Source organism: Struthio camelus, chromosome 5 (genome assembly GCF_040807025.1).
Source record: "Struthio camelus isolate bStrCam1 chromosome 5, bStrCam1.hap1, whole genome shotgun sequence".
NCBI classification, from domain to species: Eukaryota; Metazoa; Chordata; class Aves; order Struthioniformes; family Struthionidae; genus Struthio; species Struthio camelus.
The window spans coordinates 72096265-72153875 of NC_090946.1; the positions used below are offsets into that span (position 1 = coordinate 72096265).

A 57611-nucleotide genomic window follows, 5' to 3' on the forward strand; every position below is an offset into this window, starting at 1 on the left:
AGGGAGGTGCTGTGGTAGACAAGAAACTGAATCCACTTTTAATTCACAGACATTCATCACCCAACAAAACTTTCTAAGAGACAGGATAGACTCATTACCTGTACAGTCAAGGTGAGGTATTTTTCTAGTGAGGACCTGAAGACCCAGTATAAATGCTAAGCTTGAGGCAGGAAATCCTGGGAGGAATCTTCTGCCTCATATCATTCATTGAGTCAGACTAGCTGATCACAACAGTCCTCAGCTCTGGGACTCTCTGTATCTGCTGTAGAGTAGGAGAAGAGATGTAACATCTGCATTTCACATTACGCATGCAGAGCTCTTCTGTGGGTGAACGTCACCTGCCCACAGCTCCAGGGAGAAACTTGGTTTGATGGACAGTTAAAAAGCTGTCTGTAGAGTTGACAATCTCCAGCTCAGCCAGCACCTTCTTGCAGAAACAAGGGTTTGACTGAGCCCTGGGCATGTTCCTCTTGCTGCCAGTGGATCATGAGGGAGAGAGCCCAGGATGAAGACAGCCCCTTGCAAAGGGCATCCAGGATACTCCCAACCTAATCTATATGGGAATGGCACCACCAAAGAGGGGTCTTGGCCAGGCTGTCTAGACCAAGCTTCAGAAGCTCCAGCTCCAGGCCGCCTCCATGGAAGTACATGGAGGCTCAGCAACACTTGGAGCTCTCTCTCCCCACCTGGGGACCAGGAGGCAGGCAGGGAGGCCAACCTTGTGTTGCCTTCACTGGTAGGGATCACCCTACCCCCTTGTGTGGGAGCTACGTCCCCCAGCCTGGCAGAGGGAAGTACATCAGAGCTGAGAGATTTATATTTAGCATCAAGAGCATCAACTAACTGGGGAAGACAAGAAATGCCAATTTTGGCATCCTCAATCTGAGACATTTAAGGATGCATTTTCAAAGACATCTAGGATTTGAGCTACGCAGCCCAGTCAGCAGGAGTGTTGGTGCATCAGAAACTTCCCTCTGCCCTGTATGCATCTCGGATCCAAACATCCTCACGCAAGGCATCTTCATCATGGAAATTGTTTTCTCAGTTGCGTTAAAGGTATACTAGGTTGTCAAACCTTACAGTTTTATTGTAGATCTCTCCCCAGGGCTGTTGGTTTTTTTCAGGCTTCAGCTCCCTGGCCCTGGCATTAGATAAGGAGTTCAGCTTTCCTTTCCTAATAAAATCATGTGCAACCCTGAGGTTGCAGAGGAAAGCTGGGAACGATGACTTGCAGTTTGTGCTCAGGCTCAAGAAACAGCAGGCAAATGAAACCTATCAGCAGTTGATTTTGATCACAGCCTCTCCTGGGAACTGGTCTGAGCTCTGGATGCTGAACTCTGGCATCCTGCTGGTAAGTGCAAGGAGCAGCCTGCCTCGAAGCTTGGGGACAAGCCTGTGCAGGAGCACTGCCAGACCGCAGCAGCGTGAGGCTTGGGGAGGAGATGTGAGACACTTCCACGACACCAGAGTCTATGAATACCCTGAGGTTTGCTCAGGAGCAAGCCAGCACCTGACTGCAGGAACAGTCCTAGGCTTGCCTTTTTTCTCAGGGGATTTTCTGACCTCTGTGAGGTCTCTGCTCTCCCCCCTCCTTGCTCTTGAGCAAACCACGCTCACCTCCTCTGGTCAAGACGACTGCTTGGTCCATGTTCTGCCACTGATGCCCACCTGAGCAGAGCTGGAGCCTTGAGGCAGTGGGAATCACGTTGCTCACGGAGGCACGGCACTCAGCCTGGGCTGCGAGGCCAGCTCCTGGGGGACATCTGAGCAAGAGGGCTGCGCTCTCCCAAATGATCTGCCGCCACATTCTGTGAAACATCCAGTTTTCATTAGGACCATATTCCACATTCAAATAAAGTAAAAGTAAGGCTTCCTAGGGCTTTTATTGTGAAATATGTCGCTCTTGTAGGAAAGTGCCAAAGAGCTGAGTTATTCTGTTAACATCCTCTGTTTATTGTTTCTGTGTGTTTTCCACCATTAATCCTATTCCTACTGGAGTACACAGTTTTATTCCCCCATCCAGGAGACTCAGCTCATGCTTATTTTGGACAAGCCCAGGCTACTGAATAGGAAGGGCTGTAAATGCAGGTACATCCTCCAGTGAATAAGGTTTTCTCGAAAGTATCAAAGTAAAAGGAAGAGCAAAATTCTGGCCAGGTTTAGCTTTGCAGAGGTGAACATTGCATTTCAGGGGGAGATCTGGCACAGTTCACAGCACTGTGTGGGTGGCAACAGGTATTTTTGTTCCAGAGGTCTTTGCTGTTTCACAATATGGTTTGTTTCTGATCTGGGATGAAAAGCAGTGCTTGCAGTACTCCCTGTCCAAGGAAACAGAGCCTGCAGCCAGGGTGGCTCACAGGCTGTGGCGTCCATCTAAGATAGACCTTTGGGTGCCTTCATTTAAGCAATTTAGCTCAGTGATGCCATCTCCTCCTGGAGACCAAATGTGGCTCTGTTGCTCACCACCAGTGGTTGGAAAAGCACCAGATCAGCCGTACACAGCCTTGCCAGCCCCTCTGTGGCCAGACCCCCCTGCAGAGGTGCAGGCTGCCATGGACAGCCTCAGCCTCAGCTCCTCTCCTGGGCAGCGCCAGTGCCTGCGCACAGGACCCTCGGCCATCACTCCCTGTTTCAGTCCATGCCCTGCCACCAGCAGAGACACCCTGACCAGTGTGCAGACACGGATTTAGGCAGATTTTAGGTTTCAGACACCCAGCTTGACCCTTACACTCAACTACTAAATATTCTGCAAGGAAAGGAAATAACTACTGCTTTAAGATGAGAAAAACAGACTTATTCCAAGCAAGAAAGGAATAAAAACCAAGACAACGCAGTGAAAACTCGAGAGGCTGTCCCTGAACCAAAGATCCTAATCAATCAGTAGCAATATTCCAGACAAGGCCTTTTAGCGCAGCAGCGGCTATGATGCTTACCTCCCTGCAGTGTGGTTATCTTTCAGCAAAGAACTCTAAATTGGTTTAAAATATTGAGGATGTTCTTTGAGAAATGGACTGCAATATTACATCCACTTTGGAAGCAGGGAAATGTGTCTAACACCACCCAGCAAACACAGCTGGGAAGAAAACAGGTGTGAGGACACTATTTTCACAGAGGTGGATGAAAAGTATAGATGTATTAGTTTTAGGCTTAAATACTTAAGTAATTATATACCACAGCGCTCCAAAGCACTGGTGCCAACATTTAACTTCTATATTTTGCGAATTTCTCCTGGGAACCTTGTCAGGTGTAGATTTGCTGCCCCAAAGGCAGTCACTTTGGCTCCCAGTGCATCAGTCTAACTAAAGGACATGCACGAGGTAAACACAGTGCTGCACTGCTCAGTCTTACTGTGCATGTCTATCCCTTATTGACTTTTTTATGTAATACTATGGATGATGACAATAAACCTCACAAGGATTGGCCCACCTCTCTCATAAAAGCTTTGCAAGAGATCAGTCAGATTACCATAGCATTTATTATATTTAAACTATTTACCTTAGCAATTATAAGAAAGTATTGGAAAAACAGAAAAGACTGAGGTAATCTTATCTGTGGCAAAAGTGGTTTAAGATTAATTTTTAGAGAAGAACTATCAGAAGAACTTCCTCTAGTCCCAGTGCCGTATAAGTGTAACTACTTCTCTGAGGAAACTGAGCAAGTACAAACTTTGACTTTCTGTATTAATCTCTGTCAAGCAGAGCATTCTAAATATCCTCTGATATTCTTCCACTGTAGCACTGGAAATCTGTATAAATTCATACAAAGTCATCTCAGCATAATGCATCCCTTGCATTATCCCAAAAAAGGAGTAACGTGTAAAGCAGAGAAACCTCCCGGGAAAAGCTGTTGTACTGTTTTTGCCATCCTGATACTACCTACACGTTAATTCTCAAAATAGCTGTGAAAGATTTTTCTTAGACACACAGGTTGACACGGAGGTTACCTTGCTTGCCAAATGGTGCAATTAAAGTTAATGACAGACCCAAGATGAGCACCTCAGTCCCTAGATGTCTGACTGGGCTCAGTTTGTGTCTAGAATAAACATGCCACATTTCAGAATGAAATTGTGTCTGGCAGCATAGCTGGGTCTTTAGTCTGACTTTTGTAATGAGCTTGGGGTAGGCAAGCTGCCATGAACTTCATTATAAGGATGAAGAATTATTCCTCAGTTCCCAGGACTGGGGGGAGACTTGACATTCGATGAGAGAAAACCGCCTTTGTGTGAACAGTGTTGCACAATTACAAGAGCAAATCAAGCTAGAATGTGCAAAGGGGAGTTTTTAATATTTATAAAGCATGCCAAGCAATCCTTCTGCTGTGTTCAGCCACTGGAAAGGCCTCAGCTGCTGTGCTGCTGTTAGAAGAAACATGCAGATAATCCAAAGAAAGCCCAGAAACCAAGAATGACCTAGCAAACAATCTACAAAGAACGATAGGATTGTTGAACACTGGTCCGTGCAGGGCAGCGGTCTTCAACGTTTTTCAGTCTACAGACTAAAAAAGTATTTCCAGGAGAAGTACAGAGAACAGATGCAGTGATCTTCAAATCCATTAAAAAGTTACTGCAAAAGGAAAGAATAAACTACCCTACATTTTCTGTGGAGGAAGCACAAGAAAAAATTAGCTTCTGCTACAGCAGGAGACATTCAGATTAGACATAGCAAAAACGCTCCTAGTGATGAAGAGGCTGAAGCACTGAGGACAGTGTGGTATCTCTAGAGTTAGTGGGTTTTAGCAATAGGCCAGACAAATACCTGCCAGTGCTCTGTTGGCATCGCTGGTCCTGCTTGGCAGTAGAGGACAGCCTAGAGGACCTGCTGGATCCCTCCAGGAGCTCTGCATAAAGGCAGCGAGTTGCAGCGAGTTTGTGACATAAGCCACTGGGCTGCTGACGCTGACCAGAGGTGATGCTAACGCTGTGGTTTGCTAGTGCCATACTGATGCTAAGGACCATGGAGTCACGACCAGCCAGCCCCCTGGCACTGCTTTACTTTCAAATGCCAACAGATAACGAGGAGCTGTGCCCATGGTGATGCAGAGTGCCAGTGGCAAACCCAAGACTGGAGAGTTTCTCTGCCTTTCTCACACATTTCAAATGGGGCAGTACAGGTAACCCCAGAACTGAAATTAAAGGAAATCAAAGTAACCATAGAAGTCTGGCATCTTAAGCAAGGGACAAAATGCTGGATGAGGGAGCTCACAACTTTCCAGAACTTTTTGTGGAACTTAGGGAAAATATTTTCTGGAGAAATTGCAGTAAGAACAGAATCTCATTGCGTAGGTAATAGGCAATAATGGAATTAATCATCGGGAATTCGTTAGGAGGGGCAAAACCAAAAAGTTCAACTGCTTTTGCCTCATAAAGCATGTCACTTGCACGCATGGACCATCGTCTTCTTCTAGCGTCCCTGATTAGAATGCTAGAATGCATCACACATGCTTTTGTCTCGAGAGCCATTTAAACGAGCAGGCCTTGAGCCCTTAACAGCACTAGTGAATGCCCATAATGAGTTTTTCCCTTGGAGATCTCAAGGTTGAATCCACCTGTTGTGAGTTTTTGCTAAGCAGCTGGTTAGTCATCCTCTGAAACAAAGATCATCCACTGGAATGACATGTGTACTATATTAAATGAAACATGTGGAAAGAAATAACAGCCCCTCAAGGGCCAGGCTAGATTTTTCCATGATAAAAAGTTATCCCAGCAAGCTCCAGTAAGGACTATTATTCAGGAACACAATTGCTTGCAGCTGCCATAGGATGCGCAAGACACCACGCTGGCTCACGGAGCTTTGTTTGGATGTGATGAACTGGGTCCCTGTGCGGCACGAAGGGCGAAGGGGAGACAGCAGGGACCAGGGGTGGCAGACATGGAGAAATACTCTTTGTGCTGCTTGTCCCATACACCTTCTTCCCACAGATAACTCAGTCCTCCACTTGCCTTTATTTCCACCAGGAGATAACGACCCAGAGGAAGGTGACAGGGGAAGCAAGCGCCCACACAGCTCTGGTCCAGCATCCCTTCCCACGCCAGTGATTAAGACCTGACGTGCTTAAGACCTGATGTGCAGCTTCGTCGCATCACATGTGCAACTTCTATTCTGCAGCTCCTTTTCATTTAAAAGGTCTCTCTCTTCCTTTTCTTTTTTTTTTTTTCAAATGAAGTTTCTTCATCTATTCACTATCAAACAGCACAAAGCCAAATTCAGATACAAGAAAAAATAAATCTGTGGGACATTTTATCAGGTTGTGGCCTAGCATTTATCCCAATTACTCTATGCAAAGGAAAAAACCACCCTGGAGAAGATCCAGCATTTGCAGTGCTGGCCAATATCTCTGAGGCCCCCCCTCCATGGTGGGACATGTCCTCTGACATGGTGACACTCAGGGCTGAGGCTAAGAATTTACCACAGCAAGAAAGTGCTTACTAGACAGCCACAGATATGTGATCCCACACTCGATGTCTCCGAGCTGCCATGCAGAGAGCTGCCCAGCAGCACATGGGGGTTGCTGCTTGCCTCCTCCCATGGGACCTGGATACCACATCTCCCCTGCTTTTGGCCCTGACCCCTGAGTCTGGCATTTCTCATTTCCACTGAAATGCCCTTTACAAGTGACTAAATGCTGAAACAGCTCAAGCTTGTGCGTCTTGAGTGAGTTAATAAAAAGGATTTGTTTTGCTTGCAGCAGTGCGGGAATACTTGAATGGGTGTCTGTTTGCTACTAAACGTCTAAAGCAGGAGATAATCTTGATTTAACAAAACTGCCATCAGACAAGTAGCAAAACTCACAATAATATTGTTCAGTTTCCCAGAATTATTCACAATCCATTGCAAATGATGACTGTGATTTCACTTTCTCCACAATCAGTTAATCATGGCCTTTAGTACATAGATTTAGATTCCATTGTTTTATTCATAACACAAAAAAAGAATTAATTGCTGCTTTTACAGCTCTATTTCTGAGAAGATGTTTGCCTGTGGTGTACTAAATAGGATCCTCAAAAGAATATTCTTTTCCATAATTAAAAAAAGTGTATTTAATATTACATGCAACAGCGCTTTCAGCCTCTTAGAAATGAAGCTGCTCTTTTGTAGCACAGGCAGGAGGAGTTAGAATTGCATGCATAAGGGTTACCTTTAAACACTGCATCCAAAATATTGCCTTTAAATAGACATGAGAATATTGTTCTTGATATCTATTGCTGATCTTCCTTTATCTCAGTGTATATCCTCTGTTCTACGTAGGGAATGTTAGAAATACTATGACAATTTCATGCCGGGCAAAAGCAGTCTGTGAATGATCTGCGTCTGGCCTTTGTGCTAATGGGACAACTCCCACAGGAACAAATATGTATAAACTACGTTACCCATGACGGTAGGGCAGCCACTTCCGGCACAGATGGGGGAAAAAAAAAAAGTTATAATCCTGAAGACCTAAAAGAATTCTTTAGATGTTTGCTGAGGGAATAGGACAATTTTTCTGAAAGATCAGTGGGAATTACAGTCCTCAGGAGATCTCTAAATCTCAACCAGGAATATGCTTTTATTTATTAAAAGATAAAGAACCTTTCTGCGCTGCCAGTAAATTCAACAGCAAAAACTCTGTTGATTTCAACAGTGCAGGATGAAGGATGAATTCATTCCTGACTCAGAGGATTAGAAACGTAAGCTATTGAATCCTCACAGCTACTTGGATTTCCCCTGGAAACTTCCCTATATATTGCTAGCCAAGCCAGAGTTTGCTTGGACACATGAGAAAATCCCAGCAGGAGAGAGCCTGGGAACAGCAATGGGCAAACCTTTTGGAGACAAAAGAAAATTCAAAACTTAAGAGCCACTTCTTATATTGCTTTTAAGACCTCGAAAGGAAGTACTGCTTTTGTTATTGCCCATGTACTTTCCCCCAGTATTTTCCACTTCAAAACTTCTGAGCACGGTGATAAAGTCTGCCGGGGAGTTTGTTGCCAGTCTTTGCTTCTGCATAAAAACAGACACCCTTGTGCAACATGTTCATGTGGCGGAGGAGGTAACTTGGCTGGGAGAAAGCAACAGTAATGAAAAGACGTCCTGACTAATCCTGCCAAATCTAAACATGACACTGTCACCATCATGGAGGCCAGACAGGGTTTGGAACAGATCAGTGACCTCTTGAATCAGCATTTCATTCTCCGATCTAAAATTAGGACCCTTATGCACTGTACACAAGCTGCTCCCCAGCCTGGACACAGCTATCAGCGCTGGGAAGACCAGGGAACTGAGAACTAGGGAGGGCAGATATATTCCAGCCTTGGTTTTTAAACATTAATGGAAACGCACACATCTCTTCCCCACATCAGTGGGCAGCAGATATTAAAGCAGCTCCGCTGACGTGGCTAAACCAGCTCTAGCTGCTGCAGAGCAGTTTTTCCAGCAGCTTGTGGGCAGGCTGGAAAGACTTGTTTTGAGACAGCTTTTAAAAATCAATTGACTTACAGGCAACCCGACACAGCTGTCAGTCTCGTACTGGGTTTTCTTCAGCATCTGATGTTGCACCGCGGGAGCACCCAGCCTGGGAGAAGGGCACCCAGCCCTGCACAGGGCAGCGCAGCAGGGCTCTGCTGCACCGCCACCGAGGGCAGGAGGGACACACTTTGCCCCAGCCGGCTCAGTGACATTTGGGAGCCCCGAGATGCATTGAGAGAGTGCTGACATCTGATGTGGCCCAGGATGTGGCTTCTTGTACTGTTTTCTTGCAGCTTAACTGGTGTCACAGTTCCCATTCTCCTTCCTGCAGCCCCTGGATGCACCGACCTCTGAGGGGATCGATGTTAAAAGTGACCCCTTCTTAGTGACTCCTTTTATTGCAGCAGTGCTGTAAGCTGGCGTTGTGGGTAAGATAAAAAATATGTAGCTTGCGAGCGCACACACATATGCACACATGCGTCTCTAGCTTTACAGCGACCTGATCATTGCATGTGTGTGCTGCCCCTCCTCCCCAACATGGACATTAAGAAGATGTAAGCAGAGAAGTAATGTTATATAAAGAAGGAAGAGTAGGCTGGAAAAAATGAAAAAAAGAGCAACAGGATAGAAAGTGCTGGAATACTTTGAAAGTGGGGTGATAAAAAACATGATGCTTTTCTCTCAGAGGATCTCTGAGGCTTCTCCAAAGTAGTGACGCTTGCAAAACCATCTGCGATACAAGCAGCTATGGCCCTCCAGTTTTCCACAGGACAGTGCTCTTGCAGAACTGCTCTAAGCACTTTGTTCACACAAGCCTCCCCCAAACCCACACCTGGTGCTGGAACCACGAAGCATGCCCTCCTCTTCCTGGCAAGCAAGCTGGAAGGTGGGAAGTGCTGGCTCCCATTTATTTTGAAGTGAGTTGTGCTGAGAGGACTGGACTTCCGGACTGGAAGAAACACTTCCAGTTCCTTCAATCAGACCACATCGCCGAAGAGGAAAAAAACTACACCCTTTCCTTAACATTCATCACTCCGCCCCAAGTCATCACGCTGCACATTTTAACAATGCCAGTCTGCAAACAGGTTATTATGAAAGAAAAATATCACTACCTCCACTACACAAGGATAGGAGGTCACAGAAGGGCTGAGCAATTTGTCCCAGGCTAAAAAGCCTCTCCACAGAAGAGCCAGGAATAGCAAACCAGGATCGTCCAGTTGTCAGGGCTGTCATGGCAAGTGGACCCCACTTCCAACAGATAATGCCTCTCTCCTGCATGTTGCAAAAGCATCAGAGACAGCTGGGCCCAGACAGGAACCTCAAATATGGACCCCTCCTCCAATTCCCATCTCAAGGGAGGGTGTCAGAGCAACCTCAAAATGCACACCTCCCTCATAGATAGCAGGGCTAGGGTGCCAGAACAGCCTTAGATATGAAAGCCTCCTCTGCCATAAATATCATGGTGACAGTGTCATCAGCCTCAGCTATGGACCACTCCTCAAGAAGAAATATCAGGGTGAAGATGTCAGACCACGCCTGCGTATAAGCCCCTCCTTTGACAGAAATTTAGGAAATTCCTGCCAGATTTGAACTCCTGGTTCAATAGCTAGACATGCAGGAGTTTTGGTAATGGTAGAAGCCAAAATCTGAAAAGCTCTGCACAGAAAGTTCAACTCAGATGCAGGTGGAGATGACAGAACTATCACCAAGCTCGATCATGTGACGTTTATAGCATCGGTAACAAAGTTCTCAAAAGCAGTTCAAACTTTTGAAGTTATCAAATCACAGCTCCACTTCAGGTCAAACCTCAAAAACTAACCTCCCTTGAATAAATGTGGGTAAAAATATTGCATATTCACCAGAGCCAGAGCTAGACCAGAAGGATGAAGATATAATGCCACAGTGGCTGTTGCGGCTAAACATACTTGGTGAAGGCGTCTTGCCTGACTTTCATATCTAGATTCAGCAAAGCCTGAACCGATCAATCTACTCAGCACAAGGGCAAGCTTTTGTCTGGGGGAACAGGACCCATGCTGGAAAAGACAAAGGATTTTGCAGAGAGGGGCAGGAGCAAGGGAATTTTTTTGGATCTGAGAACACAGGTTTGGGTGAGTTCTTCAATCCTGGAATAGTTTAATTTCTGTTTCATGTTATTTGATGTTTAGGTGTTGCTTTTGATGAGTAGGATGTTACATAGCCTGGAATTACCAGCTTGATGATCTCTTTCAGCTCAAACTGAACTATTGCAGATGAGAGGGAAGAGTCTGCTCTTCACCTACCGCAAAAAATACCTACACAAGAATTTTTTTTAGAGAAGGCCAGGAGTAGGTTTCAGAAATAGCAGAAGTTTGGCCTTTGGTGTATTTCTATGATCATTTTGAAAGAAAAGGGATGTTGTACTTAAAACACTATGTCTTGACGTGAGTCTGATAAAAAATTCAATGCAGATGCATGACTCTCAAGGGTGGCAGGGCACAAATTAAAACAAAGTTGGTTTAGGGAAGTAGTTCATGAAATAAGAGGAAAAATTAGAGGATGGGACATCTAGCAGCCTCCTGCCATCTCATACCTGAGCCCAGGCCAAAAACTAGATGTTTCTCTAAATATTGAAGTGGACTTGCTACTTACTTGGTCTAGCAGAACTCTCTGAGCTCAGGTAGTACACACCAGTGTCTGCTTGCTGTGTCTCGCTTTCCCACAGCTCCCTGGTTAGGGCACGTCCCCAGTGGCTAGAAATAAGAGTCTCACTAGCCTGAGAGGTTTCTCACATCCCAGCAGGACTCCCCTCACCACTCCCCACTTCCTCTTTGAAGCAGGGCCGTTTGATAGCTAGAAGCCAAGTTAGCTGCAAACTAGGAGATTCTCAGTTCACTGATAGACAAACTTCAAGAGGAAGCAAAACTTCATCCCAGCAATTTAGGGCATTCATCGGGGAGAAGTCTTGATTCTTTCATCCGTGCTCAATACTACTTAGGTCTTTCACGTGACGCAGTCACCAGTTGCTGCAGAAACTTTTCCCACAGTGGTTTGTACTGCATGACACATTCTGCGCTGTGAATTCAAGTTCCCTCACCTCTCAGTTCCTGTGCTCTGGCCTCGGCCTCTCACAACCTCCCTACTCCTATGCTCTGTGTTCCGTATTTGAGTATGTTATCACAGTTCTTCTGAGTTTGGTTGTTGACGAAGGAAAAGAGCTCTTCCTTCTATTACCGCAGAATGAATACTGGAGGGAAAGACACCCCAATCAATCGAAAGTAACATATTTTCGCAAACACATCATCCAAGCAAGCCTTTTATGACCCGACAGTCTGGGTTAAAATGTACAACCAACTGGAGAGCTGGTTCTTCTCCTCCAGACCGCCTGCAGGTAACCAGCTGCTTTGTTTCAGCTGCTGAACAGATGCTGCTTTTTGAGCCAGCAAGCTTCTTTGCAGCTACTGACCCCATCGTCCCCCCACTCCGGGAGAGGAGCTCAGCCCAGCCCCATGGCCTGGCTGCCATTGCTCAGGCCTCCAGATTTGAATCAATCTTCAGAATTCAGACTTTCAGCCCTTTCACTGACCCCAGAATCTATAAACTTCTGGACAAAGCCAGATAAATATGGCAAGCATAATCACTTGGTCTGTTTACCCCACAGGTTCATGAGGACCCCAAATCCTCCTCTGTTACCTCCGTCTGCATGTGCCCTGCTTCTGCCAAAGTACCCCACCCTGCATTAAGCAGACCTAAAGGAGGGATCTCCATTCACAGGAGTAGTGAAGGAGCGAGCTCCAAGCAACTCAGGGCACAGTAGATGTTGTTGGCATCCTCCGTGTCGTGGCAGCCCCTGCAAGTCCTATGGGCTGTCTTTGCGGAGAGACAAGAAAGTGAGAAGAAAGCAGGTAGCAACTGCTCCTACCAAAGCCCAATTCATGCATGGTCAGGATAGAGGCCCAGAGTTTGGGAGTGGGGGTGTTTTCTGGCTCTTTTTTCAAACCGTTCCATTGCCTAGTGCTGTGCCCGATATCAACACCTCGGGTTTTCTCCGCTCCATGTGCCAGGCTCCTTACAGTTATACCCTTCCTGTGGTCCCCAGGAACCCCCTCCTGTGCTCCCCCAAGGTAGACAGCAAGAAGCAGCTTTCCTCCCTCCTCTCTCATCTCTTCAGCCCTGGACCAGAGGTCCCCATCTCCATCCTAGAGACACGGAAGCTGCCAGCTACTTTCCATATGCCTGATGGAGAGGAAATGGAAGCATCCCTCCAGCACAGACTTAGCGTTCCTGACACATTCAACGAGGAATGGCTGAGTCTTTGCTGGCTCACACTGGAGGCAGCAGCAGAGGACAAATGCTTTCAATTAAAAAAAAAATTGTTTCTGGGCAGCTCTGCTGCCACTGAGTCTCTCCCCAGGTGCTCAGTGCCTGGGAGCTTGGGAGCTTCCTCCTTTGCTTGAGGCACACCTAGATCTCCTGATCACAGGAGGAGCCAGACTCAACACTCAGAAATGCCTACATCCTGAGCAGACTACCAAAATACTATAAAGAGATGGGCATCTGTTAACTTCTCTGCTCCTCCGTGATCTAAGCCCATCTCTCCCAGCAGCACAGGGCAGCTGCAGGGAGGCTGGCTGGCACATCCTGACCTTGGCATCCGCCACTGTCCCACTGTGGGCTGCTGCATGCATTGTCGCCCAGCCCATGGGGAAAGCTAGACATCACCTCACCCTGGTTTTCCAGCTGGGTCCCATACTAGAAGCATTTTCCAACTCTCCCAAGTCATACTTCAGGTTGACCTCCCCTGTCTCCCCCACCAGCTGCTGGCACTCGTTTCTGAATCCCAGCAGATTGCCGTGAGGTGCGTGTTCACCCTGGGATGCAGCATCCCCACTGCCAGCAGGCTGCGTGCAGATATGTTGGCTTCCTACTATTGAGGCATGGGCAGCAGGATTTACATAGGGTTTAAATTAGCTCAGCCTATGGAAAATCCCAATAGAAAAATAATGCTTCTCCTGTCTGGTGATTAAGGTAATTAAAACAAGTGTCAACAAAAATCTCACATGCCCACCAATGAATAAGCATATTGTATGAATAGATTCCAGGAAGAAAAGCTTTACCCTTGTGGTGATCTGCTTTTTGACACACCTTTAATTAGCAAAGAAAGATGGTAGTTCTCCAGCATGCTGAAAGAGGAAATTCAAAAGTTACTTCAAGATAATGTGTTTGCCAACTCTTCTTGTTTATATTTTTTCTTTACTATAGATCAGTTAAATAACTTATTCCCTAGTGCAAGGGATTCACAAGATTTTTTAGCAGAGAAACATCCCACTTGTAGGCTCTTGCCCATCCAAATTTGGATATTAGCACTGCTACTGATAAAATCTTTGATGCTGGATATAGAAGAGGTGCATGATCTCAAATTTAAGGAAGCATCTGCAAATTTAAGCTGGAATTCTTTGAAGTAACTCCTGCTTTTAAGTGTAGATTGTGGCTGAAAAAAGATCCTATATTTTGGAAGCAAGTTCGAAAACCAGGATTTCTCAGAATTCCAGACTTAAGGCAGCTTCCTAGATAGATAAACTATAAACACAGAATATTAATGTAGCCCTATACAGTATATTCTGAGTAGTTACGGAAAATAGAAAAATTCACATATAGTACTAGAATATGTGCAGTACGGTCCAAATTGGCCGGTCGGTATGCAAAACTGTGTAGGTAAATATATGACAGCTGTCTTGGAAATCAGACTTTAAAGACAAGCCTTTGCCATGGTCTGGTGGTTCAGCAGGAGGATGGTCCTGCTGGTGATCCTGGAGGTGATAGGTTGGTTTCCAGGAAATATGGGACCCTAAATCATGATGCTTAAGCTCTTAATGTGAGGTCTGAAGACAAGATGTCGTGTGCATGCTGGGAAGCGAGGTGATCGATAACGAGGCTTCCTGTTCCAATCTGCCAGCAGAATTGCCCTGACCCTGCTGAAGTTAGTTTACAGTAGCTCAAGAAGAGGCCCAGCAACAGATCCCACTATGTGAATGTATTTTGTATCCCACCTAAATCATCCTATTCAGCCATTTATCCAGGAAAACAATCAAGGACACCTGCAGATTTGCAGCTACATTTGTTACCAAGCTGAGCAGCAGACTCCCAGGGGCTCCCCTGCAGCGCTCGTGGCAGGAGAGTCTTGGGGTCAGGGGCTCCTACGTTAAACCAGGGATGGGAAACCAGTTTCATGAAATAATAGCTCTGCTGGGGTGCTAATTACAAGAAGTTGCTGAATATTTAAGGAGACATTTAGGTGGGCCTGGGACATGTGTCACCAGTGCTGCCCCTCATGCACAAAGGGTTGGACGGATGGAGCACCAAGCCACCTCCAGCTACACCTCCACTTGAGCCCTGCTGCCCCAAATCTGCCTCGTGCTATGTGATTGCGAGCCTTCTCTCTCACTCCATATTGCTGTCGGAGGAGGTGGCTAAGCACAAAGTCACTGCACGTGAGGGCCAATCCTCTCACCATTTTGTGTTTCCAGTAACTTTCAGAATGACGGGGCAGCCAGCACTTTTGTCGCGTGACCACAGCAGTTTCCAGGCACCTGCTGTCAAGCAGCCAGGGACTCAGCCCACGGCGATCCCAGAGAGGACTCTCTGCACCGCTCAGCATGCAGCCTGGCCTGAGACGAATCAGTGTTTTCCAGCGACCGGAGATCATGTTTTCCAATCTGGGCCGACCCTCTGCTTCTACTTCCTGCTTTTTCAGTAATTGTTTGGGAGGGTGTGGGGTTTTTTTTCTGCTCCTGTGGTCCTTTTGGGGAGAATGTCGGAGAGGAAAGCAGCAGCCCCAGGGTGGTAGGATGCCTGCTGAAATGACGCAGACAAGCAGAAGAAACATCTCCTGTCCAGCACCCTGTCTGCTCGGCCAAGCACTTCCTTCCAGCACAAACTTGGGCCCCAGACCACATCTGCTGCTGGGAGACGCCCCCATGGCTAAGCCTGCATGGTCCTCCATGAATGCTGGGCCTCTGCGCAGCACTGAGTGCAAGCACCAGGAGCACCACACCAGCTCCAGATGCACACTAAGCTCTGAGTCTCTGGGCCATTTAGGTATTTTGCATTAAACTGTAACTATGAGAGATAAACCATAAATTGTCCTGTGTGCAGTGACCAGCGGCTGGGGCCCACTTGCTGCCTTGGTCACTGCCCTCGTGGCTCTGCGTCACAGGGAAGGGGGGAAATGTCACCAGTAGTCCAGCAGCAAGGCCAGCCTCTTCAGGACCATTAGATGTCAATTTTTCCCCAGGGAGGTCAGCTGTTTGGGCCCAGAGCTCACCTGCTTGGATTCAGAAGCCTCTCCACACAGAGGACTTCTAGGTGGGCATCAGCACAGCTCCTGGCAGCCTGTGAGGATCCTCTGCAGAGGGGACAAGGGACCTGCAGTGCTCTCCCAGCCACTGCCATCTCCCACCGTCTCCCAGAAACCCCCCTCTCCACAGCGTGTGCACATCCCAAGCAGTGCTGGGCTGACACACTTCCCCAGAAGTGCCTCAGAAATCACAGAGGTAGATCAGGAAAACAAATCTGTCTTCGGCAAGCAGAAGATACAAATTCAGATGCTCCTGTAGGGAGGAAGGAAGCCCATGTCTTCACACAGGTGCTCAAACTGCCCCACTGAAGGTGCTTGACATCATTGCTGTCCTTCTGGAGCACTTCAGACTGGCGAGCCCCGATCTGGGTCGAGTGCTTTGCCTTGGGAGTGACGCAGGATCCTGTATACAGTGAGGTGCTGTTGGCAGCCCTGGCCCAGGCACCCCAGCACCTGCAGACTGCGATCCCTGACACATGCCTCATCCTTACCAGCCCACGGCAATGCCCTGCTGCATGAGCAGAGTTTTTGCATCGCCCCTGCCTCCTCTGTCCCTGATGCTGGGTTTCAGAGCCTGTGCTGGGAGAGGGACACATCACATATAAGACCCCAGGGCTCCCACTGCAGCTGTGCTCCCTCCAACCTGCTAGGCAGCCCCCGAGGGAGGCACCGGAAATGCACATACGCTGCAGTGCATGCCCAGGCAGGAGCGCACACACTGAGGATCCAGACTGTGGTGACCTCAGAAAATTGTGGGTTGTGGTTTGTCCACCGGGCTATGACATCACTGTGATGACAGAAGTCACCTAGCCGATCCGAACTCAGCGCTGGACATTCTGGGCTTCCACTTTCCATGGAATCACTGAGCTGGCAGCGGGATCAGGCACCCTTCTTGGTCCTTCAGGATGAAACTCTGCGGCTCGGCACCTCCGCTGGGGTCAGCTTGAGGCAGATGGCATCAGCACGGGGGCACACCAGCTCCCCGCCCACGAGGACTTCTTTGGCATCCAAGGGGACTTTTCACCTCCCATTGGCCTGAGCCCATTTTAGGAGTGGAAGGGCAGGCGGAGTTTCCAAGCCACAGGGCTCCCTGCATGATCAGGTCTCCGCCTCTGCACCCTCCCCTTATATCATCCCTGCCCCAGGCATCCAGAGCAGCAGTGAGCAGCCAGCAGCAGCGAGTGCAGCCAGCAGCCAGCTCCACAGCCTGACTCTGAGCCTTGGGATTGTACCTGGGATCCACAGCAGAGAGTAAGTCCTTTGTGCCTCCTGTCTATGCTGTGAAGCTCGGTGCTTTGCCCTCCCTGCCGTGGGACTAAGGTACTAACCTTTCCCTCTTCTCCCACGCTTCTGCCCGCTTTGCTTCTCCCTCCCATCTCACTTGTTGCAAGTCTGGCTAGGGTGAAGGCTCGTTGTTACTTATGAGACAGAGAAATAGTAAGTGTAAGTACTAAAATATGGATTCTCCTACTAAGTAAGTGACAGATTTTAACTCCACCTTGTAATAATTAAAATAGAGAATAAATCAAACTGCTGTTCCAGCAGCAACAAGAAAGATGACAGCTCCAGCTAGGGCTGGGGACCACAAGAACGTGCGTCTGGCAATTGCATTCTGACAGCTGTGTCCAATTTCTGTCACTCATCCCCCAAACTTCAGGACATGAACTCGAAGTGCAAGCAGTGACTCCCATCCCCTCCTCCCCAATCTGGACATAGGTCTTCAGCACAAAAGCATCCTAACCCCTAGGATTAGGCACCAGGATCTATATTAAGTTTAGCACTTCCTGTCCCCCTCCTCTCCTGATTTTACCTCCCCTAGAAGGAAACGATTTTCTCCTGAATCACAGGATAAACATTGGATTATGATACTCTTGGCCCAACTGCATTGGCAAAGCACCCTTTCAAAGCCTGGTACCTATGTCTCGGACAACTCCTGTGCCCAACACACTGCTGGAGTTGCCATGTTGAGCTGCTGAACCTCTGCATTGCTGTGCTCAAGGTTTTGTGGATACGATCGAAATACAGGCAAGTCCCACTGTGGAGTCACTTTCACACCTAGGAGCTACCTCTTTCCATAATACATAGCAGCCTGTATGTAGTTCCCTTGTACCCTTAGGCAGCTGTCTCACATCCGGTACATCCCTTCCTGGGGCATTAAGTGAAGGCTAGTTTCAAGCTCAGAGTTTTCATCCTCAGCATATTTAATGTAGAACAACTTCTTGAGGTTGCTGCAAAGTAAGGAAGAGACCTTCTGTGATGAGAGCTGAGGGCTGCTCTAGAAGCCCTGTTCCCTCACCATCACTCCCAAGATCTCAGCAGAAAGCATGAGGAAGCAGCATTTGATGATGAGCATGATGAGCATTTTCCAAAGTATTCAGCAGCCCCAGCTGTCCCCTGCCAAGGGACTTTCAGGCTCACCACTTCAGATATAATTGATCAAACGGGAACAGTTTGATCAAACGCTGGGAAAATTAGGTTTGGGTTTGCTAATGCGCCAGTGACCCTTTCTCTAAAATGAAGCCCTGCAAAAGCCAAAGAGTCCGAAAGTGCCTGTAAAGGAAAACGCTTCAGCAGCTCTAGGTCTGGCCCTTGGGGAACTTGTATATTTTCTCAATCATTGTTATTTCTACCAGCAAACTTAAACTCCAAGCCTGAGTGCAGGATTTGGCTTTGGGAATAGTAACATGACAACGAAGTCCCAGACAGCAGCAGCTTGTTTCTCTTTCAGCAGCGGTAGTTGTTTGAAATGACACTACGTAGTTTCGAAGCGAAAGTAATATATACTGTATTTTCCCTTCATGACTGATGTGATGTTTTTGCAATAATAATATAGATGCGTAATTTTCTCTTCTCTTCTACTACTTGCAAAATTCTCACAGCTTACAGGATACACTGAGTTACAGGATTATTTTCAATTATGCTTAAGTAATTTAGGGAAGCCAAGCCCTCATTTAAAAGTAACTAAGGCACCCGGCAGTCTTCAACCCTTTCAGTAAGTATCGTATGTGCCCCCAGCTGAAGGTGGGCTAGCACCACAGGTGGGTGCCCCCACCTTAGGGCTAAACCTGCCAGCCAGGTAATAGCAGCGAAGAGGCAGGACAGAGCTTTGCAGAGCTTGTTCAGAGACCGAAGGCACATGTTTAGGTGACTATTTAGGTGACTGTGTGACTGTATCTACATTGCTCTTGAGATAGATGGTACGTGGTTTAATGCCACTTTGGATCTCATGCAGTCGAGCTGTGTTTCACTGTGCAGACAAACCAGAGGGCTGCAATAGTTCATGTTCCCCTGAAATCAGGGAGGTTCAGTACTCAGTCAAGGCAGAAAGTCATTCAGGCCCTCATCTTGCAGTGAGCCGCAGACAAGTACATAGGGCCAGTAGCAAGAGCCAGTAAGGTCACTTTGAAACACATGGTGATCTTCACAAAAATTCAAGTGGAAAACTTTTTCTGGGAGCAGAGCTTGGCTAATTACAGGCACGAAACAGGCTGCGCACAAAGCACATGAGCTGGAAGAGCTACAGTGTGCTTTGCCAAAACCGTTGGGGCCCCATTCAGCTCCCGAAACTGAGGAACCTTGCACCATGAGAGGTGCCCTAGCATACTGCACCTGCTCTGCCACTACCATTCCCCTTAAGTCCCCTAGGTCCCCTGTCACCCCCACCCCCCCCCCCAGCCCCTGTTGAGGCCCGGGGACGGGAGCACACGTTGAACAGCACAGCAAGATTTCAAGGGGAGGATGCTGAAATCCCTCGTGATCTATGGACTGTGATTTTCTGGTCAGAATCAAAGTGGGAGACCCCAGCTTCATGGGTAGGAAAAAAAAATCACTTCTGTAAGGTCTTCCCAACTTGAGACGGTTGGGGCAGTTTGACAGACTGGGGATGGCATCTCAGTAGACTCGTTGTTTTGATTTATTAGCAGATTATTTAGGTTGTCACTGAATAGTCCAAGGTAAACTAAAATATGACCAGCCAAGTAGCTGCATGCACTGCTTTATTAGTTCAAAAGGCACTGTGAGCTGGTGCAATTCTCTCAGGTGGACAGGGGCTGCATCACTTCCACGGTGATCAGAGGGCGGAAGAAAAGGCTGATAGAAATGCAAAGAACAAATCGCAAAGGCTTCTGAAAGACTGAGGGAGAGCAGGAATTTCTGTTAAAATAAGAGAGACATAGATCCTTGTGGCCTAGAATGTCAGAAGGCCGGAAAGGAAAAAAATTCCAAACAGATGTCTGATAATACTGGCAGCAGCTTAGGAAAAAAATAATCAAGAAGAAGGTCGGCAAAGATTGCAGAATAAGTAGTTATTAAATTTCCCCCTTGAGTGCTCTTCTGACATGCCATGAGCCACCATTAATGAATGACCTCATTCCTAAGCATACAACTTCTGTGAATATTGTTTATGGCAAATGATTAAAAGAGGAAGCCACCCCGCTCAGAGTGCAGGTTTTGTCCTTCCGTCTCGCAGCTCTGATCCACCTCACACATGCTCATTGTGCTTGCCCTTGCTGGCCACCCCAGGAGAGCTCCATCTTGGAGATGTGGAAAGTGATGTTCCCCTTCCAGAGACTTCGCCTGCGGACTGAGGCAGCCTGAGCAACTGCCATTTCCCTTCCTGACCACTCACTCAATAGCGTAGTCATCCTTGTTGCTTGGGTCTTTGACGTAGACTAGAATAGCAGGCGATGCTAAACGTGCTCTGCTGCTGATCTGATTACAATCCGTATGATGAATAGACTATGTCAGAAATAACTGGATCTTTCCTACCACAAACTATGAATAGCATGACTTCTTCTTATTATTAAATAACAATAATGGTGATGATGATGATGATAAGCCAGAATCTGTCTAAACATGATCTTAAATTATTTAATTACCCAAGAGCAGAATGCGAGCTTTGTTTCTCAGAAATAGTTCATCCTTTCCCAAAGTACTAACTGCTGAAATAATTAGGAGCTTTCCGTAGCTTTAACAAGCTTTTATTCTTGAGCAGAACATAAACGTGTAAGAGCAGCTCTCAGCAATCTGACCCAGCTCTGACCTCTGGGTGCACCTGGCTGCTGCGAAGGCTGGGGGTAGATGCTCTGGGAGGAAAGCAAGAAGCTGGACTTGTGCAGAAGAACTCTCCTGCAGGGGGTCTCCTGCCATAACCAGTGCCACCTCCTCCTCGCTGAGCCTTTCTCAGAGGAAGTGCTTGGCCGTGTAGAGACAAAGGAAAGAAAACGAGCAGGGGTTTTTGATACAGCTTGCTGTAAGTGACTGCGGCTGCATTTCAAGACAAAACCGGTCACTGAGGTTTATTGGTACTTCCAGCCCCAGATGCAAACATGCACAAAGCAGCAGTGGCAAACTGATGAACGCTGGGCTAGCGCTTGAGCTGCTCGCAAGTGAGTGTCGCTATTGTATTTACAGCCTTGCGGCAAACAAGAAGGAAGAAATTTAGAGGAATGAATTTAGATGCAGAATAGTATCGGGAAATGCAGGCCAGGAAGACAGCCTTACAAAAATCAGATAAGTTCTGAACGTTTGTATGGAATCCCTAATACAGGGACATTTTTTTCTTTCTGCTTTCCTCCTCCATAATAATTCTGATAAAGTGAAGAACTGTAACTGTTGTTTCAGCCATGACTCATACTGCTTCCAAGGGGATTCTAGTGTTCAGACTCCCTTTTCTGTTCCTGCATGACCGATGCCACAGTCCGGGGGAACAATGTCTCCACTGAACAACTACCTGAAGCCTCTCTGCAGCCCCCATCGTGTCATTCAGTGATAGCCACCCCTTAGATTTAACTTTGCTCTGTGCCCAAGGTCGCAGAATATCTCTTTAGCTTGTTTCCTAGAGAAGATATGATTTTTAATGACCCCAGGCTGAAGAAGGTGTCTCTACCACCCGGTTGCTACATCTAACTGTATATTTCAGGGCTCTCCAAGCTGCAGTGAAGGAACCAGAGGAATCCCAGCTAAAACAAAGAGCCAGAGTCTTGCAACTGTTTTCCCAGAAATAAGGATCACAGTTTATATCAACATGATGCATAGCAACAGCATAAACTTAGAAGGGTATCTGAAGATCACCACACTGTGGCTTCATAACTTGAAGCCCAATTCTTCCTTTATTTATACTCTAATTCCACTGTTCTTATGCAGTAAGAGTAAGCCAAAACTTGCCTGAGAGTTCTTCATATAGAATTGCATTAGTCTCCCAGAAAGTCACTATAAAAAAGCATTGTTGGAACAAGCTTGGAAACTGTGATTCATTTTATTTACTTACAATCAATGATGTTAATAATAAATATTGCTATAATTTAACTATAATGTAGAAGCAAAGCTGTAAGAATATATTATATGGCTGAATACAAATATATAAAAATTTACAAATGTAATGCAAAAAAAGATAGGATTGCAATAACCAATATATTTATTGCTAACTATTTGCAGTGCAGGAGCATGCTGGGGCATGCAGGACTCTTAGTGGTGGAGGAGGACTCTGGAAGAATAGTCTCTGCTTAAACAAGGCTAAACTAGCCCACTCCTGCTGCCCCATCCATGTTTCCTTCTCAGCTCCGGACATGCAGCAGCTCCCACGCTAGCACTAGTGCCACTTAGGAAAGTCCAGGCTGGTTAGTCCCTAATGTCAGAAACTTCCCCCACCTCCAATTTTACTAGGATTTACTTTCCGTGCAGGCCAGGGCTCGCAGCAAAGCCTGGCATTTCAACACCACAGATGGGACAATTGCTCACGGGTAGCTGAGGGCACCCAAGTTGCACTGAGGTTGCACTGTTTCGGGAGGCTCTGCCTCTGACACTCCTGCCCTTCCTGCCAGGTTATGTCACATCCCCAACAGCCCTGAACTCCCAGCTGCCTCCTGAGGGAGCCCTCAGCAGTAATGCTGAGCATTTTGTTACTGGCATAAATGGGAACGCAGGTAAACCGACAGGGCTTTTGCTCAGCAGGACTAATTCCTCAGTGAAGGCTGCAGCACACTTGGCTTAGCAAGCTAGTCTCCATTTCGTGCTATACTTGCAAACTCAGTGTGCAAGGTGCTACATGGTTGCTTCCACAAGAGGATCTACAGCCATATGAGCAAAGATCAGGAAATAATGGCCCTGAGAAAGGTTAGAATTGATTCTAAGGCCGTACAAATGTATCTTAGTTGCTTTGAATAGGCACAGGCTGCCTATTTGTGTGCGGTGCCCACAGTCACTTCCTCGCTTCCACAGCAGCCTCTGGAAGAGCTCTGTTCTCCTGCATCCAGAAAGGCTGGCACTTTCAGCCAGGCAATTCTGAATCACCCTTAAAATCACGCATCAATGTGTTTTTGTGTCATTTATTAGATTAGAGAGCTACTTCTCTCCTCTCAGTCTTCTGAAGATACCTTACTTGGGAGCTCTCCTGCAGAATGGTGTGCCAGATGTGGGGACTAGAGCTCCCCACGCACTGAGAACTGATTACAGAAGCTTTCTTTTTCTAAATGAGAATGTGCCTTAACACATTGTTACATGGTAGATTTTATGCAAATGGTTATGGGCTGACCAATTCTTTCCGAAATTTACAGGCTAAAAGAAAAATGATGAAAATGTTACCCTTTCTCCAAAGTGGTCCTATCGGAATACGCAAAGAATCAAAGGATTGCATTGAGGAAAACAGGCAGCTTGGAAACCCTTCAACATCAGTAGCCGGGCAAGTCCCAGTTTGTCCTGAGCCTTCTGGAGAAGACTGGCCAAAGGATCAGGTGAAAACAAGTGAAAAGCAGGAGGCAGCCTGCAGACACTCACGTAAGTCTTCCATCACGAGCAATGGGAGCTGCACCTCTGCTGGGGAGAGTCCGGAAAAGGGGAAGAAAGGACTGATAGGAATCCTTAAGAGTGCACTTAAGAAGAAGAAGGACTCCAAGCCACTCAGTGGTAAGTGTGATCCATCCTCTGTGACACCTCATAGGCTATAGTTATCCCTAGAGTGGCTGCATAAAGTAGAGAAGAGTTGTCCCCATGAGAAACAGAGGCACCACCAGCTTAGACACGTCCCCCAAGAAGCTGAGGGAAGTCCCTCGGGTGATGTACTACGTTGCCTGTTCATAAACACAGCACGCTATACCTCAGAATAAGTCCAATTCTTCTTTGTACCTCCTTTGCTGGGAGGCTGTTCCAAAATCTCATCGTTTTCGTGCAAATTATTTCCTTTCTAGAGAAGTCTATTCCTGGCTAATTTAGATGTCTTTCTACTTGTGCCAACTGCTATCCATAACTGATGGCTTTTGCTACATACATTCAAAGGGATATATTTAGCCTCCTTGGCCTTGTTTTTGTCAGCTAAAGGAGCCAAGCCTCCTGAGGGCAGGCTCTTCATGCCTTTGTTCTGACCGCTACATTGTGCCATTTCCAATGTCTCTTTTCTGAAATGAAGCACCCAGAGTTTAGCAAGTATTTCAGGTCAGATCTCACCAATGCCTGGTGCAGCAATGTTACCATTTTCCTATCTTTGCTGGGTATTGCTCTCTGGATACTTCTTGGAATCGTATCTGACGTTTTCACAATCAACTCGCAGTGGTGATTTACTGGTACTCCAGGTAACTTCCTTCCTCCTTCATTTCCAACTAATACGTATCCAGCTGGCAGCAGAAAATCTTATCTGTTGCTGAGTGACTTTTGTTCTATTAAATCTGTATATTGTACTTTGTGCTATTAAATTTCAGTCCATTTACTCTTTGAATTTTCCTGTTGTTCCTGTATTATATAACAAGCCCTCAGTTTCAATAAAGTCTCTAAACTATGTGTAATGAGCAGATGTCAACAGGGCACTCCCAGCTTTTATATTGTAGTCACTAAGGTGAATATTAGGTAAGATTAGTTCTCTGATTAATGTAACTTTTCTCCACCCACGGGTTTTAATACAAATCCTTATCCTTACATACCTAACAAAACTGATTTTGGGCCATAACTTCTCCAGTTTAACTAATAATTTCCCACATTACACCATATGAAGTGATGGGCTGTAGGTCAGGTAGGATAGCTCAATTGTATCTATCTTGCCCACTAAATGAGTCATCCAAAAATTTCACTGATTAGATCAGGCCAACCTACTACCGGAAAACCCATGCAGTATTTCCTCTAGAACTTGTTATTTAATTACATTCTTTCCGTCTACATTTTTTCCAAAACCTTGCTTATTACTTGAGGTCATATTAATGGACTGGAATTGGGGGGATCGCTCCCTCCTCTCTCTCTTCTTTAAGTTTAGATATCACGTTTGCTAAATGCTAGTGTCTTCTTCACTATGATAGATCTGGACTTGAAGTAAATGTACCATTTATTTCAGTATTTTGAAATAATTATATATTACTCAGATTTACACTCCAGCAATCTGAGAATTTGCCTCAGATCAGCTTGTTTTGTTATATTTATTTCTTTTATACCCCCCACTATACTGTTGTGTGTTCCTCATTACTGGGTTTACTGACAACACTGAGGCAATATGTTCATTTAGATTTGGGGGCTGCGTTTCCATTAATTTTTAATTTTGATGCCATCCTCAGAAAGCTCTATGTCTTTCCTTGTTCTCAGTTTATTTATACATATAATTATACTCTCTTGCTGTTTGCTTTACTATATTTGGCAAATTTTAAAATGAGTTGGTTTGGATAATCCTCATTTTGTTTCAACCTATTGTCTTCAAGATGATGCTGAATAATTCTGTTTTGGCCCTAATAACTGAAATACCGTAACTAAAGAAGATAAGACTACTTTTTCCTCTGCGCTCAGAACTGCAGCATATTACCACAGAGTTTATTAGTGCTAACCCGCCATTTCCCTCAATCATAGCCCCCAAAAAACCCACTTCCATGACAAAATTGCAGTTAAAAAAAAAGGAGGAATTTGACTTTTCTTTCAATATGAGTGGTCCACATGCCAGTTTTTGTAGCTGTTTTGCTCTGTTTTCCTTGCTTCAGTCTCTGAACTATAATGCACCCTTGGTCCATGTGTCAAATTCCTGTGGTCGCTAGCAGAGCAGGGAAGGCAATGAGCAAATGCAGTGTCCTCTCAGGCTTCCTTTGAGGGCAATGCAGATGGCCGCTCTAGTGCCTGGGGCTATTAGCCTGTGACTCTTCCTCCCCATCAGCTCTGCTCCAAGAAGCAACTATATGCAACCAAAACCATGGGATTTGCTGTTCCACTCCTGCCCTTATTCTTTCTCATAAAACTGACAGAATATCCTCAGGCCTACTAAAAACTCAAAGGACTTTCAGACCCTTGTTTAGTATCTCAACCACTGCAAGGCGATAAAAAGAGCAAACAGAACTAAACCTTGGAAAAAATCATGGGTAGCACCTGAATATCTGTTGATATTTAACACATTGGTGGTAGATATTCAAATTGCCATTTTCCCAGTTAGGGGTATGCATGGAATAATCAGATCTTTAAATGCACAGAAAGATTTTCTGTATGACGAAGGAGTCTAAGAGCTAGCATTATAGAAACATAAGCATAAAGAAAATAGTAATCCGGAATCATTGTTTTGTATAAAACAGAAATTTAAAGCTTCACTATTGGGTAAAGAAAGGTGTTCTTTTTTCCGCAGTCAAACAAATCATGGATCTCATTGAAGAGAACAAGTTTTCTGATGCTGCTCAGCACCTGATTGCCCTGGAGAAGAGCCTATCTATCAAAAGTGAGGAGGAATTGAAAACCAGCCAGCAGGACATTGAGTCCATCTATGAAATTCTGAAGCGCAAAGTCTTTGACATCTTGAAAGATTCTGTACTTCTAGCAGCAGCAAAACCAGATTTGCTGCAGCAAGCAGTAGATGCACTAAAAGAGCAGGAGAAAGAAGATCAGAATTACTTGTCAGAGAATCCACCTGACCAAAACATGCAATCTAGACCTAGAAAATGGAAAGAGCTTTGGATGGCTACAGTAAAGGAGTCTGTAGAGACTCGAATGAAAGACACCCATCGTACTCCTACAACTGAGAGCCTCTCTACAGCTGGCCAAAACCTCCTACACATGGGGAGGACAATGAAAGAAGATTTGACAGTAGTGGTGCAGCGCATTAAACAGCTGTATCCTCCCCATTTTAATGTGTGCAGCACATATGCAGAACTCTACCACAATTATTTTGCCTTCCAGCTGAAGAAAACTGCTGAATCTCAGCTGGAAGACAAGGATATTTACCTTCTCCTCTCATGGGTGCACAACATTTATCCAAAGTAAGTGATGCTTTTATACATGTTTATCACTGGTGATCAACAGCTTCACTGGCTGCAAAAAACATGAATTTGCTTGATTTATGAGTTGGTATCACTTCAGTGCAGTCGGATACACAGCTAGGTTTCGGTGTCTGTGACATTGTGCAGATTTAAAAGCAGTTAGCCAGGACAGTTGGAAGGCATTTGCTTCAGACTGGTGTTCTTTAAACCAAAGTCTCACCACATCAAGCAGGCTTCTGAGCAGTAGTCGTAAGCACAGGTGCTTAGGGCTTTACTTGTGGGGTAAGTTGGTCAGGTTCAACCAGTTGCAGACCTGAACTCATTCTTAGAAAATTCGGAAATTTAAGCTTTCAGGCTTTCTGGAGCAGAGACAAGCCAATAAATAACAATCTGAGATGTAATTATCCTGATGACAGAGGATGTTGCTTAGGCGTTACCCATAGTCTCTGCTTTCTGTGGGGTAAGGAGACCAAAGGGTCCCTCTAATAGGACATCACTAACCAAGGGCTGCTCTTCAGCCACACAGCCACCGTATATAGTAAAACTGAAAGGATTGGTTGTTGTTGCTTAATATACTTGGTGGAGAATTAAGGCATCTCATTTCTGAGATGAAAAACTGTAAATATATGAGCAGTGTTTCTTTCACTGTTGTAAAGCCATTAAACCTTTGCCTCCACTTCCTTCTCCTCTTGTTCACTGTCACAATATAATGAGTCAGTGTTGATCCTGGATTTTTTTGAGAGCCAATGCTGTGCTCTAGTTCAGGAGATCAATGAGCTAATTGCAAATTTGGGCAATATTGTAATAGCAGAATCATCATTCTGTAGTCAGTGATGCCAGATGCCATGCCTTGACATTCTGAGAAAACTGGGTGTGATTTATGTCTGCAAGGTTCAAAAAGGAAAAAAACAAAACAAAACCTGACCCGCTCATGTAATTACCTGAGAGGATGATGATGCGCTGCGAAGGGCAACGCCAGCAACCCCCATTGCCCAGAAATCCCTTGGCTAAAGGAGCCTCTTGCACAAGTTGGAGGATGACTTTCCTTTGGGACTAGCACAGAACTTAGCTCCTAAATGCATAATGATGCAGTTCCGAGGAGGAAAAGCCCTTACTCAGTTACACAGCTACATATATCACAGAATTTCTTCCCATCACACCTAGGTAAGGAAAGACCTGGCCTAAACTAGAGCATGTGTGGAAAACAGAAGTTGTGCAGAGTGTAGCTCAGCACCAGCATTGCAGTATTGTCCTCAGGACTAAACTGGCTACGGCAGTGGCTATTTCACAGGGTGTTCCTAGAAGCAGTGTCCAGCTGTCTGCTCAAGGAGCACCTCTCTTAATCATCTGGAGCAAAAGGAGGAGGAGAGAGGAGGAAGGAAGGGCTCAGCTGCACAAAGACCTGGCCCCAGATTCCAGCGTTGTGTTAAAGACAGCCAATGTGTGGGAAGCACAGCAGTATATTCGTGTACGACTAGGTCATCTGTAAACACAGAAATCAGGCAATGCTCAAAGGCGTTCTTTGCAGCTCAGCGGGGAGAGGCTATTTCCAAATCAGCCCTCCCACAAGTATTGGCCCGAACTCCTTCCTGGGTTGCTCTGTGCCACAGCTTCCCCCCGGAACAGCTCAGCAGCACCCAGGTCACGGGGAAGTAGCAACAGGGTACAAAACCACCTGCTCCCTCCTCATAGACTAGCCATGAAAAGCCTCTGTTTCCTCAGAGAGGGCAGCTATTGACGGGGAAAGGCCACAGCCTCAAGCTAGTTCCTCCCATTGCTCTGAACCCCCCATCCCTGCCAGAGCGCCACGGCAGGCGCTCCGAGAGCTGTGGTGGCAGCACGGCAGTGAGTGACTCTTCTCCGGGCTTGCTTGGGCTCCCACCCTCACCGCCGGCACAGTTTTCTCTCTTCCAAGTCCTGCCTGAACTAAGGACGATGTATATTTCTGTCTAGTTTTCACTGATATCCTCAAAAAGTGTTACTGATTTGCATCAACAGCTATCTTGAATTACGCTGCCCTTGGAAAATGTGATTGTTTGGCTTTTTCGTTCCAGTGACATAAGAAAAGATCGCATTTTAGCAGAGGAGTTGGAAAAAGTTAAGCTTGGAAGCCTTTTGCCATCAAGTCTGATCAAAGAGCTTGAAAAGAAATACCTTGACAGTGAAGAGGTGAGAATCTGTTCAGGCCCTTCCCCTCCCTTTGCTGCTATTGTATGACTCCTTGGAGAAGCTCTAACTTGTCCTCAGTGCACACTTCTCTGCTCTCTGTGTAATCACTCGCCCTTCAGGAAAGAAGAAAAAGCAAGAATGCTTTTGTTTCTTTTCGGAAGACAAAGCAGTCTTCTGCTAGACTGGATTTGCAGAACAAACTCCCTACTGCCTTCTGGGTAACCTAGCCTTCTGCGCTTGGGGTCAGCAGAAAATAATTGATCTGTTCTTGTAAACCCTGTGTTAGTAAGGTGGCAAAAATCAAACTACGAATCTTTATGGGTAACTTTCCAGCTGACTGTTATGTCCCCAGAGGGAGCTAAAACTCATTCTTACAGATGATGGATTCAGAATTACTTTTAGTCTTTGCAGCCATGCCAGAAACAAATCATACCCAGACCTTGAGTGAGTGCAAATGTGTGTGCAGGTCTAATCTTGAAAAATTTCTCTCCTTGATGAAAAAATCACCTGGTTTGCAGCGACTAACAGTTTCTCTAATTTTTGGATCACTCTTCCCTTAATGAACACAAGAAGTGACCTTATAATACTCCCAAAGCTTAGCGCTTCGGATACCTCAAAACTTTGGGCTAGAATTCTGGAAAATTGGAAGACAAGTTCCAAGTTGAAATCTAGCCTGTGATATCTTGCAGATGGGAAAGGTAGGTGTGAAGGCTGCAACGTACACCAGTGCAGCAGCCGGAGATAGATGCCAGCTACTGCACAAACTGTTTTGAAAGTCTTCATGCACAATATGCATACAAGAGGGATCAAAGCGAAAAAAAGGAACTGAGGCCATTCTGAGTTTCTCTCTCCCCAGAGCTCATAAGATGTCAGAAGTGGTCATGAAAAAGGAATGCAAAATTGGGCCCCGTGGGTCGTAGTACAGAGCCTTACACACAAACAATTCCTGGTTCTGGCAATTCCTGGCTCTGGCACATGGGGCTGCTTAAGACCTTTCTATCGGTTGCTGTCTTCCTCCTGCCACTAGAAATCACCACCACCAAGCTGATCAGTCAGGGAAGTAGATCCAAGGTGGCAGTCAGGGATGCAGATACTGATTTCATCTTCACCAGTTCCTACTCTGAAACATTCAGTTCAGTCAATTGTAAGGTGTTGTCTTTGCTGCTCTGCTGGGGTACAAAGGGATGTAGTTGAGGTCCACCACAGATGCCTTTCTCAAAGGCCTTGCTAGAGTGCAGGGATGCCTCAATGCACAGCTACATCCTGCTGACCCTGCCTGGGGCAGCCTGGAGACTCCACTAAACACAAATAATGCAAATCTGACCCTCAGCGAACTTAAGCAAAGCTGGGAGGCGTCACAACGCCAAAGGCAAAGCTCTTCCTCCACCCACGCAGGCAGTGAGCTGCCAGGCAGGAGCACAGAGCTTGTAAGTTTGCAGGAGAGTTGGGTTTTGAGCATTCAAATTTAGTACCTCTGAGTATGATGGAGGCGCCATGTAACAAAGAGTCTTGATTTCTCAGCTAGGGCAGAGGAAAAAAGTCTGCTGAGCCAGACAAATGATAGGTGGGTGAGAAAAACAGTCTGCACAAGCAGAAGGTAGTAACTGTTATATCCACTTTGTGGTAAATGTTGTTGTTCTTTCTTCCCTAAAGGCTACTGTCAAAAATTGTCTGAGTCGATGTTTAGAAACGGAAATCCAAAGATGGAAAAAAGATCAAGAACCTGAGAAACTAGATGGACATTTTCACAGCGAATTAGCTATACTTGCTATCCAGGTAATACGAGCTTTTACTATGAACAAAGAATTGCATCCTATATATCTTTAGCATTTGAGACCAACTACAGTCAATTCAGGAAACCCGGGCTATCTCAGTAAAGGGCAGACAGGGAAATACCACGGGAAAACTTACATAATCTCCTCATCAGGATGTGGCAATCTTTCTTAATTACCAGGGATTCAGCCACCCAAACACCATGTGTAGGACAGGGGCAGAAGGACGTGGAGGTACAGAGAGGCTGAGTGGCTTATTTTAGGTTAGAGAATAAGCTGGCAGTATAAGAGAGATCACACCCATGTCCCAACAGTCTCAGTCTGGCACATGGCATGAGACAACCCTCCACCTGTCCTCAGGAGCAGCCTGCTGCCTCTTGGCAGTTTGGAGCCACCTCTCCTGTCCAGCCCCGAGAAAACGTCCCCTAAATGGACTGGGCAGAAAGAGCAGGAATCTGGCCTTCACTTCTACTTGTGCAGCTTCTTCTGTGCGCCAGCCTACGCTGAGGCATTGAACGCCGGATAGAGTCAGAGCGGAGAGACAAGGAGCAGGTTTAACCGAGCGAACGAGGAGTTATTTATCACAGGCTGGGCTTGCTTGCTGGAAGGGTTTCACAGGCAGGTCAGTCATGGCTGCTCGCTCCCTCTCCACAGGGACCCCACAGGGAGTTCTCACCTTCCTCTCATTGCAGCCAATTAATACAGTCTCCTTTTCAGAAATAAATCCTTTGTATGTTAAGCTGTTTTTTTCTTTAATGCAATCATATGACATTCAGCAAAAAAACAAACAAACAAACAAGTGTCACTTTCCCAACCATTTGTTTTTCTGAAGGCTGTCCTTAAGGCTTCTTTCTTTTTGACCTCAGTCCCCAGTTTGAAAATGGACTTAAAAATTGTCTTGAATGCCCCAAATCGGTGGAGTTGCATGGCGCAGCGCTTGGCTCTAGCCCCAGAGCACAGCGCAGGAGAGCTGGGGCAGGAGGCAGTTGCGGCCCCTCGCAAACCGCCTGCCCGGGCCCCGCTCGCCTTCTTGCCCGCTTTGGTGCCCACCGTCTTGTCTCTGCAGCCCACTGCACCTGTCCTCTCTCTCCATAATGCGAAGCTGAATGAAAGAGTTGCATCCTTTTTAAGAAGTGAACCTGTCTTTTTGGAGCGTGAAGCATTTGAAATTGTGGATTTTCTTGTTTGCTAGAATATCTACGGAGGCCAGAAGCGAGCTGATGCCCTCAGTGCTGCGTTGGGCGAAGAGATATCACCTTGCCTGTCGAGGGAGTTATCCGCCTTTCTGAAAAGGTGCGGTAAGGTAGCTTGTGGCAGGAAGGTGTCCCTGGGGTCCAGGCAAAGAGTTCCTCATCCTTGTCTCCTCTTCTAATCGCCCCTCTAGCTACAAGGATGCGTTTGAGGACTTTAAAGAGAAGAACAAGAAGCAGAGGTTCTACAAGCCTATACTGATTGCAAATATTAACAACTGCCAAAATTTCAGGTAAGCATCCAAAAGAAAAATTCTCTGCTCCTTGCTCTGCCAGATATCAGATCATAAGCAGGTGTTGCAGAGCAGGAAGAGGAGGCTCGCTCTGCCAGCAGAGGAAGGCTTGGTTCCTTACCCTAATTCAGGCCTGGCCAGCTGCCCGCATCTGCAACACGAGAGGTGCCCTTGCCAGCTCAGCAATGAGCCCGCTTGCCCGCGCGGCCCCCACGGCCTTTTGCGGGGTGACGGTGCTCACTGGTCCCTGTGGCCGCCGGGGTCATGGTTAGGAGGCTCTTACATAGCACTTCATGCTATCACAAAGAGCCTCGGGGTTACTTACGTCACCACCATGGCCAGGGTCGTGTTAACTTTAGAAGTTATGTCACTTTAAGTCAAAGGAGGATATTACTTTAGTTTCTCTGAATTTCTCTTGCACTCTCTCTCTTTTTTCTTCTTTTTTTGAGGTTTAGGAACAAATTATTCTGACCTTGTTGATATTTCCTTTCAGAGACTACACAGAGGGAAACATAGCTGAAAAGGATGACGATAAAGCCAGTATTCTCAGCACGCTCAGTGACATTGAAAACAGTGGCTTCGATGTACTGCTTCAACAACTGTTTGCACAGCTGAAGGTACCATGTCTGTACATTACTGTGTAATGTGTATGCATTGTGCATATATATTGTACATATAGGAACACTAAATGCATGTGTGCATAGAGCTTGCTTTGAGGAAACTAATCAGATTTTATTTTTTTCAGCCAATTTATAAGAAGTTTACAGAAAATAAGTGGGATTCCAGTGATGAAATTATGAATGAAATCATTAAAACAACCGGAAAACATATTTCAGACTTCCAGACTCTAAACGACTCTTTTTACAAGGTGAGGCACTGAGAGGAATCCAAGTGTGGGTTTTCAGCTCTAATCCTCTGCAACTCAAGCTGCTGTGACCTGATTTAAGCTGGCAAGCCTTCATGGCATCAGATAGTCCTCTCAAGTGGGATTTAATAATGTAAATGGGATTTACATGCATTTTACCTAGACTATCCATATGAATTGTAGTCTTCTCCAGCAAAGGCAGAAAAAACTCCCATGCGGCAGAAAAAGTGCCATCTTTAGGGACCAGCTGAAATATGTCTTTTTCCATGTATGGGTTTGGCATAGCTGTCCTGAAGCACCAATGCAATCACATGATTTTGTATTACACCTGTTCTGATTGCCCTAAGGACTGGAGGACATGGATGTAACCGGGAAAAATCCCAGATAACTTAGCAACAACTATATTCTTAGTGCTACTGGGACATATGTGAAACATCACCACATAAAAAATGTTTGCTTTCCTGCCTTTGTCTTTTTAGGAGTTGAAGTAAAATTATGATGTTTTCGTGTGTTAGAGAGAGGAACAGGAGGAGCAGAGTGAATTCCTGTTCCTCTGGATTACTGCTACTTCTTCTGTAACACACGCAGGTCTTTTCTCAGTGTTAAACTTTTCCCAGAAGGAAACAACATTTGGTAATTCCCACACTTCCCATACTTTGAGTATAAAGAAATTCTCTGTATCTAGGATGTCACTTAGGAAGTTGTAGGGAGGTTGGCACTCAGTGCAGTTCCCCAAATGTAGTCAACAGCGAGGATTTGGTGCAGCATGTTTTACAGCACTCAAGACGTTTTGTCCTCCATCTACAAACAAGATTTATCGTGTCCCCAAGCAAAAGCTAGACGGATGGTCCACTCTCTCCCTTTACATTCCCTTAACCTATCCCAAATGCCCATGCTACCTTATCTCTGTATTATCTACCAATATTGTATCTGATTATGTTATGTTATATTATCCACCAGAAGCTCATGAATACTTTCCCCTTCCATTCTTGCCTTTCCTCTGTGGGGTCCCCTGGCTCCAGCCTCCCTCCAGCCCCACATAGAGAACATCCGCCCAGCTTCCAGCCCTCTGGACGCGCGGATGGACACCCTTCCTAGATGGCTTCCTGCCATTTCCATCTTCACCGGGGAGCACAGCAGGCCACAGGGCTAGCAAGGAGCGCTCTTCTGCTCTCTTCCTGCAAATCGCCCTCCCTCGGCGGCAGGTCTGCCCGTCCCCTCAGAGGTCACCCAGGCTGCCCTGTCCCCACACGCCTTCACAAGCTGGGGACTCTGCTGGCAACCACCCCGTGGCTGCTTTACCAGTTCAGTGGCAGGACACTGTCCCTGCAACACTTTCTTTCATGGGCCCCTATCCCCTGACTGTCTTCCAGCTGAATGCTCATGTTCCTCCATCCAGGTATACCCTTCTGTGTGTATGGCCCCAACAAACTAACTGCCGTCTCCTTTCCAACAGACTATCATAGAAAAGATCCATGTCCATTTGGTTAAAGAGTACATTGTGAGGCTGCTGAAGAGGAGAGTCAGCCTGAAAAGTCCAGTGCAACAGCAAAATCTGGCACAAAACATCTCCAAGAATGCTGCTGCCCTGGAAGCCTTCTGCACCAACCAAGTACGTGAGTACTCCCCGCCTCCACGCTAGCACACAGTGCAGGCACAGAGAGAAAGAGCAGAAGGCATTTTCTGCAGCCTCTCATTAACCTTTCCAATGCTGTTTAGTTTGCTGGAAAAACATTAGGCAGAAAGAGCTTTCCTAGTGCCAAGCCTGCGGGGATGGAGGTTCCCATACTGCCAGCCTGCCCTCCTCCAGAGACAGAGCACTGACTTCACTCTCCTTTCTCTTATAAGGAGTTGCTTCCTTTTACAAATTTATTTCAATAGGGACACAAGAATTAGCCAAATAACGCACTTCTCTGGTTTCAGTACTACTTGTATGGAGTCTGGTTTTTGACTCTTCCCTCTCACCCTTGATTGTCCTTTACTCTGCTGCTTTTAGGTCAGGCAGGGGCTGGAAAGGCTGGGCTGGGGTTATGTGAAATACAAGGCTTTCCTCCACAAGATGCTCTTGCTTTCAGAACCGCATTTCTGAATGGCTGAAACACCCTTTTGTGTCCTTTGAGATTTTTTTCCCTCCTTTCATGCCTTTAACTTTACTTGCAAAAAACTAAGGCAAACCTAGTCTTCTCCCACCCCACACACATTTGACAGGAAAAGGAATAGCAAGTCTAAGCAATAGTCAGTGTGGGCAGAAGATCAAGGCCCCGTCTCATGGAGATATCCCACAGCTAGAAAACTGGTCCAAGTGGGGCTTTTATCGAGGTTGATGGGGAAAAGGATGTTGCCAATTCCTAGAAGCTAAAGCCAGGGGTGTATCCAGCTCTGGGAGACAGCAGGCACTTGTTAGGTGCATTACTTTGCATATCAATCATCGTGCATACCCTGGGACTGCAGATAGCATAGATACTCAAAGGAAGGGTAATGTGAGCCAAATGTTCTGGGAGTGAAGAGCAGAGAGGGTCTGTCCACGTAGATGCGGAAGCCTCAACCTTATAGTAAAAGTGAACCCCACACCACCTACATGAGAGTATTAAAAACAACTGACCAACTCACCCAGCTTCTCCAAGGCTGACTGGGGAAGGCACTGGCTAGAACAGCCGCTGAAAACAATGAAGTGTCTGAAATCCCTACTGCATCCTTCCCTGCTCGCCAGGACGTGTCGTCAGATACTGCTTCAGCTGCACTCACAGTTAAGCATGGTTCCTAGGGCTGCGCGGAGGCTTTGGACCTCTCCTGGGCCTGCAGGAGGCCCCACTGACTGCTTTCTTCTCTGGCAGGGATCTCAAGCCATGTGGTTGAATTCTGCACTCCCAAAACTTGCTGAAATAATCCGACTTCAGGATTCAGGTGCTATTAAAATTGAAGTTGCAACACTTGCCACAGTGTACCCAGACATTCGGTAAGAGAAGCTGAAACAGATTTGCAAATACTGTTACAGAGTTTTAACTGAGCCGTGAAACAGTCAAATATTGGAGTGGATGAGATTCATACACCCTAAGTTCAGATGCAGTCGGGTAATGCTCACCTCTGCTAGATAAGTGCCCAGAGAGCCAGTAGGTAACCAAAGCCCTTTTAGCTGGATATATCTCTTTCCACACTGTTTTCCCTAAACATTTCTTTCCCAAACCTTACAAAGACCTTAACTTGCTCCGAGCAGAGGGGATGGGGGACTGCCTGCCAGGCTGTAATAATTCCAGCGCCATCAGACAAAAATGGCCTCTTTACATGTTCTATGTTTGGGCCTGATTTCTTCTTTTGCCTTGGAGATTCCCTGCCCTGCCCCTAGACCTCCTGGGACAGGCTTGGGTCCTCCAAAAGATAACTAACCAAATGCTAAGCTGGGCCATCGGGAGGGTCTCCACCTGGCAGGAAGGACCAATACACTGGATGCAGAGAGCCGCAAAAGTTAACACGTGTCGATGATGTCTCTTCAACAGCAAAAGGCACCTTGAAGCTTTCCTGTATATCAAGGCGAATTTGGCACGCAGTGAACTGAAAAGCATCCTGAGCTACTTGGCAGACAGCGTGGCGTCCACGCCTTCAGGCGCACCCTTGTTCTCAAATATAAACGTGTCCTAGGCCAAAGCCAGCCCTTGGCATCCTTACTGTACAGGACTATAGCTAAGCTAATGAAAGGCCCCACAGGGGCAGGGATGGAGACAGTCCCTTAGAGCAATGCTGTGCATAGCATACACTGTCACATTTTCCTACGGAAAATACTTTGTTATGCTTTGGTGTTCAGCATCCCTACGGAAAGCGTCGTCCTCTGCGCACAACTGCAAGAAGGCAGGATCCAACCACGGGAACATAACCCAGTGCCTCACAGCCAAGGATTGCTCCTCGCACCAGCTGCGGACTCCCTCCAGGGTCTCGGAAACGTTCCTTGGTGCTGCCACTTTCTCTATCTGGAAACTAGCTCGGTACCCTACCATCCGACTACCTCACCGGGGCGTTGCGAAAGCCACTTTGCCCACTCCCCAGTTAGCCCAGACCTAGCAGGCACCTCATACATAGCTTGGTTTCTCTTAAGGAGAGGGCTCTTTTCTAGGAGGGAAAAAAAATGAAGCCAAAATACAGAGATGAAGCCCCAGCTTGTGGGACCAGAGAGAAGCTGTAAGTCAGACAGCCTTGGACTCCTTTTGTCCTTTTGCACGCCAACAGCTCCAAAGATTTGGGTTTGGCCGTGACCCTGGCTCCATGTCCACCGTACACGGGGGCATTGCCTGGGGGCCTCGGGTGGGTTGACTGGTACCAGATTCCATTAAAACGTTTTGAGCTCTCTGTATGCATCCCCGTTTCCTCGGTTGCTCTTTTCCCTGTTGTGAGGTGGATTAGATGTGAAAACATGTCTGTTTTGCGCGTCTGTTTTGAAACTGCATATTGTTTTTACAGTCCAGTCTTTTAGGAAGGGAATTACTTGCCAGACCAAGACTGTGTTTAGCTGAAGACCTTTCCCTTTGTTTTTCTTTATTTCAGCTTCTGTATCAGTCTGTAGAAAGTCAGTCCAGAAGGAAGACACACAAAGACTGTGCAAACCATGTAATGGTATATGCATATGCAAACCATACCCGTTTTAATGTGCCTTGTATATATCACACTTGAGTTTTGATGTCTAGTCGTTGACTATATATCCATATATAGGTGTATTTCGTTGGTGTATTTTTGCATCCAATTTTATTCTCTCTCAGTTGGAGATCTTCATTTGCAATGTTTATATTTAAACAGTATTCAAATCTGCTAGAAACCTGACTCATTTGTTACATCGGTGGCTGTTGTTTACTCTATTGCCACATGTAATCCTACGTACCCCCTCGAAGAGCCAATTCTTCCACAACTTCCAGTCTGTTCTGTGTCAACCTGATGAATGTCACCTTCTCGCACCTAGCGTGCGGAGGGTGTTGCTGGTAAAGCAATGGCACGCACTATCTTTGTACTGCATATTGGGCCCATAGCCCAGCTTTTCACACTCTTTGGAGCAAGGACTGTCACATTCACAGTGTCTATTATATCTGGTACAGTGAGGCCCAAAGTGCCAGCCTCTAGGCGCTACCACAGAATCGATGCTGAATAACAAAAAGAGACGTACTTGAGATGCGTCTCATCCTTACTGCTCTGGCATGTCCCTTGTTCCGTCTCTGGTTTCTGCTCCTGCTAGTACAAGTTTTTAGGAAATACGGCTTGTGATAATTTGGCCCCGGCTGGCACTATTGGCCCAAATTTTACTCTCTTAGCAGTTGTTACTGAACTTGTACCTATCATTTCACTGCTGTGCCCAGTAAGGCAGTTGCTGAAAGCACCAACACTCAGGGGCTTCTCGCTAGCCATGGCCTGTGGCACAGGCTGAGAGAAGGAGTCCTTCACAACAAGTTGCAGGACATAATTACATGTTATGTGAAACAGTACTTTGGTTTCCGTATGCTGCCTGTACATCAAGGGCACGAATCACTCACTCGCCTTCCATAAGCACTCTCACACGTGCACAGACGTACATATGTGCACGTAATTTAAACACTTACCGCAACTACAATTTAAAGCCAAATGTCAGAATGACTTCAATCAGCAGTACTGAACACTCATGAGAACTGTCACCTATTGTGAAACATTTTCTTTCCCAATTAGTAAAAGGTCACGCGATTGCTATAAATAATTATATTTTGATTTCACGGTCTGCTAAGGGGTTGGAGAAATATATCACACAAGTGATTATGCTGGCCTTTAAAAAAAAAAGATTCCAACTAAGTAAATGCTTGAAGGAAAATAGTAAATCTATTTATATATCATCATAATTAGCATGGGTAGGAGAAAATGCACATTTCATAAGCCATATGCAACCGTGTTGTGTAATTCTTCTCATCCTGCCATAAAAACCTTAGCTTTCAGCTTTAATGAGCCCAGAAAGCTAATTTATTTATCTTCCTGTAGGATTCAACATTTACAATGGCATTTTTTTATACGTCGCATATTCCACATAGCCAGGTACTTTCAGGAAGATGCATAAACAGCGTGTGATGTTTGTGTTAGACTAATAACACCTATAAGCACTCCTATAAGCTAACTAAATAAAGGATTCTGTGGCCAGTGTGTCTGGATTTTCTTCATCACACAACTACTGGTGTTGATCTCTGCCTCTACTTAGAGGCACAGCACATAGCAAAGTTGAATTAGCCTTAGTCCTAAAATTAGCCTTATAAAACAGCTAAGAAAGATGGTTCCTGGATACGGTTGCTGTGACATTTTGACAGGCACCGCGTAGGCAAGCGTGGGACCGTGGATGGTGCAGCCCATGGAAGAGGGGTTTGCTCTGGGGTGCTCCCCAGGAGTTAATGAACCCTGGGTGCACCATGGCCAGCATCACCACACTGTGGGCTTGCTGTCAGCTAGGGGCACACCCTCCAATGACCTCGTGACTGACAAGTCCAGACAAAGGAGAAGTGACACTGCAGATCCACACCATAAACATCTGGCTGTGGAGCCGTTCCCCAGAGAATGACCCGTTAACAAATGTATTGCTGTGGCTGGGCACGAAGTTACCTGTTCATGCGCACACTGTTATTGCCTAGAGCCGTACAGCCTTGGTATAATTATGGGCTGGCTTTGCTCTGACAGGCTATAAAAGGGAGTAAGCCACATATGTCTGCTGTGGACTTGGGCCCACGGTCTGCTGGCCTGCGGACCTGAGGACCCACCTGTCGTCAGGGATGCCCCTCATGTCAACGGTGTGGTGAGGAGAAACTGGGGAAATCTATACTGGAGAGGTGGCTCATAAGGGGCAAGAGCGGCTGCTGAACCGTGTGCATCCATTGTCAGAGAAACCGGGGAAAACTATACCAGAGGGGTGGTCCATAAAGGGCAAGAGTAGTCATTGTAGCCTACACCCGTGATTTAACTGTAGAGCACTGATACGTATATATATTTTCAGTTCTGTCATATTTCCAGCTTTACTATACTTTTAGCTTTGTTATAACCTCTTATCTCTGATAAATACTTGACAAATGATGATCTCTCAAGTTCAGTGCAACTAACCCTGGAATCTGAAAGAATCCCAGGCGCCCCTCTGCCGGCGCGTCACACATTCCCAGCTCCCCAGCTCCACTAGCAACAGCACCACACAGGATATCCTCCTGCAATAGCCGTGCAATGGACACGACAGGGCTCTCGCACACACACTCCTTGCTCACTGCCCATCCATCCCACAAGACGCTTCCCATCATTTGGCAGTAGACTTGAAGTTTTCATACAAAAGGCTCAGGGATACAAATCACAGGATATCAAAGGGCAGACCAAGGGCATAACTTGCCTCCTCTGCTCCTGGAAGAGCAATCTGTTGGATGAAAAGTCCCAGACGATACTTAGGGAATGGTTCTCCTTCCACAGGGAAGCCAAGATAACCAAAGGGCTCTTGACCGTCTGACACAGGGGAGGAATCTTCCTTAACCCAAGGGGTGATCAATGTCACCCTGAAGGTGCAGCAACAAACATTCACCTGGTACCCGTGAGCTCATTCCTGATCACCATGGGGGCATCAGGAACCCTTGGCCATCCATTAAGATGGGGGCAGAGAGGGATATTGCTGAGCTCTGCCATCCCAGACCCAAAAGAGACGTCACAGGCAGCTTTTCAGCATCCAGGGAAGTTGAGTAAGAAATGTTCGCTCCCTGCATACCGGGAGAAGGTGAAAAGCAAAAAAGTTCTGCTAGAACCTGCCAAGAAATTTTTGGGTTTCCAGACCTAGAAATAAAGAGTCAGGAAACCAGAACACCTGAATTCCACCCCCTTGAAGATGGATCTTCCTGCTAAGATTCCCTGAGACTTGATAGCGTTGGACTAAAGGCCATAGGAGTTACTGACATGCTGACTTAAAGAGAGACACAGTAGATCAGAGTGTCTGATGCTTTGGTAATTGTACCTTTCTGAATGTCAACGCTATAAGTGTTAGACAAGGTCAGAGCAGCGTCCTTTAAATGGCCCACATCTCTGGGGGGGATCATCTGTGGTTCATTTAAATCTGGCTTTCATCAGTGTAACTCTGTGCCACGCCAAAGTCTGAGTGTGACAGCTATCAAAATCCTGCTCACATAAGGCTTTGTTACACTAGATTGAAGCCCATGAGAGTAATTGCTCCCTTCCTGCATGACTTAAAAGAGGATGTGGCCACACCACTTGCACTGGTATTTTTAAAATACAAAACAGCTCTCCTGTAGGCAGCTGCATTAGAAACAATAGAGAGGGCAGCTAAATGTCAGGGGCCTTTTATGAATTACTCAGCACTGAGGCAAACAAAGATCTTTCCCTTAAGCAAAGGTGCAATTCCACAAGGCTGGGAAGAGCTCTGAGTATCACCTACATCACTTGGAAAGCAAGGGCAAATGCAACAGAGCAGATGCACACATCAGGCTGTTCAGGTGCACATTGTTGGAGGGTGGTTGATTGCATTTTTAAGGCATTTTACTACTGTAGAGAGAATCTTCCAATCTGCTAGGTACCATTTCCCCGTACTACCAGTATTCTTCTTTGGAAATCAGGTTAAAAAAATCCTTTTGAACTAACCAGCTTGGAAGCCTTCCCTACAAACCCATCTGTCATCTGCTCTCTGGATCCTGTCTCCTTAGAGGTTTACAGGTTCTTCTTTCACCTCTCCACTAGTCTCAGATGTTCACCGTAGAGCCTCTCCAGACCTTACCAAGCAGCACCCTTGGACCATGCTCTTCTAACCTTTCTACCCTTCATTCAGCAGAAGGGAGGGACACAGCAAGGCACTGTCATATAAAAGCACCCAGAAAAGCCATCATTTTAGGAGAAGGAATGCACTGCTGTTTATCTAAGTTTTCATTCAAAGAGGACAGAGCACTTAAAGTATAATAACTCTCCTAATGAACTAATGAAAGAGGAAAACATCTTTTGAGCAGAAAAGCTGAGTTCTCAAAAGTACTCGTTAACATTGGAATGGGAAGAGATTAACTTTAAAAGGGAGGAGACTATAACAGAACCTTGTAGAACAATATTTATCCTGGGTCTTGCAAGCCTTTTCCCAAAGGCTGGAAGCCAACCCCTAAGTCCCATTGGCAAGAGCAGCGGACTCTGAAAGCTGAGCCAAGCATATGGATTAGATAAAATGATAGGATAAAGCTAGCTGTGACATGTCCTAGTTAATAGAGGACAGTTTCTGCTCTTTACCTGGTTTTGCTGCAGACCCAGCTACCCTACAGCATGGTGACAAGAAGCGGCTACAGCTACCTGAGTTGTGGGGCAGGGACTGCTGTCCTCACTCTTCTACACAGCAGAAGATCCTTGTCTGTAGCAAGGATCCCAAGCCCAACTGCACATATTGCAACACAGCTCTTTCGTAATCCGCACTGGGCTATGTCGACCCGCAAAGGTTGGTTACAGCGTCCCATTCTCTCATTTTAATATGTTGGGAGTGATAGCAATATTTCCAGTGCCCCAAAAAAGGCACTCAATAAAGTCAAGCTGGAAGAGGGAGGAAGGCAGGCTAGCACGGCCCCAAAGCTACGCCGTGAGCCTCCTTCTGGCTCTCAGATCTGAGCTCCAGCCCAGCATGAGAGCCATGGCAAGCCTGCCCCCTTCTTCACCGTCTGGCACCTAAACTTTGCCCGGCTGTAGGCCGTGGTGGCAGCCTGGCAACAGCCCGAGGGAAGCAACCAGACTGTTGGAGACAAGGGTCTCAGTGCAGAAGCCCGAAGGAGTTACTAAAATAGGAGTGTAAACCCAGGCAAATATTGCACGCTCTGGGAAGGCTAGACCAGCTTTTGGAAGAACCTTGACACCTTTCAAAGATCTCTTTGGTAACACTCTTAAACCTGAAGTTAGCAAAACACTGCCTGGCATGAGCAGTAATGCAGATAACCTCTGTGATATATTAGTAAGAAAAACTTTGGAGGTGTCCTAAAGAAACAAGGCTGCAAAGTAGAAAATGAGATGATGGGAGAGCAGACTTCAAGTACCTGCCACATCACTAGCTGTACTCAAAAGTCTTTTGTGGGTCTTTGTTTAGCTGTCCTGTTCAGGATTGCCTTCTGATCCATTAAAATATCATAAAGACTAAAGTAATACCATGGAATGCATGAACTGCATAAGTTCCCATTTTTGTTTGATTTGATTTCTCTATGAAGACTCTCTCAAGGAGCTCAGATTGCATTTACTTGGGGAACATTTTGTCAGATCAGCACACACAGCGAGAAAACAATGGCAGCTTTTAAAGAAAGGTTAGATTAATTCGCCATCCAGAACAATTTCATAAGCCAACTTTTCTTGGATAGAAAGCACAATTAAAACAAAAAAAAAGAAAAAGTTTCCACCTTCCTTCCATCTACTTCTGTAACCTCGGTTCCTCTCCCTGTCCCCTATTGCAAAGGGCAATAACCCATCTCTCTGCGGCCTGGGGGTGGCCTGTGCTGTGCTGACAGCAAAACCTGTCAACGCAGCATTCTTTCTGTCATTTCTTACTCAACTTCCCTGGATGCTGAAAATTGTTCCCCCAGCTCAGGCACTGGTTTGGATCTTTCTCCATTTTTATTAAGTCTATAGAAACGATCTTTAACAGCTAGGGAGAGATCTCGAATTTGACTGAAATTGGCTTACTGGTTTAAAAGTTACTGGCGGAAGAAGGAACCAATGGATAGATACGACAGTCATATAAAAGCTTGTTTCCTTACAACTCTCAGGCTAACTGAAAACAGTATTTTCTTTAAAGAATATGTAAGGAAACACTATTTCTGTCCATCTGTGACGTCCTTTTTCTTTCTAGTGTAAGTTTCTACCATCTCAAAGGTACAATTCAGTATCATAAGCTCTAGTTTATTATTTAAAATGGTACTAATTGTCCATCTTCACACATTTCAATATAGCTTGACTTGAAAAACAAATTTCTGCTTTCAACAGTATGTGAACAATGCTTCAATGTTAATGTGAAAATTAGCAATAAGAGAAACAACACATAGCAGTTTTCTGCAGTCTGTCTAAGTCTGTATACACAGAAAAGAATTCTTCATAGGGATATTTTCAAGACAGAAATGGTTGTAATAAAATCTGCAGTTTCAAAGTATGGGAATTAATGCTTGAAGTACTAAAGGATATTTAGATCATTTCTTAATCTAAGGCACCTGAATCATGCATGGACAGAGTGTTCCACGCATGCACCAACTCTACTCCTGTACAAAGTTTTCCTTATAAACACCCCATATCCAGCCTTTTGCCCAGCTTCAGCCCTTCAAAGAACATGGTTTTCTGGAAATTCAACATTTTCCTCCAAGGAAAGTGGCCAGATCAGGGTATTTTGTTTGGCAAAGTCAAAACATGAAGTCTGCAGTCTGAAAGTTGAAAGGTATGAAATCCCCTTCCTCTTTCTTTACTCTGCCACAGTGTGTATTTAGATGAGTTACAGTGTGGGATTTGGTCGTTATTCCTCCTTGTAACTTTCTCTTCAATGAAAACATGAGGAACTGCAAGTCACACAAGTTCACAATGTTCTAAAAGTTTTGCAATATAAGGAAAGAAATACAAATAATATGCAGAGGATATCTCTATCTTCTCCAAGTTTGCGATCCTTAAAGAACCTCAGTGATTCAGTCATGCTAATGTACAAAAGAATTTAATAAGCAGAAAACATTACAATCTTTTCAAGATCAGGGTATAAAGGTAACAATCTTACTTCTATTGCCAGCATTCAGGATTGATAAATTGAATTGATTCCTTAAATTCTGAAACTTTTCGTGGACAAGGAAAAGTTGCTGTGCCCCATATTTAGGGTATGCCTAAAAGGACGAGGGTGGGCATCAACCCCCAAGAGGCTAACGTGGCTGATCTCAAGAGCCAGTAATGAACCACACGCAATTGTTCTGCTTAGGTGTTTGTACTGCATGTTTCCAGTGTCCAGATCAGTGCTACCTCTGAAAACCTAGTGAAAGAGGTGTTTCACCCAAAAGAACATTTAATTAGTCACCAAAGAGATGGAAGGCAGTTTTACCTCTCCTGGAAGAAAAGAGCTTTTTGTCAGACATCACTGCAGGAGGTGAATCCTTGCCTACGTGTTTAAGGAAGGCGAACAACTGTTATTTTAGTTGAGTGGCCAGTCTGTTTCCTGGCTAAGGAGGGAATAGAAAGAGTTTCAGGGACGAAGACTATCCTGAGAAGACTTTAGAGGTGAGGATGGTCGTGCAAACCAAGATACTCCATGCTGAGAGGGGAAGGGGCTCTGATACCAGTAACAGGAAGGGAGATCCCAGGGCTGGTCTTTGATCAGAGCTCTCTAAGTATAGCTCTGTCTGGTGGTGAGTCTTTAACAGAAGCTCTCCAACAGGTTCAACATGGAGCAAAGGCATATGCACACATTGCATGCCGTCTTGCAGGTAAGAAAGCAGGGAGCCTTGCTGGTGTAACATTAGCATAGGCAGTGAAATGTACACTTCTTGCACATTCTTCATTTGTAGGCTCTCACAAGCTTTTGTAATGGTTTTCTCAGATGGACAAGTTAATTACAAACAAATGATTGTGCTTGTGTTCTTGCATTAACCTGGCCTGGGGTAACAGCAGCGTGAGGTGACCAGGTAGCAGTGGTTTATCACTGCAAACCATGGCATTCCTCATCCAGAGACATGGCAAATCTCTCAGCAGTCACCTTCAGCACCGTAACCCACTGCTCTGGCTCCCCCAAACAGTCTCCACTGTGTCCACAGGACAGCGAGCACCAGACGTGCAAGGGTGGCAGGGGTGCCCTGGTGACCTCAGGGGCTCTCTGTTACGCAGCACAGGTCCAGAGGTGTGCTTGGATAGGGGTAGGTGTCATGGGAAGGATGCTACAACTGTGACTGACAGCTGGGGAAATGCAGCCTTCAAGGTCAGATGATGGTCTGGTTAGTACGTCTGGTGCTATATTTGGCAGTGACGCCATTAGCTAGAAGCAAATATTCATTTTCCATTGATTTATAGGCAGAGCAACAGTCACTGAAGTTAACATTAGCACTGTCAGCAATAAATGCTACACTGTCAGAGGTCAGACCAGCTGACTGTTGTACGCTTTTTACACGGTCAGAAATTCTTAATGCAGTTTCACTTCTGGCTTGGAAGTAATCAAACAGAGAATGGGTTACTTCCCTTCCTCCATATAGTACCAAACATGCCAAGAATTTGTTTGACATTTCCACGAACTGAGGCAGAGATCACAGAAAAAAAATATACTCGATCCAGCCAGGATTTCTTTGTCAATCTACAAAGTTTAGGTGCTGTCAGGCACAGCTGTACTCCACACAGAAGCCAGTTTGAGGCCAAAATGCTTTCAAGGGTGCAAAGTTTCAGGTAGCAGCGTGTGTCAAGCCAAAGATTAGCTGAACAGCAGCACAAACCTGGAGGGGGGACTGTCCTAGCCTCACCTCCGGCTCCTTGGCAGCAGGAACCACTGTCTGGCAGATACACCTTGAGCAGTCTGTAGAGACGAGTCCCATGAACAGCAGCACCTTGTCATAAATGCAACCCTGCATTCACTCACGGCTTCCAGAAAGCAGAGGTCCTTCTTGAGCTGGCTGGCTAGAGCTCTTTCCTAGCTCCCATTTTAGCTACCCTCTGCCCAGATCAAGGCATTTGCTGTATGTCAGAGGAGCACCTTGCTCAGCATGTGTCTGCCCTCTCCTATAACTGACTGACCTTCCTCCAGCTGAACTCAAGAAATTAATAAAGGTCATTCAGCACCAGTTGTTATTTCCTATAGCCAGAAATAAATGTCTAAATATCACAACATACTAGCTAAAGGGATCACTTAAGCGAATACACGAAAGGAGGGGGAGATTACTGCAAAGCAGAAGAGCGTTCACATACATTGCACAATGCTGGAGCCAGGCGGATGGAAGTGCCTCTGACTTATGCTATACCAGAAATATGCTGAACTGTGTCCATTTGGACCACGAGGTCACCACTCCCAGCAGGGACTGGTCCTTGCCCTGCTCCAACAGCCACCCTTGCTGCCAGGCACATGCAACACCATATGATGGAGAATCCACTGAGTCACTACTGAGCCACATCCATGTCCGCTTAGCCCTGAATAATGTTGTTATCTCACTCACCTCCAACAAAAATCCAGCCAAGCCAGCAAGGAAAAGAAACTTAGGGATGAGATGTGTGTGCAGGGTGCGGAGCTGGCCATGGGGAGCTCAGGGTTCACCTTGCCTAGGTCAGAGGCAATGCTGAAGGCCTCGCTGTAATGGGAAGATGTGTCCCACAAGCTGTCTCCTAAAGTCAGGTGTCAAGGAAAAACAAAGCTGATCTCAGAGGATATGTGGCAGCTCTGGAAAGCAGATTGCTCATTCTCACTTATCATGTTGTGGGAGGATAGATACTCCATAAGCACTGTGTGAACTCTTGAGATCCCTGGTGCAGCTGGCCACTGTGAAGGGGAGGAAACCTCTGCTGACCTACCCCAGGCAGCAGCTACACCTTTGGCTCAGAATTGCTCCTGCCGAGAGTCAGCTTGAGAGGATCGTCAGGGTCAACCAGCGCAAAGAGGTATGCGGAAAAAACATGGTGGCATAGTGTCCACGAAACCTGCGGCTGGGCAAATTCTGTCCCCACCCTCCCTCAGGACTCTGGCTCGAGACTGCTCGGTTCATGGGTGCTGCATTTACTCTGCCTTGGTGGCAGAGCCTCAGTGGCTGAGAGACCCCAGGCACTGAGCGAATACAAGGTGCTCACAGTCAGCTCTGCCCAACAAGCAGCACCTAAGCGAGCATGAGCGCAGCTCCCCAGCCTGACCTGCGGCGACACGGCGCTGCTCATCCTGCTGCTGTTGTATGTGGTACAACTATTCCCAAAGGAATGATGGGAATTGCGTGAGAAATGGAAACAACCTTTTCTCTCCAGGTCCTGAAGGCTGATTTCAGCCTCCTCTGCCTTCAGCTGTATAAAAATTGCAAGTGCACAGAAGCTAGACAGATGGCAATTTCTTCAGCCCAGGAATGTATATATACCTATGAGTCCTGGTACTCAAACTCCTTCTGCCCTCTGCTATCTTACTTTTCTCTCCTAATGTCCTTTTTTGGCCTGTAACTCTTTGGGGAAGGGACTATCATGTGCGAGGCTGGCTTGGTGCCTAACAAAACTCACTTTTCAATCAATAACGGAGCTGTCAAGTGTCTCCTGCAGCGTTGCAAAGCACACACAAAGATTTCACCGTGCCACAGTTCAGCTGACACAGCCACAGCATGCTTCTACCAAGTCAGCACACTTCAAGTGAAGAATTAGGACATCAGGCTTTATTTTTATTGGCTGTCCTCCAGATAGTTAAAGTTTGTTTGCTTTGCTTTAAGTCTGTTTGCTTTAATTTCTCCCTCATTACCGGAAAGTATCACCAAGAGAATTTTGGTAATCTCAATTCTCATTAAGTTCAAGAGAAATTAAATGCAAACAGCCTGTCTAGTTCAACCAAAACCCCATAAATTGTGTTAATATAGTACAGTCCATATTGTTACACCTATACTTAACTTTAACCGCACAAGCGATTTTTAGTCATTTTTTCTGCATAGATGTAAGCATGTAGATAAGCTTAGAGAGGACTGGGCTTGAAAGCCTTTAACACCATCCTATCTGCTTTATGTCTCCAGCACAAAGTACTTGCCTGTAGCCATTCGGATATGCTTTAATCTCATAAGGTAAATGGAATCGAGCTGTGCCAAAAAAGATTTTAAAGAGGTGGATTGCACTTGTTTCAGACCAGATGCCTAGCAATAACCCTGCAAAGAACCAAGCTATACTCAGAATGACTCAAGCCATGAGGATAATTCACTGGAGGAAGGAAATATTTGACTTTGTTCCAGCGGCCACTTGTCTAGATGGCCCCCTGTGTCCAGGATCTGAGCACAGTGCTGGGTATTTATTCTCTCTGTGCTCCAGGGAAGACCTGAGCTGTATTCGGCAGACCAGGAGACAAAATACAAAGAGCAGAGTGGCTTGCCCTCCGACACACATAGTGAGCCTGCAGCAAAACAGAGACTTGAACCCAGGGCCAAAGGCTCCCATGCACCCTTCAGCCACCAGACCAGCGCTGCCTTTCAATCAGGCTAAGGCAGGGAGTACAGCAGTGGAGAACAGTCTCTTGCCATCCTGCCCTTCTAAAATCTGCGGTGCTGAGATGCAAAAGGTGCCAGCACAAACACATCCCTTCAGGCTTAGGGAGTCCCTGCGTTGCATACTGCTGGAGGACGAGCATGGCAGAGGAATATCATTGTGTGCGTGCCCTGTTCCTTACCCCTCCCCCGGTGGTGGTTGTATTTTTTCTTTACCTATTGCAAAATGTATCTAACAGAAATAGCAGTGCACATGAGGAATGGACATCCCATGCAAAAAACAGAACTGGTTTAATCACACCCTACACAGACAGTTCCAGTGCTACTGAACCATACTCATTCCAGGGCTTCTATCTGAGGATGCTGTTACCATATATCACCACCATCCCTATGTTCTTCTCCTGTCCTCCATCACCACCTTTATCGTCATCTATGGCTAGATTCGTGACGGGGCCAGACCCCTACATTATCCGCCTGATGTGGTGGCCCTGAAGGCTGGGCCATTTATACTCAAGGACAGCTTCCTCTGAAAACATTTCTTGAACATGAGCATGTCCCCTTCATTCTGGGTGCTTTCAGCCAGGCACTGCCTGTCCTTGCTGCCCGCCGCCTCCCCATGCAGGCTCGTGCTGTTTCCCACCAGCCACTGCTGGGTATGGGTGCCAGCTTAGATGGATATTTGGTCTGCCCTGGTAGGGCTGCTCCTACATGCCTGTGCTGAGGTTGACACTAACAAACATCCTTATTGCTGCTTATTGATGTCAGCATGCAAAATGGAGAGCCAACCCGGATGAGGAGACCATGCTCCAGTGTGATCAGCTACACTCCACTTCCCTTGCAGGAAGTCCTAGATATAATATTATCCCTCCGGACTTGCTGCCCTACACCCGCTCACTGTGTACCTGAGGGGTCTCAAAGTGCCATTGTCTTAATTCTTTAAAACAGTCATATTAGGGTAGGAACAGAAATGATGGTCACAGAAATCAGAGAGGATATAAACGTTTTATAATATCTTTTTATCGTAATGAGTCCACAGGTCTACGACAATAATTTACTTCCCCTGTGCTTTGAACTGTCACTGTCACTGACTACTCTATGGGTAATTCTGCAGTTTTCCCTTAACCCATTTCACTTCTTCACCACTTTGTTTGAAGGTCTCTGACCTTCACTAAAATAGTAAACTAATATCACAAGATTCAAAAGCAAGTTTTCCCTGACCATGTCTATGCCCTCCTGTGGCCTTCACATCAAGTCAGGATGTCTGCGACCCCCATCCCCACAAACACTGCCGGACACCCTGGCCCAAACTGATTTCCCTGACAGCAAACAGCCTCAAGCTCTGCAGAGTCCTAGCCTCACTGGTTTTTTTCAAAGATGTAGGTTCCCAAAGGCCAAAATTGCAAATTTTGTTAGCCCCCACATGCACTAGAAGATACCAAACGGGATTTATCCTCAGATGTCCCTTTGAGACTGAAGCCCAAAGGAATGGGAAAGCTGTGAAATTTTTTAAGTTCTCATTCCCTAAGTATCTGGGTACAAAGATACCAAGCACAGCTGCCCACAGCCAGCACGACCCCAAGGTCTGCTCAGCCTGGGGAGGTCAATGTCCTGCCGACCCATCCTTAGCATCCCTCTGGTCCCTCTCACTGACCAAGCTGCTCACAGACTGGAGGAACAGAGCAACATGTGCAAAACATCAGCTGTCATGGGGATGGCTTTGAAACGGAGAATCCAGAGGCAAACCAAGGAAAACAACCAAGTTAACTGTATGTTCAGCCCTGCCAGGGAGGCATCCATCCCCTGCATTTCCAACCAGCGATCAGCAGTTGGATCAGCAAGCCCTTTCTTGCTCCCACAGGGACTGAAGGCATGCAGAAACTTGCCAGAGGTGGGAAGGACCTGACGGGGACAGATACTGGTGGGGCCCATCTGTCCTGTTTTCAGCCAGTCTTCCCTGGGTGAAGTAGGAAAGATGCCCAATAGAAACTCTGTGGGCATTTATCTAGTATGATCCCAGAGATGATACCTTGGCAAATGAGTCCTTTCAGATATCACAAACTGAACCTGTAACACAGTCAAAATGGGTTTATTGGCCACGTTTCCCAGGAACCACATTCCAGCTCTCTGTGCTGGGAAAGGACTAGGGAAGGCCATTAATTCTTGGAAAACTGCCTTATAAGGCTAACTCCAGCCAGCAGCTTTACTTTTCTTCCTGGAGCACTCGACTCTGTTCCTCTAAGAGGTCCATTTTGCTAAGGGCTGGATATCACAGCCTTACAATTTTTAGTTCATTTGAAAATTATCTTGACTGGAAGGTGCAAGTTTTTAACTACTTTATGGAATGGAAGGGGCAGAGAAAAGTCACTCTTGTCGGTCAAGGAACACTCATCAGCAAAGCAAGGTGGGCAACACTTGGACGGAGTAACCAGAACTGCATCCGCAAGCTCCAGGACAATTGCTCCACTCTGCACCTGCCCAGGTGAATCCCAGGGATCCCATCTGAAGAAAACCTACTACTTTGAGACTGTTTTAGTTATAGAAGGTCCCAGAAATCCAATGTTTTAAATCATTTTGCTAGATGCAAAGCTTCCTGCATCTTGCTCCAGAGGGTCCCCCTTGAACTCTTAGCTTTTGCATCTCCGAAACCAGCAGCTCTCACACATCTGCCTGCATGGGGCACACCAGGAGAGAATGACTGTCACAAGAACAGTGTACCCAAACATGTGCTCTTCCTCCCACTCACAACTGGGTCATTTCCCCATAGCAACTAGAACAACTGTTTTTACCTTAAAAAAAAAAAAAACAAAAAACCTAGAAAAGCATTTGAGTTTTTTCTTTAGTCAACATTTATATTATGAGTTCAGTGCCTTTTTGGAAGCGTTAGCCTCTCTATTTAATTTTATTTCATCTCCCTTCCTTCCCTCCCATCTCCTAAGAGGGCTAATTCTCTCTTCTATCCTCCCATACGCTTGTCTGGGACTAATGACTTGCCTGTTTCTCCTTCTGTCTATATACCAACCCATCTCTTGGTTCCCTTTTCTTGCTTTCTTAAGCATTTTACCTTGCTCTCTGATGGTCTACTCTTCCACAGACACGATTCCTGGCTGCCACAACCTGTCACTCTTGGATATCAATTTTCCAATTCAAAAAAAACATCGCCCAGCAGAGGCTGCAAGGTTGGGCCCTCTCTGCATGTTTCCAGCTTTAGCGTCAAAGCCTGTTTGCTTGAAACTGTGTGAACAACTGTCAGGGCTGTTGGAAAGAGGGAGGAAGGCCATTGTCACACGTGCAGATAACTCCCCCCATGGGCTGGCCACCGAGACTGCTGTTTGGGCTTCTCCAGTGTAAGGCAGCAGCCACACTATTATATCTTCTTTTGCCTCTCCATCTCCCTGTGGTTCTTACGAAGTAAAATTCAAAACCTTCAGGACAACAAGGATAAACCCCCCTGCTCCTTGAGATACAAAGCTCAAGTGTAACTTGGGGGTGAGGGAAGGAGGGGTGGATGACACACTCAGGTATACACATGTAAAAGTTTTAGGCAAACCTGGCAATTCTGTGTGTTCGCAGCAGACTCCCATAGATTTAAATCTGAAGAAAGTGCCCGTCTGCTCTGCAGGCACAAATGCAAAACTATCGGAGAAATACAAAGCAGGTGTATTCTCCCTTTGCGTCATAGCCCAGCGCCCGAGGACAGCCCTTCACAGGAGCAGGTGCTGACAGGCAGCACTCTGCAGGACAGGCTTTGTGTGAGGGCTGACGCGGACCGATGGGCAAGGGCAGTCGCTGGAAACAGAGGCACCTGGGAAGGGGGGGGGGGGGGGGGCAGCAGTGCTGCTCAATGGCTGGCGGCAGCAGAAGGGAGCATGAGTTGCCCCCGCTCTAGACCAGCCCTGCTCCTCTGGAAACCTGTTCCCTGACCTCTCCCTGTACGGCTCCTTCATGTCCAAGGAAGCGAAGGAAAAATAACAGAAAAAAAGGTGTCAGACAGACCCTTGAACCATGCAAACTGGCTCTCAAGGAGGGTCCCAGTCCAATTCTTCTGGGATGGCAATCAAGCAGATCGATTGTTTCCTCCTAAAACAGTCTAGTGGCTCCAGTTCTTGCTGCTCGGTGTTTCTAATGGACAAGCCCTGTGTATCTTGGCTGTGAGACATGGGTTGGTGGGACAAAGAGTGCAGTGTCTGGCACGTGGGACACAAGGAGGGACAGAGTCCGCTCCCTCTACTTCTGCCACAGAAACATCTCACCCCACAAATTCCATTCACGCTTGCAAAAGCTAACCTTGGAGATTAGCTGGCCTCTGAAAGGGGGACACGCACACGGACAGATCCTCCCAGAAGCTTCGGGAGCCTTGTTCGTCTTTACTCTGAACTCCCTCGCGGTGTCCTTGCCTCGGCGTGCAGCTCTGCACCTTCCTCCCTGAAAGGGAGCTAGATCCCCCATGGACAGCACACAGACCAGCACCCACATCCCTGGCAGCTGAGCCCTCACCCAGAGAAGGTGCTGTAGCACCACAACAAAGTCTTGGATAAATCACTTCATTCGTTTCTCTCCCCACTAAAACAAAAACAGCTGCCACACAGAGCATGTGCTGAAGATCAGTGATGCTCAAACTGTTTTAAAAACTCAGAAAATATAAAGAGCCATCTTTGCTATAGCCCAGGCTTCCTAGAGCCAGAAGAATGCCTGGAAAGGAGGTTTATTTCATGGGCAAAGAAAATGTAGGACTCTTGAGCTGTGCATGTCTCATGGGCAGTTCACTGATGTCTCCTGCCCCACACGGTATCTCACTGACATGGGTGCTGCTAAGTTACCTGAGATCCACCGGTAGGAGGAAGCAAATCAGCCTGGGCTGCAGGGCCGGACATTTGCAAATAACTTCAAGGACACTCCCACAGCCTGGTCCCATCCCTTGGGTAGTACTGGCATCTGGCAGGAACTGTGTCATCTGCTGCCTCGACTACTCTTGATCATGCACCTTGGAAATGAATAGAAGCTACAGTAAAGATGGACTCATTGGGCCTATGGACGTATGTGACACACTGGAGAAGAATCAGCCCCACTCTGTAAACAGCAATGGCACCTTGCAAACCCACTGGAGTTCTTGGAAGGGGAGTCAAGAGAGCTGACAGGTCATTTGGTTTTCAAAAGGTATTTGGCAAGCTCTGTCACCAGAGTCTGAAAGAAACTAGGCAGCAACAGGATGAGAGAAAAGGTCCTCACAGGGATGAGCAGCAGAGTAAAGCTGGGAAGCAAAGGGCAGTTTTCACACTGGGGAGGTGTCCTTCTCTGTAGGGTTGTGCTGAGGTCTCTCCTGGGACTTGGACAGGGGTGAACAGGCATGGGACAGCATCTGCTGCTGATGCTAAATTATTCATGGCACTATAGGTGACCTGAAGGTGATGTTCAAATGGGAGGTGACAGTCAGAGGACACATATGTAAAGGGATGCAGATGAGAAGAAATAATCCTTGTTTTATATATAAAACAGAGGATCTAAATAAGATCGTGGGCAGATAGCTCTGTGGAGATATCAGCTAAGGAAAGGAAGCTCAAATTAAATGCTAGGAATTACTAAGAGAGGAAAAAATGAACGGACCAGGAATGTAAAATCATGCCTCAGCCCAAATGCATGGTGGCCCAAATTAAGGACTGTGTACTATCTTGGTGCCTCCACCTCAAGGAAGTGGTAGCAGAACTGCAGAAGATCCAGAACAGAGTTTCCACGTTAGCAGCAGTATGGAAGGGCTTCTGGATGAGCAATGACTAAGCCAGATAGGACTCTCCAGGCTGGAAATGGGACAACTGCGATGGAGGTCTGCTAAATCACTTAAGGATGGGGAAGGGTGGAAAGGGAAAAACTGTCTCCTCCTACACAAAGGTATCGGATGAAGGCAGCAGGCGCAAGACCCAGAAGGGGAAAAACCAAGTGTTATATCACACAGTGTGTAATTAAACTGCAGTAGCTGCCTTCTACAGGAGACTGGGGTTGCTAAAAGTTAACATGGATGCAAAAAGCTATTAGACAGGGATGGAGAGGGATCAACAAGAACAGAAAATGTTGAGGGCTCATAAATACAGACATAGCTCCAGCACAGGAAATCGGTGAACCACAAATTGCTGGCATCTAGGAGAGTGTTTTGGAATGTATCACTATGCACTTCTCCCCTCTTTTCTCTTTTCCCTAGGCATCTAATTCTGGCCACTGTCATGGAGAGGGTGCTAGGCTAGGCAGATCTTTGGTTTAGTCCATTCCAGCTATTCTTCATCCACTCCTGATCTACCCCAGCTGTTTAAGGCATGTGGATTGTGTCATTTGGCTCCTGACTATCTGAATTTTTTATATATTTTTATGATCTTGATATAGTGCCCAGAAGTTCAAGAGGGGTGGTCAGTGCCATTACGAAAAGTCACCCTCAGACTCTGCCAAACCTCAGTCACAGTCATTTTTAAGATCAAAAGCAGTCTGGAAAATCAGATGAGTACATCAGTCTCCTCATAGTCCTCCCTAAAAATTACCTTACATGCTTTAAAAAAAAAAAAAGACTGATATGTTAAATATAGAAAGCATATTTAGAGAGAAGAACTACATTTATAAATTCAAGACAACTTTATCTCATGAAAACTCCCAGAGCTTTTCACCCTAGTCAAAGAAGTTCTGGTTTCGTGGGAGCCTGGAGCCCTGACTCATGACATCCCTGTTTACAACTAGGACATGTGTTAATGTTTCAATTGTATCAGCAAGAAAAAAAAATCATGAATAAACATCACTTCTTGGTTCAATGCCTTGAAAAAACAGGGGGTTGTGGGAAATTCCACTCTTGCCACAGCTCTCAGGAGGCCTCGCGTCTCAAGAAGTGATATAAGAATGTAGGTCCTTGATGCCAACAAACCAGACTTGGAAGGACCATCCAGTGGCATGACACAAGTCTTGTCCTTCCACTCTGCTCTTATCTGGGGGCCTCCCACAGCACAGCCAACACTTTCACAGTCTGGTCTAATCCCGGCATGGACCCTGGAGTGTGGTAAACAAAACAGCCTTCTGACTTTGAGAGGCTGCAAAACCCTCTGGTGTGATCTTAATTATGTTTTCCCTCTCTTCATTTGCCCTTTCTCTTAGTACAGTAGGTCAATATTTAAAAAATGCGGAAGGATGAGAGCATTTGTTACCCCAGCTCTCCACTCTATAACCTCTCTGTTACACCGTATTTACAAAAACAACTCTTCAGACAAAGTCCATAGAGCCTTCACCTCCTATTTCTTGCTCTCAGCTTCCCAGGCCTGACTGTCCACGAGTGATGGCCAGACTGCCAGTGGGTAAGAAGTGATGACCCGTTACACGTAAGCACTCGGACAGGTTGTAAGTGAGCTTGGCTTGGCCACAGAGCTCACAGTATTATAGTGGAGATGAAAATGGACCCTGGCGTCCCAAAGCAGGACTATCCCCAACATAAGATTATGTCAGCCCATGCCTTTGTCTAGCAAGTCTTGAAAAACTCCGAGCAGAGACATCACCGGCTCTCTGGGTTATATCACCCTCCTAGGGGAGAATGTTTTTCCCTGATGTTGAAACTGGAACTTCCCAAACCACAATCTGTGATTTTTTTCTCTTTGATCTATTTATTACTTGGTACTACTAAAAAGAGTTCAGCTCCGTTATCGTTGCAGCTACCCTTCAGGTAGGTTGCTATTAAATTATCTTTTATCCTCATCTTTGCCAAGATAAGCAAGTCCAGTTTCTGCAATGTCTTCTCATAGGCCATACACTCTAGACCCCTTGGCACTCCTCTGCTGGACCCTCTCAGTTTTCTCCACATACCTCTTGAACTAGTGGGACCATAACTGGACACAGTATTCCAGGTGCAGCCTCACTAGTGCTGAGCAGAGGGGGACACTTCACCAGTTTGCTGACCATACCCCTCCCAAGCTAGCCCTGTTCATGGTTTACCTTATCCATGCTGAGAGCATACTGCACCGCTGGAACACGTTTACCATGATGTCTACTGTAAGCCCATGTCCTCCATTGTGTCATGGCTTTCTCCTTTCTCCCATTCTGCTGTGCAGGTGATGGCACACTGTGCATGCTTAGGACATTAACTCTTGCAAAAACATGACTTCAAGCAGATTGCAGGCAGACGCATATCTGAGAGGGCCCTCTATTACCAATGATCAAATGTACCGCAAATCCCAAGTCTCTCCACCTCATGCTGGGAATATTTTA

General features: G+C 46.3%; 1 protein-coding gene across 1 annotated transcript; it reads left to right on the top strand.

Moving 5' to 3' along the window:
• The first annotated feature begins 16903 nt into the window (after positions 1–16903).
• On the top strand, positions 16904–39399 carry TNFAIP2 (TNF alpha induced protein 2). The gene is made up of 12 exons (XM_009675515.2): positions 16904–17025; positions 23328–23676; positions 26348–26975; positions 29030–29144; positions 30798–30920; positions 32109–32209; positions 32301–32399; positions 32893–33016; positions 33145–33267; positions 34721–34876; positions 36099–36220; positions 36759–39399. The coding sequence occupies exons 2-12, from the start codon at positions 23340–23342 to the stop codon at positions 36898–36900; spliced, it is 2070 nt and encodes a 689-aa protein (XP_009673810.2). The 5' UTR covers positions 16904–17025; positions 23328–23339; the 3' UTR covers positions 36901–39399.
• Positions 39400–57611: the final 18212 nt, after the last annotated feature.

What these genes read in the sequence shown, in the direction of transcription:
- TNFAIP2 (XM_009675515.2), top strand. Translation starts at nt 23,340, where the DNA reads ATGATGAAAATGTTACCCTTTCTCCAAAGTGGTCCTATCGGAATACGC. An exon ending in GTGCACAACATTTATCCAAA is followed by an intron (nt 26,976 to 29,029) that starts GTAAGTGATGCT and finishes TTTTCGTTCCAG; the next exon opens with TGACATAAGAAAAGATCGCA. An exon ending in AACAACTGCCAAAATTTCAG is followed by an intron (nt 32,400 to 32,892) that starts GTAAGCATCCAA and finishes ATTTCCTTTCAG; the next exon opens with AGACTACACAGAGGGAAACA.